Source organism: Pelobates fuscus, chromosome 8 (genome assembly GCF_036172605.1).
Source record: "Pelobates fuscus isolate aPelFus1 chromosome 8, aPelFus1.pri, whole genome shotgun sequence".
Lineage (NCBI taxonomy): Eukaryota > Metazoa > Chordata > Amphibia > Anura > Pelobatidae > Pelobates > Pelobates fuscus.
Window position 1 is genome coordinate 167,162,961 of NC_086324.1, and position 72,089 is coordinate 167,235,049.

Consider the following 72,089-nt stretch of genomic DNA (forward strand, 5'->3'; position numbering starts at 1 on the left):
CCAAAGGCACAGAAACCCCGTGGCCGCTAGCTAGGTGTTAATGCAAAGTGCAAGTCTGTCCCTATTTTCTGACCCTACTAGGCTAGCTCATCTGTCAGTATGGCTCTCGAACACTTCACACCCATGGGTATCCCACGGCAGCTAACCCACCGCTTCTCCACACGGGGCCTTTACCATTCACTGACAGATGCTGTCCCTAAGGTGGTCCCTTCCTAGAACTCTCGCACTTTATCATCAAAAGGGATGGATTGCAGCGGCAAACAGGGTGAGTTGAGATCCTGGAAATCTTGGTCATCAACATCAAGTAGTGTGAAAGTGGGTGCCGCTTGGTCAATAGTCTTCGTGAGAGCTTTCCTCAGGCAGGGGAAGACACAACAAAAGAGAAGAGCAAAGATAAAAAAAGAAATTAGTATTGCCATACCAATATGCATTAAAGCCTTTTTCCAACCCGTCATCCAACCAAACCATCTGTCCCAGGGATCTTTTATCCCGGAATTCCTTTTTAATTCTTCTGAGAGGTCATTTAATTTTGCTATGGCTAATGTAACTTTACCATTAGGACCTGTGTTTTCTTGGATGTAGGTACAACATGTCATGGTGTCGGGCAAAATTTTACATACCCCTCCTTTTTCGGCTAGGATCATATCCAGGGCTATTCTATTTTGGAAGGCCATTTGGGATGTTGCCTGCAATTGTTCGGCTAATCCCTGGAGGGCATCTCTGGTGTAATTAACGAAACGCTGTTGATTGTAATAAATGTAGTTTATCCAATTTAAGTTCTTGTTTGCAGTAACTATGGTAAAAATTGATTCAAATCCTGCAGCAACTTCATCTCTTGCTTTAAATTCATTGGGTACCCCCCTAGGCACCCCAATGGCATCAATGTAAATGTGAGGGTCAAAACTTCCTTTTACTGGGGCTTCACGCTTGGCCTTAGTGTGGCTGGACTCATGGGTGTTGGTGTGTGTGTCAGAAATAATGTGTATAGGCATAATGGCCTTGGCCAATGTACACTCCCCCCACCACTCTGTGTCCATTCTGGATCTTAACTGTAAATCCCCACACAACCAGTAAATATCTCCCAGTGACCTAGTGTGCTGCTGCAGCAAACGTACAGGAACAGTTCTATATGTAGTACAATAACCTGCGGGAAAGTTACCCACAAATTTACCAATCCCATCATGTTTGACATAGCAAGTGTAATTACCTTTATATACGGTAACACCATGAGGAGGTCTTACATTTTTGGCTATAAGAGGATACTCCGCTGTCCATGCTTGACATTGAGACCTGTTGAAATTATATTGGTAGGCAAAAAGACTTAAAATGCAATTTTCTTCATCTACTGGCAGGGTTAAAGGTACAGTGCCCAGATGAGGCCGGGCACCACCACACACATAGCATGCGGTTCGGTTATGTTTGTTGGCATTATATTTCATCCATTCTAACCATAGGTTAACATCATTAAAACCTGTTTCAGCGGCCATAGTATCTTCAAAGGTGGGGTTAGCAATGGCCATCATGTCCTTAAAGGACTGGATGTGTGGTTTTAATGGGTTTGTGACCATATGAGTAGCTCCTTGCCACTCAGGGGAATTACACATATCTTTAAGGTAGAAATGCCCTAATTTAGTATAGGAACCCTTTTTCCAGTACATTCCCAATACATACTGGTCTGCATCTGTTGGGCTTGGATGCTCAACATTAAGAATTAATTTCATTGGTGTGCCTCCTCCAGGCTTTCTCAGAGTCATTCTTTGAAGGAGGGACCTACCATGATCATCTACTTTAGATAAGGCACTTTTTGGCTTGTAGCCCCAGGAAGGTCCGGCATTCCATCCCGCCGCCCCCCAATGGCCACAATTATGCCCCCATTGTTTGTCAACTACACAAACATATGGATCTTTTACATGAGGGATATCTCTATAGATATTCTGGATTTGTGTTGTAGTGAATGGGCATTCTACGATGTCACAATAATCAAAGGTATAGGTAGCCACACGGGTACATGATGAATTATACCAGAAGGTGTACCCACTAGCATCTTTAGTGATGGCTACTTGCTGGGCCTTAATTAAACTAATTAAGGAGACAATGTACCAGAGGTACATGGTTGTGCGGTATCTGCTTCCTCTGGGGCAGGAGACTTCTTGCAGTGGGAAGCGTGGATCCAATGTGGCCTGCCGGCCAATTTGACGGAAGTTGCGGTGATCAGGAGAACTTGGAATGGCCCGTCAAATCTTGGTTCCAGGGTGCTTTTCCGCACGAACTTCTTAACCAGAACCCAATCTCCGGGAAGCAGGTTATGGGTACCTGTGTTCAGATCAGGATCTGGAATTGAAGAGAAAACTTGGGCATGTATTTTGTTCAAGGCACTTGCAAGTTCAGTTACATAGTCTACTAAAACATCTGATTGAAGCTGTAACTGCTGTGGATAATAACAACCTAGCCTGGGTGCTGTCCCAAATAGAATTTCATATGGGGATAACGAGTGTTTCCCTCTAGGTGTGTGCCTAACGCTGAACAAAGCTATTGACAGACTTTCTGGCCAGGGCATTTTTGTTTCTTGTGACATTTTTAACATTCTGGCTTTTAGAGTGCCATTCATGCGCTCTACTTTACCACTACTTTGTGGGTGGTAAGGGGTGTGGAAGGCTAGGGTCACTCCCAGAGCAGTCCAAATTTCTTTAGTCACTGTTGCTGTAAAGGCTGGGCCTTGATCACTTTCAATGACTTCTGGAAGTCCAAATCTACATACAATGTCTGTAAGTAGGCGTCTTGCGGTTGTTTTTGCAGTGATATTGGCTACAGGGTAGGCTTCTGGCCAGCCTGAGAACATATCCACCATTACTAGTGCATATTCATGAGACCCACTCTTGGGCATTTGGATATGATCAATTTGAATTCTCTGGAATGGGTACATGGGTTTTGCTAGGTGCTTTGCAGGCACCTTGATTGGTCTTCCTGGATTACATTTTGCACAAATGACACAGGCCCTGCAGAAGCTGTTGATCAGGGTTGTGATTCCAGGTGCTTCATAATATTTTTGAATGAGGGCGGCCATTAGGTCTTTTGACAGATGTGCAGGCCCATGGGCCCATTGGACAACTGCTGGGTATAAGTTTCTTGGAAGGCAAAATTTAGAATTGTTGTAGTAAATTCCGTCCTTTAGGACAGCTCCTTTCTTCTTCCATTTCTGGATTTCTTCAGGGGTAATTATAGCTTGTTGTTCTCGTAGAATTCTTAGGTCAGTAGGAAGAGTTTGTAAGGTAAAGATAGGAACTTCTTCTTCTTGACCGGACACTTCTTCATCCACTTCCTGCAAATCTCTGGCTGCTTGCTTAGCAGCCTGATCGGCCAAATGGTTGCCCTTTGCTTCATCTGAATCCAATTTCCCATGTGCCTTTACTTTCAAAACGGCCACTTCTTCAGGGAGTAGGAGGGCATCCATTAGTTCCTTGATTGCAGAGCTGTGTTTGACTGGTGTACCGGCAGTGGTAAGAAATCCTCTTGTCTTCCAAATGAGGCCGAAGTCATGTGCCACACCCAGAGCATATCTTGAATCTGTATAGATGTTGGCACGCTTTCCCTTGGAAATCTTGCATGCTGAAGTCAGGGCTTGCAATTCAGCTTCTTGCGCAGACATTGCTGGCGGTAGAGGTGATGACTTGAGAACTTCCCCTGTTGTGGTTACGGCATATCCTGTATGGTATTTTCCTTCTTCATCAGCATACCTTGAACCGTCCACAAACAGAGTAAAATCCGGATCCGGTAATGGATTCTCATGCACAGTTGGTAGGTGTACTGTTTCCATTTTCATCTGTTCGAAACAGTCATGAGGAGTTTCTGGGTCATAGTCATTTGTTATAACTAGGTCTTTAAATTCTTTTTCCAGGAAATGTCGTGGCCATGCTTCAAGAAGGTCAGTTGCTGGGTATTTGGCAATGCCATTTTCCTGTAGTTGTGATTCATCCATGGTGGCCCATAATTTTGCCATGGGCCCAAGGTCATTCCATGATCTTGTCTTTAACTTGGTAACAGGAATATGTGGAATAGCAGTATCCCAATGATGGTATAGGTAATTGAGTTCTGGGGGCAGTTGGATCAGGACCATGCTGTTGCCTTCCGAGTCACAATAGAAATCTTGGGCAGTGAGCTTTACTTCAAACCAGTGGTAGAGCTCATCTTCATAGCAAGGTTCAGGAGTAATGTCTGGCTTGTACCACATGGTACAGAAGGCGTAATCTGGACCTTCACAGAGAGGTGTCTTGTCCTCGTGAAAAGTTAAATGTGGATGCATTTTCTTGATACATCCACAGAGAAGGTAAATGTAGGTTTCATCTGTGACAAACCCATAGTAGATACCCCCCTCAGGGAGTGGAAGAAGAGTGGATGGGTTAAGAACTTGACACCTTTGTATAGAAATGTTGTCAGGCAGAAGAAGATGACATTGCAGACGTAGGTGTCTAGCGGGAGACACGTGCTTGAGCTGGACTTGGTTGATAATGGCAGAGATGTCATGAGGGGCCAAAACAACCAACGGGTGGCCAAGGACCAGGTCTGAAGTTCTTTCAATAAGTTCTCTTGCAGCAAAAACAGCCCTAAGGCAGGAAGGGGTCCCTCTAGCCACAATGTCCAGTTGGCATGAAAAGTATCCAATAGGCCTCTGGCGGCCTTTTAAGTCATTAGTTTGGGTAAGAACTCCTGTAGCATGACCTAGTCTTTCAGAGACAAATAATTTGAAAGGCTTGGTATAGTCTGGTAGGCCCAAGGCAGGAGCAGAGACAATGGCACGTTTAAGAGATTTGAAATTGTCCAGAGCTTCGTTGGTCAGGCCGAATGGATCTGACTTGAGTGCATCGTAGAGAGGTTGCATAAGCAGAGAGGCCTCTGGGATCCATGCTCTGCAGTAGGAAATGAGGCCTAAGAAGGCATGAAGAGATTTTGAAGTCCTTGGGGGTTGAATGTCCAGAATTGTTCTGACTCGGTCCCGAGTGAGATGTCTGGTACCTTGAGATAGGCAATGTCCAAGGAAAATCACAGAGGGTTGACAGAATTGCAGCTTGAGAAGCGAAGCTTTACATCCTTGTTCTGCCAAATAGCAAAGCAGACTAATTGAACATTTTTCAGTAGTGGGTATATCATCTCCACAGAGCAACAAATCATCCACATACTGGAGTAAAACAACTTCTGGGTGTTCAGCTTGCCATGGGTCAAGAATAGTACACATGGCTTTGGCAAATTGACTTGGAGAATTTTGTGCCCCTTGGGGCATGACAGTCCATGTATATTGTTGCATTTCATGGGTGAAAGCGAACAGGTATTGACAGGATGGATCTAGTGGAACACTGAAAAAGGCATTAGCTAGATCAATGACTGTGAAATACTTTGCAGAAGGTGGGACGCCAGAGAGCAGGGTATGGGGGTTTGGTACAAGAGGGGTGTCCAGGACAGTGGCTTCATTGACCGCACGGAGATCCTGAACCATCCTGTACTTTACTGGCTCACCTTTTAGAGTCTTCTTCTTCACAGGAAATAATGGAGTATTACATTCTGATTTACACTCCACTAAAGCACCCTTTTCCAGGAGCGCTTTGATGTGAATAGAAATGGCTGCAGCCTGTGCTGGTTTTAGAGGATATTGTGGTTTCCTTGGTAACTTAGCTCCTGGGATAAGCTTAACCACCACAGGTGGGACATTTAGATGACCTATATCCTCTGGGCCTGAGGACCATAACTTAGCAGGCACCTGAGTTTTTAACTCATCTGGGAAATTGGACCTAGGTTCTGCTGCTTGCTCATTGGGTATATCTAATTGCAGCATCAAAGGTAAGGAGCACAGGGCTGAAGTGTCAGAAACAGATAGAGGTGTAGACATTTCTACCTGTCCATCTGGAGTGAAGGTTATAGACGCCTGCAGGCGTGAAAGGACATCAGCGCCTAACAGGTTAATTGGGCATGTGGAGGAAACTACAAAACGAGCAAGTAAGCTTGTGCCAACCCGCAGAGGGGTTGTTAGAGGACTGTGTCTCGGTTGGCCATCCACTCCAACACAGGAGACATCAATACTTGACAAGAAAGATGGGTCTGGCAGGTCTTGTTCTCTGAGAACACTTCGGGCTGCGCCTGTGTCGATAAGAAATGTGGTAGGTTGGCCTTCAATGGGTAAAGTCACTGTGGCAAGTGGCCCCCCCCCCTTATCCCCTGTAAACACTGCCATGACAGGGGTTAATGACACAGGTTTGCCAATTTCCTAATCATCATCTGGTTCCTCAACAATTGGAACCGTTTTCATGGTCTTAGGGGCCGGGGCAGGCTTGGGAAACTTTTTGGGCTCCCCTGTAGGAAACTTTTTGGGCTCCCCCGGTTCCCTTTTGGGTTCTGGACAGTCACTTCTGTAGTGTCCCTTAGCCCCACAATTAAAACATGTTACGTCCTCTAACTTGACACCCTTGGTGCCAGGGGTGATGGGGGTGGCACGGGCCACCATGAGAGGAGCTGAATTGGGTCTTCTGGGGGTTTGGGCAGATTCCAAACCTCTAGCAACTAGGAGTAACGTATCTAGGGGAACAACCTTGTATTCAGGGCGTGCAGCAATGATTCCCTTGCGTATGGAATCTTTAACACCTTGGACAAACGCACCTGATAGCATTTGTGAATGAATTTTGTCAGTGAGATCAAATCCCAAATCTGTAAACATTTGATATAATCTTGCATGAAACCTTTCCACTGATTCTCCTTTGTCTTGCACAACATCAGTAAGGCCAGCAGCTTGATCTGCAAGTTTATCCTTAGCCCAATCTCTCAATTGATTGCAAAAGGTTACTCCGGAGGGATAATCAACATCACTTGTAAGCAGATCTGTACTGAGGTGGCGGGCCATGCTGGGCCAATATGCATCCCCTGCTTTAATAGCACAAATGCTCAGTAGGTCACGCCAGGCGGCGGAATAAGTCTTTTGTATCTGAACTATCCCTCGGTAAAAAGGCATAGGCTGTTTCTCTGGGTCAGGGAGAGATTTCATTAAAGCACTAGCTTGTGTGGGGTTAAAAGCGACATATTTAGGAGGGGCCTGTTCTCCCCGACCCTGATGGCCGAAGGGATCTTCAATAGAACGGTGGGCTCTCGCAGCCTCCATTGAACCCTGGGACAGCCTGTCATCCTCTTCCTCATCTAGCTCTATTATCTGGGACCTTCTGCGTGAGGGGAACACCTGAGGAGACAGGGCCGGGGGATAGGAGGGAGCTCCGGAGGCGGGAGTTGCCATTGGGTCATAACCTTGGGACCGGTAATCACCGGGAAGCACCGGCATCAGGGGTGCTGAATGGCTGGGGGCCGCCATATTGGAGGCGGGGAAGGAAGTTGCATTGGGGTTAAGGGAAGACGTGGCGGCCATGTTGGATGTGGGCACATCCGGGGCAGACTGAACCGGACTGGGCATGACCGGAACCTGGGGAGTGACTTGAGGAAAGGGGTATGGCCAGTGAGGATAGGGGTATGGGAAGGGGTATGGCCAGGCCATTTGGGTGAGAGTTGGGGCGGAACCTGGAGTGGGCAGTGAGGTTGGGGAGGGATTAGCAGAGGGGGTGGGAAACTGGGCTGTGGTCGGGGCGGGCGAGGGAGAGGGTGGGGAAGAGTCAGTAAAGGTGCCTGAAGGAGGAGGAGCCGGAGTGGGATCAGCAAGATTGACAGTGGCAGGAGAGGAGGGGTTAGTGAACTGGGCAGATGCAGATGGGAGGGTAGGATTATCTACGGAGACAAAGTGTGAGGAAGGAATGGCAGATGAGATGTTAGCATTAGACTCAGAAGGTGGCTTGGGGATGGATGAGGATGATGGGAATGTTAGGGAGGGAGAAGGGGAAAAGTAGGATCCATCAGAATTTAGGACCGGGCAAACGGGAGAGGTGACGGGATGGGGATTGGGAGGATTAATCAGCTGGCAATCTCCCATTACTGACTGGATCTTTGGGATAGACATCCCCCGGGCGCCATTTTGGGGCGCTGGCTGAGGAAGAGCCCCAGCAACACAATTATTATGATACACAAACATTTTCACACCCTTGTGAATTATTTCTTCTTCAACCCAACCTTCTTGCTGAATAGCCTTTGCTACTCTGTACCATGCTTCAGCTGTTTTTAATAAATCATAATTTGCAAGCTTGCCTTTCTTTTCCATCAACAATCTTCGCCAACTTTCTGGTTGTAATCTACCACATGTCGGCACAGCTATTTTACAAACTTTTGCAATCTTTTCAACACCTTTAACCATCTCCTCACCCTCTCTGTCATCAACTAAATCACATGCTAACCAGCCCTTACTGGGCTTACTTAAATCCTGCCCCATGATCCCTTCTCCCCTACACCAGCGTCCCAGATATAGGGAAAGATAAGGAAAATTGAACCGGAACGTCTACAATGCTCGACTGCCACCTGAGAATCGTGGGTCTTTCTCAAGTGCGTCTTCCCAAAACGTAGACTAGTCACTGAATCCGCCTACCCGGGGTGGTAGACACGGATTGGAGCGAGGTGAGAAGTGTGTGACCAATCACTTCTCTATTAAGAGGAATGGGAGTGGATAGTATAATAGTACAGGAAGTGTAGAAAAGGTAAAGAGTAAGGGAAGAAAAATCCTTAGAGACAGATACAGGAGTTTAAATGACTCCACATTAAACAAACAAGACAACAGTACAGTTGAAATACAGTGCATGCATCACAGTTCAAATGAAATCAACAGTAATCCCTTTCCTTCTACATGTGCTTACTCCAAAGTCACCTTTCTCAACCTCGTAGTGTCCCCGCTCGGAGAATGACTTCCTCAAGTCTCACTACCAGCGGCCAAGGATAACAGCTAACACCGGTCCGAAATCCTTTCTAGCCTCCCTCGTTACAGCAGTCCACTTAAAGTGGCCACGCCACCCTCACTCCCGTAGTGCCCTTATAAAACCCACTCTATAAGTCTCACTACCACGTGATGCGGAAAACAAGCAATGCCTGCCTGAATCCCCCCAGGAAACTGAGTCCCCTGCCACAAGGCTAAGTCTCCTACCACAGTTAAAATAATCAGTGGACCTTCAACTCAACTAGAGCCGAAGGGTCCGGGTCAGGACGTCCCCAACTCAACTAGAGCTGGATGGTCCGGGTCAGGACGTCCCCAACTCAACTAGAGCTGGATGGTCCGAAAGCGCACAGTGAAGCTAGCTAGGCTATCAAAGTGACACAAAATTGGATCACAGGAAACTATGATTCTACACAGATCCCACAATTCCACAAACTTCTTTTTCCTTACAGCCACAGCCACGAGGCTCCTAAAAGAAGTAAACAGGCAAAGAAGACCCCCAGGAACACATCCACAGGTCAACCCCCCTTTTTCCCTACAGCCACAAACACGTGGCTCCTAAAAGGAGTAAAACAGGCAACAGGACTCCAGGCAAATCCCCCGGGTCCACCCCCCCCTTTATCCCAAAAAGGGGAAAACAGACAAACACAGGACCCTCAAGCAAACTACCACTGGTCCACCCCCCCCCTTTATCCCAAAAAGGGGAAACAAATAAACATTCAGCCCGGGCAACCAAACTAGACACACCCAGGCAACAGATAGACTAAATGCAGGTAACAAATGGGTAATAAGACTCCGGGCAAGATATTACCTGTCTTTGATGTCCTCCCGGGAAGCAGTCACAGACACGTGGACGGGTCAATCAAAGGGGCCGGAACATACCGGTGGCTCTGCAGAAGTCTCTACCGTGTACCTGGAGGTGATCAGTCTCCCTTCCTTCCCCCTGGATTCCTCCGTCCACCCTTGTCTTCCTTAGGACGGCTCACCGGCCAGACATAGCCCGGAGTCCCTGTTCGGGCGCCAAAATTGTTATGGTACTTTTTCAGTAAACCAAAATGTTTAAGTGTCTATCTGTTCCTGTCCAAATTAAAGAGAATTGAATTGCGTATATACGCTGAAGTAATTCAGTCTGACACACGGAGTTCAGGTTAAAATAACTTCGAGGAAATTTATTGGCAAGTGCAAGCTCAAAGGGCGCGCAGGCCCTTTTAAGAGACATTTTCGTCATCATTGGTTATCAAGATATCAGTGAATAAACATCATTAATTGGATTAATTGTTAAGTGTCTGGGTTAGTGTCCACCTATCAATATAATTAATTGGATCAAAAGCTAAGTGGTTAGTTCCGTGTCCACCCTCCAAGAGGTGGTACTTTTTCGGACACGGGTGGGGGACAAGGGGTCTTGAGCGTCATTTTACTCGGTCGGTGATGTCAAATCTCGTGGTTAGGTGCAAGGTCTCTTATGAATAGAACATTTCATTACTACTGTGTTCTCATGGCCTTTAAATTATACTATGTTGCGAGTTAGGGGAAATTCAACAGTTCCTGGGTTAGTCATATCCTTATGGAGAATACAGTCTTTGTCTATTGTATTAGATGTGCTGAGAAATACTGTCATGTAATGTAGTTTTCATATGAAGAAGTCAGGTTATGAGGACAAAATGGAGGATTTGTCACAGTATCAGGTTAATACAGAGTTAGAGCAGCAATTCAATATAAATACAATAAGATTTTTTTAATAATTCTACATCACTCTCATTTGCTCCTATTTTCTTTTTTGTACTTTAAAGTACTGTTCCTTTTTATTACAATGCATACCTACCTACCGTTCTTGTCGAGTGATTTCCTGTAGAAATGTTCTACCTATCTCAGCATGTTTTTATTCATGAGTCCTCTACCCTTTCTGTTTTTCACTACAAGGGTGTGGTATACAACCTTAATATTCATTTAAAACATCGTCCCTGGAACCCTACAGAGACTTTAGAGGAAGCATCCTCTCAATCTGTCCCCTTCATACATTCAACAATATCTTCCTCCTATGTATGCATGAGCAGCATTTTAAATGAATCTGTGAGGTGAGTTTTACATAATAGAGATATGTATGAGGGTAAGTATTCACTTTGTGTACATTATTTTTAAACAGAAGTAAGAGGTTGAAGAGCAGAAGCCATATATTCAGCAGATGATACAAAAATGACAAAGAAGGCGACAAATGCACAAGATGGGAGGGAATCAAAAAAGACCAAGTAGTGACATGAAGTCTAGGAGGTTCTGGATAGAAACCTGTTTTCCAGTGGAAATTTGAGATGTCTAGAAGGAGAACCAGTGCTTTATCTCAGATACCAGGCGAGTTCAGTAGAGCTGGACAAGAGGAAACAATAGGAGAAAGGTAAGTTTGAGGTGACCGCGCCACTTTAGAAGAACGCTCAAAGCACCATAACCACTGCAGCTTGCTGTATTTTGATGTGTTTAACTCTATTAAGACTTTCTTTCAAATGAACGTTGATTTGCTAAACTACAAAAAAAAAAAAAATGAGACTACGTGGCAGTTATTATTAATAGCAGAATTATGAATGTAACTGAGTATTAATCTAACCATAAAAATAATAATAATAATAATAATACAGTCTGGCCCTGAGTACAAAGACTCCCCATCATGTCAAGAAGGACCTGCTAACTAAACCAGGAATTGTAGAGAATTGGGAAGAAAAATGCATTTAAGCTAAAACAGCCAAGTTAATAAAAACAAAAGCTGCTGAGCTGGATTTATTTTTTCATTTAGCCTTCATTTTACACATTTTATTCTCAGCTCAGACCCAGATTAGTGGAGAACTCTGCTATTTGTTCTCTGTTAGGGCTGAACTGGTGCAATCTGTTATTAGTGATACTTGGATTAAAAATAATAATTTTACAAGCTCGAGTGTCAGAAAATTAAATCTCTACTCCCCACTGCAGCATGGTTTCAGGTGGAACTAATGAGTCAGCTCTTTGTTTCTGGTAGGACAGATTTTACACTTCCGGTTCTCACCAAAGGTAAGAACGCAAGTTCAGTCTGGGGTACTGGGGATAGAGGCCGCTTAGCCGTTGCCATGGTGATGGCACAAAGTGCAATAGAGAAGAGGCGGTTGTGGAGTGGCTGCGCGCGGTGGATTCTGGGATAGTGGGAGACTTTGCCCTGAATTGAATGAGATTTAAAGGGATGACCCAGGGTCATAGAGTCACTGAGTGACACTTATAGGCTGCTCATATTAATTGTGTTAATATGTTATAATTACAAATAAAAGCTAAATTTACCAGTAAAACTGTGATAAATTATTTTTTTATTATTTATATAGCGCCATCAGATTCCGTAGCGCTGTACAATGAATATTCACTTAGGGTGTTTGGTATGTTTACATTCACTAATAAATAATATAAATAATAACATGTATTGGTTCATAATATTTTTACATTTGCTGCAAATTGCTTTGCGAAATATGCTGCGTCTGAATACGCACAGCACGCTTGAGTCTTATTTACATTCAAAATTTCACATTTGGGACAAAATAGCCTAAAAGCCAGAGCTGGACAGAATGATTGATCTTCGCTCTGTTTTCAGTTTGTTGATTTGGGCTCAAATTTTGAATTCCCGACAAGAACACTTTAGAGAATAGCCCTGTTTGTGTCTTATTCCAACTATTCACCATTATTTACTATTAATATCATTATTAAAACAAATGTGATTACCTATGGTCCACTGCGTTCTTGTAAATAAGTACCCTATACGTTTTTAGATCCCCCTTGCCACCAACCCCCCTTGTCAATTCCATTCAAGACATTGAGCACAATTTTGCAGTCACTGGAAGAAAGATCCCAACTCCCTCAGCCAACAGATGGTTGAGTGATGAGAGTTGCAGCTAAAACTGATGGAGTGTCATTACGTTTGTTCAATAAAACAGAAATATCTAATGAACCTGCACCATGTTTAATAAATTCTTTCCTTTACAGGAATGGAAGACAATAATGCGCAGGAGGAGGTGTCACCATTGGCTGGGCAGTCTGTAGGTGGTTGGGGTCTTCTTCAGATCGCAGGATGCACAGGGCTTGCTGCTTACTCTGTTTGGGCCTTCATTCTGATGCCTGGCTTCAGGAGGGTGCCATTAAAATTACAGGTAAATCCCACACTCTAATTCACATGGTTTCTTGACAATCATACAATACATACCAATATAATTCCTCTCTAATGCACAGGTCCCTTATATGCCAGCCAGCACCAAACAAGTGGCACATGTCATGACTTTGCTCAAAGGACGATCTGGGAAGATGGTGGACTTAGGTTCAGGGGACGGCAGAATTGTAAGGCAATAAACGAAGTCATAACTGGTACTCAAATTAACTGTCATGAAACCAAATCACTTTCCGCATGGTGTTTGTGTATGTTTTATCGTATTCTTTCACACACAAGCTTTAACTGATAACCCCTCACTCCTCTGTCCAGTGCCACTTCTTACCGCTTCAGTGATCAGTGCATGTCCAGCCAGTCCTGTGCTCAGTACCACGTCTTTATATGTGCCACATTCACTCGCTCATGTATATTGTGATACATCCTGCGGCTTCATTAATCAGTACTACCTCCTGCCAGTCCTGTGTTCCGTGCCCTGTCCTGCTGCTCCAATCAGTGCCATGTCCTCTCCTCCCTGTATCTAGTGCCATGTCCTGCTGGTTCAGTAATAAGCTCCATATCCTTTCATTGCCGTATCTAGTGCCTCCTCCACCTGCTTCAGAAATCGGTGCCATGTTCTGCCACTCCAGTAAGTGGAGCTTTATTTTTTCACTGAAGATACGAGTGCCAAGCCGTACCTCTGCAGTAATCATGCCACATGCGGCCGTCCAGTAAGTCTCTGCCATGACTTCAAGCCATGCCCTGGTGCGGAGATGTAGGTAAATTAATATAAAAATAGTCTATCCTGCCCTGTATATTAATAGGTAGCATTCAGTAGTATATCACGAAATAGATCTCTACCTTTGTTGGTGGGTCCAGCTAATGAAACCCTTCAACACTGGCAGAAATACACCTAGATTGGACACTCCAGAAGTGTCCTGGGGCTTAACCCCTATTCAGGAAATAGAGAAGAGAAATTACTTAGACCATCTGGATAAATGACCCAGGTGTCTAAAGTAAGTACTGGAGTTAGAAAAATTGGATCTTCCAAATTAAATCATAATATGAACGTAAAGAGTCATTTAGCAAGCATAACCAAATAGGTGGTCAAATACCCGAATTGGGTAAAGAATCTAGCCTTAATGGCACACCTCAAAATATCTTAGTCAGTGGAGTACTTGTAGATTAGTCTCTAGACAGCTACAGATATTAGACTTTAATCATGGTAGGTCAATTCTGATAGCTACAGACAGTAGATAAACTTAGCTTGAGATTGCTAAGTGAAGTATTGACTAAGATCACTGGTCCTAAGGCTGGGAGTAGTCTTATTAGGGAGGCTCTAAGGCTACAAATGACATCTGTGGAAATATCAAAATGGAGCAAAAAGAGATTAAACTTGTCTTACAAATTATTCACAAGACCAATCTGCAATCATCCCCATGTATCTAAGGGTTGGATAACTGTAATGAGATCAAAAGATAATACTTAAGGCTCACAGTATATCTTACCCATATTCTGAGAAAAAAGGAATGATATGAGCTTGCAGGAATATAAGTATAGGTCATGTTAACTACTCCCAAACATCATGTCCAGTGTGATGAGGTGAAAAGTAAGAAGGTGAAAATTAAAGTGATCTAATGTGTAGAACCATACTTAGATTGTTGATTACCTACACATAGTGACAGTGCCCTAGTGAGAAAATAAGTGAAAGGAAGAAGAAACCCGACGCGCGTTTCGGTGCTTTCAGTGATGCACCTTCGTCAGGGGCTGGAGGGAGACTGAACTCTGGTCTCCTTTTAAATGTGTGCTGGTAGCTGCTAATACCTGTTAGACCAATCAGAAACAAGCATGTGACATCATTTGGGCGCCAAGAATATCGGGCGTTCATATGCTAATGAGCCCTTTAAATTCGGCCAATCAATGAACTTCCCGTCTGACGTCAGCGGCTAAGTTGATTTAACTGTTGTAGTGCCGAAATTCGTCAGTGATAAATGAATAGCTACTGACTTTAGGGGCTACACATATAGTGGATAGTAACATACAGCAAAGCAAACTTACCGTATGCCGAAATTCTCCTGGGAGACAGTAAAAGTATTGCTTCAATTGGAGTGACATAGCGATCTCTGAGTCATTTTAAGTAATCATACCTGAATACCGAGAAAAATGAAGCTGGTTAATTTAATGCTACTTATTCAGTGATACTGTAAATTCGTATCGTAAATTGCGGCTAGCAATTTTGTAACTATGTATTGATTTATAGCTACTTTTTCAGTGATGCTGTAAATTTATAACATTACTGCGGCTAGAAATCATAGCCGGCGATGTCAGGCACTCAGATTGGCAGTCTAATTCAATTTAGTGTCTACGTTATAATTCTTGTCGAATACATAGATTTACAAAATGTACAAATTGTGTAACTATAGAACGAAAAATAGAAAAGTCAAGTTCTAAACTTCATGGATTGCCGTCAAACTTCGGCAATTAAATCTAAGTCAGAAACTTTAGACATATATAGAGTAAAGTCAGGTAACAAGAATCTGATGAATTCGTTAGTTGCCCCATTACGTTACATTAGTATATAAATGATGCCAGGCGAAGGTGCCTTGTCGATATTCACATACTAGGCAATGTAGTTATTAGCTATGTTTCTGATTGGTGAAATAACTTACTGCCAGAATGCATGTGGCTAATAACTAAATTGTGGAATCAAGGTAGTTGTGTGTTGTTGCTAGATTTTTGCGCTGCAGCTAAATTAGTTGTGATTGCCCGAAATGCACATATATATAGCCATGAAATAAAGAAAAGAAGAAATCCGTATGTTGGGTCTGATAAAGTGTGTTATGTATATATCAGAAGAAAATGAAAGAATGGGCAAAATAACCACCACACATAGAACTATATGAAGGTGGGAGATTGCTCACTCAATGGTCTATACCCCTTTGGTAATGGTACTTGTGGGGAAGAGGAGGGCGTAAGTTTGAAACAAAAAACTTTTTATATTTATTATAGAAGAAGACGTGGGTATTCAACCTTTAATGAGACAACTTATACTAATAACAGTGAGGTATAAAACTGGCTCCACTTGTAGCCAGGGAGGGTGGAATTTCCCTAATAGGGTAAATTCGTAGGTGAGGTAAGTGCTCACAAATACTGGTCAAAGCTCATGCAGTGAATAAGTGCTTAAGGATCAGTAGGAAACACAGGTCCCTGATGATAATGCACATAGTATGTCAAACTTTAACATCGTATAGTGGCCAGAAGACTGGCCAGCAGGGCTAGGGGCTAGAGTGTATGGGGATAATAAATAAACCTGGGTAGGTAAGGTACCCTTGGGAGGGGAGCAGAATAGTCACTAAAGCGGGCTAAAGGTACTGGTGTGAGAAGACGGGCAGAGGAAACAAATGGCCAAATCGGACAGTGTATGCATGCCCCACAGAGCATGAAATTGTAGTTTACTGTCAAGTGGACCCAAAGGACATGTCCATCCCTCACCCTAAATAGCCCTAAGTTAACTGACTGTCTCCCTTAAGACCAGGGGACTATGAAACACTACCTGCTGCTTCAAGGCAGCCTCAAGGCTGCCTCAGTTCCGTCGGAGTCTGAGGTACTGGCCTGTTGGAATGCCCTGTTTCCATCCACGTGTCACCATTACTGCTAGACGGGGCAAAAATCTTCGGGACATGCTATCCCCCAGTCACTACACTGACAAACAGAACTCTCAGTTGTCATGGCTGGGGCGACAGATTCCAGTGGGCACCTTCCAATGTGGAAGGTGTGTAGCGTGCAATTTATCCTAAGGGACTCCAAGAAAGTCTGGGACAGTGAGAAAAAGCAATCTTTCCAGATTGCACATTTCTTCAACTGCAACTCAGCAGGGGTGGTATACCTCCTCATGTGTAGTTGCAAGTTGATGTACGTGGGTAAGACATTCAGGCCTTTCAAGGAACGCATAAAAGAGCATGCGAGATGCACCAAGAATCGGGTGGAGACTCCGATCTCGAGACACCTCAAGGAACATCATGACGGCTCATCCAAAAACATACGGTTCTGCGGCCTCGAGCTAGTTAAACGCGAGTCCAGACGGGGCGACTTTGACAAGAATTTGCGCCAAAGAGAGTGCAGGTGGATTTACAAGCTCAATACCCTGCATCCCAAAGGCTTGAACGAAGGCTTCTCTTTCTCCCCTTATATTTGAAACACCATTTGGGTAGTCCTTAAACATGAGATATGTCCAGTTTTTTCCCCCCTCTGTACACTAGACCCCTTTTCATACAAGTGGCAGGTGTCCCTCCCTATTTAGAGGGCTACACCAACTTCTTTTCCTTTTCTCTTTCTTGTCTTTCACTACTTTTCAAGGCCACTCTATTTGGTGATTTTTGCACAAAATGTGACGATATAAGGTACTTATGGAATTCATAGTGGATTCACCTCCCACCCCCCACCCCCCCCACCTGTTTTTAGAAGTATTTCTGCCTAATATAAACCTACTGACGTGCTTACTACCCCACAGGGAACGGAATGAATCCCCTGCCCGCTGTTCCTAAAACCTCTATAGGAACACATACACAGTTTTTCCCCCCCATTGACCCTAAGCAACATATGCTGCCCCGCTACCTCACCCCACAATTGAAGTGGATATATGGTGGATTATACACACTCCCCTTTTTTGGAAACTGACAGAGTGCACTACTAGCCCTCCTAGTACATCCCCATGTAACCAGTATATCCTGGGGGCTGTACAGTACATGGCTGAAATGTAGCCTATGTTACTATCTCCAACTGTTACCATCCACACATGGCTGTCAGTACATGGTGGAATTGTAGCTTATGTTCGCCTTTTGTCAGACATTTATCGTCAAAAGGACATATGGGAACTATATACCTATATGGGACTTTAGCAGTCAAAAATACACATTTAAATGAGGTTCACAGGCTTATTTGTACTATATCATCCCACATTGGAGATGATTGTAGTTTTCGGCCTTATCCCCCAGCATATGATGGGAAGTTGAAATGATGACGTTATTTGGAGGGGCGGGCTTAAGCGGGAGATTGACAACCGACTATCAGCCCGTCCCCCACGTGGGGCAGATTGCGTTGACTCCTCCCCTCCCTTCCCCATTGGACCGCGGTTCACTTCCGGAAGGTGGGACCATGACGCAGCAACGTGGGCGGTGCCGACGTCTATGATTGGCGGGCGGGATCCCATAGGCGGGCTTTGTCATCCTTTAAACACGGACAGGTAGGCAGACCTCCTTCAGCTCTTGACAAAGGCGCTTTAACGCCGAAACGCGCGTCGAGCATTACAGAATGCCGATGCATTCCTGTTCTATTTAATTCCATTATTTTTTCATTTATTATTTTCCCTTTGTTTTCTTTCTTTTGTTCTTTGTTCTGGCTCTAGCACATTTGCAGTTTACCTCATGATTCTCTAAGAACATCTGGGCGAGTGGGGCATAGTAACAGGGATGACCTTGAGGCTGCCTTGAAGCAGCAGGTAGTGTTTCATAGTCCCCTGGTCTTAAGGGAGACAGTCAGTTAACTTAGGGCTATTTAGGGTGAGGGATGGACATGTCCTTTGGGTCCACTTGACAGTAAACTACAATTTCATGCTCTGTGGGGCATGCATACACTGTCCGATTTGGCCATTTGTTTCCTCTGCCCGTCTTCTCACACCAGTACCTTTAGCCCGCTTTAGTGACTATTCTGCTCCCCTCCCAAGGGTACCTTACCTACCCAGGTTTATTTATTATCCCCATACACTCTAGCCCCTAGCCCTGCTGGCCAGTCTTCTGGCCACTATACGATGTTAAAGTTTGACATACTATGTGCATTATCATCAGGGACCTGTGTTTCCTACTGATCCTTAAGCACTTATTCACTGCATGAGCTTTGACCAGTATTTGTGAGCACTTACCTCACCTACGAATTTACCCTATTAGGGAAATTCCACCCTCCCTGGCTACAAGTGGAGCCAGTTTTATACCTCACTGTTATTAGTATAAGTTGTCTCATTAAAGGTTGAATACCCACGTCTTCTTCTATAATAAATATAAAAAGTTTTTTGTTTCAAACTTACGCTCTCCTCTTCCCCACAAGTACCATTACCAAAGGGGTATAGACCATTGAGTGAGCAATCTCCCACCTTCATATAGTTCTATGTGTGGTGGTTATTTTGCCCATTCTTTCATTTTCTTCTCAAATTCCCCCGGGGTTAAGCCCCCTATACCCCTTGTAACCACTTCAGAGTCGGGGTAGCTGGTTCCCTCCAGCACCCAATATTCTCTGTCTCCTTTTCTCTAATCTTCTTATGTATATATCACTTAGTGACTCAACGTCACATATTACAGTACCAGAATTTCATATTTGTGGCTTCGTGCTTAGGCGGTTTTTAACAGTGATTAGTTATCAATCACTGTTTCTATACTTAGCTCAAAATGTTGTGATGGTTGTATTCTAGAGTATGATTAATGAGACAATCTGAATTTAAACGTTAAATCTTAGAATTAATGAATCAGGAAACGTCAAATGTATGTAGTATAATGATCAATTGGTGTTGTTAAAGGAACAGATACAGCAACTACTTTATATGACACAATTTTATCTAAATTTTGCTAAAGACTATTTACATATTTACATTATTTACAATAATGAGGCTGGCGTAATTGCTCGTTTGAAGTTAGTGGAATTGTAATCCTTTAAAACTGGAAAAAGTCTTTTGCTGACCATCCATGTTTCATTTTGAGATGACGAGAAATCACTGTGTCAATTTGTCTGGAAGGATTCACTGAATGGATATGTTCCAGAATACGGTTTTTGAAGGGTCTAAATGTCTTCCCCAAGGGCTCATTAGCATATGAACGCCCGATATTCTTGGCGCCCAAATGATGTCACACGCTTGTTTCTGATTGGTCTAACAGGTATTAGCAGCTACCAGCACACATTTAAAAGGAGACCAGAGGTCAGTCTCCCTCCAGCCCCTGACGAAGGTGCATCACTGAAAGCACCGAAACGCGCGTCGGGTTTCTTCTTCCTTTCACTTATTTTCTCACTAGGGCACTGTCACTATGTGTAGGTAACCAACAATCTAAGTATGGTTCTACACATTAGATCACTTTAATTTTCACCTTCTTATTTTTCACCTCATCACACTGGACATGATGTTTGGGAGTAGTTAACAAGACCTATACTTATATTCCTGCAAGCTCATATCATTCTTTTTTTCTCAGAATATGGGTAAGATATACTGTGAGCCTTAAGTATTATCTTTTGATCTCATTACAGTTATCCAACCCTTAGATACATGGGGATGATTGCAGATTGGTCTTGTGAATAATTTGTAAGACAAGTTTAATCTCTTTTTGCTCCATTTTGATATTTCCACAGATGTCATTTGTAGCCTTAGAGCCTCCCTAATAAGACTACTCCCAGCCTTAGGACCAGTGATCTTAGTCAATACTTCACTTAGCAATCTCAAGCTAAGTTTATCTACTGTCTGTAGCTATCAGAATTGACCTACCATGATTAAAGTCTAATATCTGTAGCTGTCTAGAGACTAATCTACAAGTACTCCACTGACTAAGATATTTTGAGGTGTGCCATTAAGGCTAGATTCTTTACCCAATTCGGGTATTTGACCACCTATTTGGTTATGCTTGCTAAATTACTCTTTACGTTTATATTATGATTTATTTTGGAAGATCCAATTTTTCTAACTCCAGTACTTACTTTAGACACCTGGGTAATTTATCCAGATGGTCTAAGTAATTTCTCTTCTCTAGCATTCAGTAGTAGAAGTGGAATATTTCCTATTTTATGTAGCAGAATTAGTAGCAATATCCTTTTTGAACTTAATACAATTTAGTATTTTGGTTGGCTTTATCAGATCATTTGGAAAACACTAGAACGTTCATATTTTGGTTCCACTCGTAGCACAAAGTCCTTTGTCATGTATTCATTATTTTGCAGGTGTTGGAGGCAGCCAAGAGCGGATTTAGTCCTGCGATCGGCTACGAACTTAACCCTTGGTTAGTACGTCTCTCTTACTTCAAAGCTTGGAGGGTAAGCTACCACACAAGGGTGTCCTACCGAAGGGAAGATCTGTGGAAGGTAGGCCTATGGGTATCACCTTTCTTAATAACACACCAGAATTTATAACTCTTTATTGTAAATACTGTTTTCTGTTTTTTTTATTCCATTTGTAGGTGAAATTAAATGACTGTCAAAATATCTCTTTATTTCTGGCTCCAAGCGTGGTAAGAAACTATTATTATACCTGAAGGATTATATGTACAAGCCAATAGTATTATTATTTGTTTATATAGCATCAACATAGTCTGTAGTGTCAAACAATAGTAAAGGGGAAGCAGTATGTTCTATGTCACTCTGGCAGGGTCCAATACTGTGTTATATATATTCACCATGGAATATGATGGAGGTTGCCAGATCCACCATATTTTCCTGGGCCCATATTATTAGTACATGTTGATGTGCATGAAAGGTGCTTCCCTGTAGTATGTAGCATTCATAGACTCAAAGATAAATAAGTTAATGATTTCTACATACTGCGGGGCAACAGTTTTCATGTACTGCCCATCAGGCTGTGATGTATATGTAGAGGAAGAAAGTGTGGACCTGGCAACCCTAGATATGGGAGAAGTCATTTATTTTACGTCCAGTTATTTTTTTTCTCAGCTCTCCCTGCTGGAGACTAAGCTTTTCTCAGAGCTACCTGATGGCGCTCGTGTGGTGGCTGGTCGCTTTCCCCTACCAACATGGCCTCACAGCACAGTCCTTGGAGAAGGAGTCGACAGAGCCTGGGCCTATGACATCAAAGCTGTACGTCAAGTCCAATCGCCCAAACAACATGACACTCCAGTCTGAATCTTTTTATCAGTGGAAAGACTCATTGGAAACACGCCGATCTTACAACCTCCTGTTTTATTTCATGCAGGTAGATTGTACCTTGTTACTTCAGTAAAAACTAATGCTCAACTAATCAATGCAGAATTTGGGAGAGGTCACGTATATGGATTATATTTTATGTTTACCTTTTTTTATGTATTTATTTTTTTAATCTGGTGAGTATATACATAGTATTCTCGGGTTTTATCCAAAATAAATATTTTAACGAAGTTTTAATATATTTAAAAATAATATATAACTCCATTTTTAGATATTGTATTTATACATATATTTATAATTATGTTTAAACTTGGCCTTATATTGTTATATAACTCCATTTTTAGATATATTTATACATATATTTATACTTATGTTTAAACTTAGTCTTGTCTTGTTTAATGTAATATTATATAATGTGTTTGTGCCAATTGCCATAAAGCCTAATGGTTAGAGCTGTTTTTTTTGTTTGTTTTTTTTCCAGTAAATTCCTCAATTTGACTTACGGTATTTTACTAATTTTTTTTCTCCAGCACTTATTTTATTAACTTAACAGCTAATTGTAGTTACCGGTAACTGAAAACTGTACTGAAAATGTTGCCCACAATAGCCAATCTGTGATTCTATAAGTTTGAATTTGCTTCCAAATAAGCTATTTTTCCTAAATACTACTTTTGCCACTTACTAAATAAACTCGACCGTGTTCAATTTGGGTTTGAAAATGTCTTATTTTGTTAATCACATGTACGTCAGAAATAGCACCTGGGCGAGTGATGTGTTGGTCATTATCAACAATATTAAAATATTTATGTAGAGCAGATCTGTCATATTTACAATTCTCCTAATTCAAGACTGCAGTGTCGTCGTTCCTGCCCCCTCACCCCTGTTTTATATTGTGTCTCATTTTCATGTTATTGATAATAATGTGATCTCCGCTCGTCTATTTTACCTGATGAGTCTTTTTCATTATAGATTTTTTGCTATTTCTGTAATAAAAACTTTAGTGTGGTCAGTGAATATTCATGTTAACAGTAGGGTTTTTGTGGGGTTTTTTTTTGGTTTCTTTGAGAAAAGGAAGATTACTTAATTGTCAATGTAAATGAGTCTTACATCGCTTGCTGAAATAAAAAAAACAAAACACAAACTCACCTATATGAACACAACCATAAAAAAACAGATACATTAGAAAGAGGGGAACAATCATATAGAAAAAAATATGACGTTTATTATATAAAAAAGTGTTTCAGGGGGGCGGAGCTAAGCCACGGAACTGAATGGCCGCATGCTGTCTGAGCTCCGGACAAAACTGCCAATTCCACCCTACTTACAGTGCCCAGATTCGGCAAAAAACCCGTACAACATCAGTGCTGGCTGCAGCAGATAAGATGGGGCGGAAAACTAAAAAGCCCAAACCGGACAAGCCACGGCAAAACCCCAGCATCGGAGACCTCTGGAGACAGGCCCGGACTGCGGTGGGCCCAAATATGGCCGCCCTCCAGGACGACAGCTCAGACATGTCCGATGATTTCACGACCGGAACAGAGGTAGAGCCCCTACCCGCACCAAAGGCCCTTCTCTCCACCTCCCCGCAACCCAACTCACCTCCGGTCACCATAGCGGTAATGAAGGACCTGCTGGCCGGAGTCCAACACGCCATTCAGGCAGATATGGCGAAAATACGCGCAGACCTACAGGGCCTGACAGGCCGCATCCATGCCCTGGAACAGGGATCCCTGCATACCAACACGCACACCAAGCAACTGCAGCAGTTGGTTGCTGATCTACAACATCAAAACCTTAAGTTTGAACACCAATTCGCGGTTCTGGAAGACCAGAGGCGCAGCCAAAACATCAAGATTCGTGGGGTCGCAGAAGAGATGCCGGAGGAGGAATTGCCTCATTTCACAAGACGGCTACTCACGACCCTACTCACCTCTAAACAAGCTAAGCAGATAACCCCAGAAGGGATGTTTCGACTCCCAAGGCCTACTGCAGCCCCTGCCACACAACCCAGGGACCTACTGGTACGTCTGCCGAACAGCAGGGATAAAGCTACAGTGCTAAACGCAACTCGAAACCGTTCTCCCTACCTGTTCGAGAATATGTCGCTATCATTCTTCTCAGACCTTTCACGGTCCACAATGGCCTGGAGACGTTCCCTTCAGCCCTTCACAGCGCTTCTCCGTGTGCAAAATATCACATACAAGTGGAGGGGCTCCCGCGCATTACAACTCTCTCACGGAGATTCCCGGTACACCATCCAAGATATGCAGGGCGCGAGAGACCTACTTCCCACATTGGGCCTACGACAGGACTCCATACCACCGGCGGGACAACTCGCCAAACCCGCTACGCCCGGGATAGGAGACCCAGCGACGACACCACCGTTTGTCCCCCGACAGCGGGAAGCACGAAAGAGCACAGCTGCCGCAACTTGAAGGGACTTTGATGGCTAGTTAGGCCACTTCTAGTTCTTCACGGGTCCCCAGGCCCAAAGACTGGCCCAGTGGGCTATACATGAGGAACTCTAAACGCACAGCAGTTTAAAGTGCACAAGTTCTGTTTTTTTTTCTTATTTTTTGTTTCTTGTATTTTGGCTACAACTGTTTTAATATTTTATTTCAGACACCTTTATATTAGCACAAGACACACATAATTTTCAAAATTTGGAGACAGGGTGCCACCAGCTGTCCCGCCGCAGCAGCTATACCCACGGCTACACAATTACCCGATATACGCAGGGCCACCAAGAGAGCTTGCCCTTCACTCTCCCCCCCCCCCCCCCAGGGTAAACGGGGATACTTCACCTCCCCTTGTGCCACTAGCCACAGGATAACGGCACCACGCATGCACTCCACACATGCAAGCCACAGTTTGACCACACACATCACGCATAGGGGATGTCAGGTACTGCAGAGACACCTAGATCTGCAGCGAAACGGTTGCAAGAATAGTTTACATGCTAGTCTCACGCTAATCTAACTTTTACTTCACGACCACAGCTAGTGAATACCTACGTTGTTATTCATACTTAAATATAAAATGTGCTGTCTATACATAGCCATGTATCTGCTCTACGCTAATTGTTTATAATGTGCTTGATTCAGCTATCGTGGCGTCTCAAGCTTGTTTGTCATTTTTTTGCACGTGAAAAATAAAGAATTTAAAAAAAGTGTTTCAAATTGTGAGTTGTGGGAAATTTAAATGGAATTTCTCATTTTAGACCACAGAAAAATAGCAGATTTGATTAGAAGAATTTTTACTATGGCTATCTTAGCCTAACATTTGAAATGCAACCTGAATTAACTTTTTAATTTACATTAAACCTGAAATACGTGACAATTCACAACTTTTATCTGTTCTACAAATTATGAAATGAGCTTTGAAATTGTTAAATAAATGTCCATTTGCACAGTTAAATATTAAAGACCCTATTTTGTGCAATAGAAGCATTTCAGTCAGGACAAATAATCTCAGGGATAAAATAAGCCCGTATTTACACAGTATGTAATTTCCAGTTTTAAAAAAATGCTGTAAAATGAGTTGTGTTTGTTTGATGTGCACAGTAACTTTTTTGTTGGTAAATGATACGAGGCTGGACTGTTTATTAAAGGAGGAAGTGAGAATATCTCAGCTGTCAATCTGTGTTAGCCACATATTAAAGCTTTAGTCTCAGTCCTTTTGTAAAGATAGCCGGTCCACTCTGCCGTACCAGTTCCAACCAGCAGAGGACAAGCTCACATTTCGTGGCTGTTTTTCCTTGTAGTTCGCAGTAGGAGTGAATGAGAATTGTCAGCGCTGAAAGCTCTTGGGCCCTCGTTACCCAGCAGTTTCCGCAGACGCATTATCTCTTGTTTGTACCTGTTGGGAAAGGAGATGATTTTGAAAACTCACACTATGCTAAGCCAGCTATTTGCAATAGCAGAATATAGTGTCGTTTTTCAAAGAATCGCCCCGTTCTCCCACTGAAAATTGAGGTATAATAATTTATAGAAAGCTAACCTAGTCTGCAGCTAAACAAGAAAACGTGTGTTGACTGGCTCCCCTAGTGGTCAGTTCCACTTACCTTCCAAGGTGTTTGTCTACATACTCCTGTAGCTCAGCCACCTGCTCTTCTGCTACCACTGCTCGGGACAGTAGCTGACTCCTCTCCCTCTCCAGATCCTCCTTTTGGGAAAAAAGCAAAATTTTTAACATAAGTTACAACATATTTCATTTTTACCAGAGGGAACCAGGTCTGACAATACGTCACCTGCCTCGAGTACAGTGTAATGCACTGTCTCTGGTAATGAAAGTGTTAATGACTATCTACCCTTTATATTCTCCCCCACTGGCACTGATGGTGTTAAACTGCTCTGTAAGCTATGCACAAATCAAAAATGTTTGGTGGAGCAAGCCCTGTGATAATGTGACAAACCAAACCCCTCGGTGTTTGGGAGCGTAAAAAAAAAAAATGAATTACAATAAATTCTATCTTAAACTATCACCTTAAATATTATTTAAATAAATCAATTTATAATTATACTAACAGTAGATAAATCCTATTTTCATGTAACCAACCTACAGTGGAGAATTGAAAAGGGGATTGCACATTTTACCATAGTAGCTAGATTGGAAATATCTCAGCAATGATTGCACTCATCAGCTACACACCATTCTCAGTTTAGGGAATAACTCATTCTCGTTCAGTGACTGCACCACATCATCTAATCTTAAAGGAACACTATAGTCACCTAAATTACTTTAGCTAAATAAAGCAGTTTTAGTGTATAGATCGTTACTCTGCAATTTCACTGCTCAATTCACTGTCATTTAGGAGTTAAATCACTTTGTTTCTGTTTATGCAGCCCTAGCCACACCTCCCCTGGCTATGATTGACAGAACCTGCATGGAAAAAAAACTGGTTTCACTTTCAAACAGATGTAATTTACCTTAAATAATTGTATCTCAATCTCTAAATTGAACTTTAATCACATACAGGAGGCTCTTGCAGGGTCTAGCAAGCTATTAACATAGCAGGGGATAAGAAAATCTTAATTAAACAGAACTTGCAATAAATAAAGCCTAAATAGGGCTCTCTTTACAGGAAGTGTTTATGGAAGGCTGTGCAAGTCACATGCAGGGAGGTGTGACTAGGGTTCATAAACAAAGGGATTTAACACCTAAATGGCAGAGGATTGAGCAGTGAGGCTGCAGGGGCATGTTCTATACACCAAAACTGCTTCATTAAGCTAAAGTTGTTCAGGTGACTATAGTGTCCCTTTAACCGTCAGATGTATCCTCTATGCTTAATAACTGTGACTTAGATTAAACGTGGATCTAGTTAGACATCCCTTTTCTTACACATTAAATGATGAATGGAGGGATGCTTGTAAAGACTACACAATTTAGGGCTGAATACAGCTTTTGTCCATTTACTCATTGAAAACTCGGAATATGTATTTAATATAATCCTTGTTAAAGCAATGATCTTTGTCCTAGACTAGACACAAATGAGTTTTAGCTGGGACAAATTATTAAAATGCCTTTAAGTCTGTGCCCAAACGAATCGATCCGATTCGATTAAAAAGATTCCACAGGTAAACCCAGACGGTTTGTTTCGTTTGTTGCAGCTGAGACTCATTTGCGGACAAGTCTACTTTGTACCTGAAACAGTCAAAAGTCAGGAGAGATCTGTACACACCTGAGTATTGTGAGTGAATTCACGCAGCTGTTTCCTGATCTCGGCCCAGCTCTCTTCATTAAGCTGGCCGGGGCTAGGTAGAAAAAAAACATAATCTCTCACAATCACGGTACTGCCATTCATAACTGTAAAGTATTACAGATCTCTGGTAAATACATTGTACACAAGCACAGGCTGAGAGCAATCTGGGACTCATGGAAATCAGGCAGCGAGCTATTCAATCATGGCCGGATATGACCGTTTATCGGCATGGATTCCATCCAGAGAAGGGCTAGCAGGAAATGCCTGATATCCGCAGGGGTCCCGTTACCGTGGAGGTGGAGGTGGAGATACACCGGGCCCCGCGGCGGGGGCACAGGCTGGCGTGGACCCAGTTGGAGGGGTTCTACCCTTGTAACTTACCTACCCTTATCCCCTGCTTCTACCCTTCTCCTTACCCCTTCTACCTGCACACCGGGACCCCGGGGGGTCGGGACCGAGGCCGGATGAGTTGACTGTGAGATAGATAACATGATACACCAGACGAGTAACAGGAATGGTCAGAACGGATACCTGCAGATGGAAACTGACAAAATGCACTGACACCTAATCAAAAGCACGGAACTTCGGGATATCCTGTGTCCTGGATACCCGACACTTAGACGAGATATACCGAGTTTGACGAATGCTTGACACTTGGATAGAAACATGACTTCTTTCATCCGCGTGCAAGGGTAATATCCAGACTACCGGGAATCTCTACACTCTTCACACAATGACTGTAGATGAGGCTTTAGACAACACGGAAGAGTGAGGGATACCTGAACGCCGCGCAAGCTCTGCCATAGGTAACCGTTATGGGGACACTCTAGACTCCGGGCACTACATCTCAGTTACATGTTCTGTCAAGTTGCCACTGGGGATCGGTATATGGGGTTTCCCTACAATAGTACATTGTTGCTGTCAATTACAAGGCTATAATGGAATTAAACTCACATGTCCCCTGATGTGGGATATGGTTAATTGGACCTACTCCCTTGAATGTTGAAGTGGTCCTACGTGTCCACCTATTTTGTAAACGAGCAGTCAAACATGCTTGCAAGATGTATGTTTTTTCTCAGGACGCTGATTTTGTTCTCACGCATGTGTTATTTGTGTATTTTAAGCATGATTAGACCTGCGAGTCATACTATTCATTCTTTGTTGACTATGCAAACACTTATATCAATAAACAGATTTACAAAAAAAAGAAACAAAATCCATAAGGTAAAAGACTACATACATTTACATGATCATAATATAAAAGCAGGGCACATTACTTAAAAAAAAAATGTAAAAAATTTTTAGAATTAAGAGAAAAAACCCCACAAATGATAGATCATATTAAAGATATATAGTTATAGTTTGCACAATCTGATCATCGAGTGACTAAATGTTTTTCTAACGGTTTTAGTATTTTGATACTTACTGTTTAGATGTGACTGTACTTTCATTCAAACTTTTCTGCACAAATTAGAGATAGAGATTAGATTTAGAGACATGAAGTTTGAAAGCAAAATCAACATGATATTTAAATGATCAAGTTTAGAACATAGAGCCTCTAAGTTTTACAAATAACTTATTTGTATTTATTTTGCAGAAACCCCGGTTATACTTTGTTATTCACAAAAAGCAGCACTCACTTTTGAAGTTACAAACTGCTTCCTTCCCTAGCTCAGATTACAGCTGGTGGATTAGAGACACTGTTTCGTTCTCAACCAATTATAGGACATGTTGAGAATAGACTTGCGCACGGGTTCTTTAAGCTGGTCATTACTAGCGATCTAGGCGGAACAAATCGATCCATTCAGGATTTAGCTATGGAGTCTCGTTCAATGAATAAGCCTCTACAGGTAAATCCCAGAGGGGTTGAGTTGTTTGGGTTTAGAGTAAAATGAAATTGATTTGTTTGTACCAGTTAAAACAATTTGTGCACAAGTATAGTGGATAGTATCTCCATTACAAGTTACTAATATGATTTTTCCAGGAATTCCCTTTCAGTAGCTCAGACCTTCTCTTTTAGCTCCTGGATTTTTGCCTCCAGTCTAGCCTTGTCCTCACGCAGTCGGTTGAGCTCTAAAGATGACTGAGATAGTAGCTCCGGGTCGGTGATGGAGAAGTGATGTTCAGGAGGTCCTGGATCAACATCATGGTTTGCCAGACTCAGGATCTGCTCTCGTTGCATGCTGAAAAAGCAAATTACATTTTCATCAATACAGGGTGAGACTTCTACGAATAGCACTCTGACAATCATTCATGAAACCTTTCAGGGCATTTTTATGACTTTGTGGCTGAAGACATGTCACAGCTAAGCTTTTTAGGTTTTGGCATCATATGAGGTTCTCACCGATATGCAATAAGCAGGCTCTCGTGTTTCTTCACTAGGTTCTGCATACGTTTCTTGTACTGGCGTGCTGCCGTAGCAAGCTGCTCTTCTCTGGAACGGTGAGAGGTTTTGATATCACTAAACATACTGTCGACATACTGCTTCATTCGCACTGGGTCCACTTGGGGTCTGTTGGACCCTCCTGCCTTCAATGTCCCATCCACATAATCCTACAAGGAAAGCAAGTTTAATAACTCACAGTAGAGGAGCCATCGCTGAAGTCATCTGTGGACTGAGATGTACAACCAAACCAAAAGAAATAAGTTCATTAACAGACAGGTACTCCATAAAACCAGATGTCTGGCATGCGGGTAATTGGCCATTTCCACTTACCGCGAGATCCTGGATATATCGGTTGAGCCGGGAGCGATATTCCTCGTTTAGTTCCTTTAGATTTAGTTGCAGACGGGAATTCTCCGCTTCAACTTCTTTTAACTGGCTTTGCGATGTCAGAAGAACCTAGAATAATTGTACCACGTGGTCAAGTCTAGATGTGTTCATAGTCTAGGTGAGGAGGACCTATCTGTAGAATTTAGAAAGCACCCAAAATCAGGAATTTGGGGCTCACTGAGTTCTTCTACTGGTGTGATTTCTATTGGGCTCTGCTGGTAAGTCACTTAAAGCGCCACGGTCACCATCTGGGGACTTTGCATAAATTGCAAAGACCCCCAACTGTGACATCCCCACTGGTGATCCGGTTGCCAAGGGGGGGCAAGGAAAGGAGAGATTTACTTACTTCAACCTGTTCTCAAAGGCACTGTCTTCTTCCAGCCGGTCCACTTCTGCTCCTTATGTTTCACCACCAGCAGTTAATGCTACAGCATTGAGGTCTATGGAGGGTCCTGCAAGACCCTCCATAGATACAGCTAATATCACAGCTGGGAGATTGACACTTCTAGAGAGCGGTAGCTCCACCCAGTGTCTCTAAGTGTCAGGTATAGGAAATAAACTGAGACATAGTAGTCAATACTTTGTCTCAGTATTTCTTTTGACTGGGTTAGGATTTCAGTGACATGTCAGGCTTGGAATGTCAGTATAAGTATTTCAGAAATATTTTATCTTTACGAATTACTCATTTTGCAAGCTAGGGAGAGAGTGCGCTTTACGATTATCTAGTAATATATCAGAAAGGCTGATTGGCGGACAAGGGAGCACACTTACCGCCGATTGCTCAGCAATCTTGTGCTGGGTGTTGCGAATGGCTCTTTTTGCCTCCTGGAGCTCTTTACCCATTGCGACCCTGTGGATAGTCCATCGTTATCACAAATATACTGCAGATGCTCAATCCATATATGTGCACAGAGCTACTTTTACAACTCTTAATGTGAGGTATGTAGGTTCTATCCAATAAAGAGTTATCATGGGGTAAAGTGCTAGAAGAAGAGAAGTCACTATTGCAAACTGAATTGTTCCGTCTGAAATTATCCACTTTCAGAATTCTGAAATGAGATTTACTATCGTGGCTCACAGCTTCTCCTCCTATTTTCTTCTCTTTACATTTAAACATTTCCGCCTGCTGTAGTGGTTATGATGCCAAGAGTAACCTGACATTCTTCCCCAGTAATGGGGCAAACTGTTCTGCAACAGTTTGCCTCTTACTTCGGTCATGCCGAGTGCCAAGGGTCCCTGGATGAAAGCTGAACCTCGTCTGGCTTCTGCAGAAGACGGATGCAAATCCTGATGCTTCTTCATTGGTCGAGAGAGTCAGCTGAGAGATCTTGGTCAATGACTAAGCATCTGTGCGAAGAATATGCACCACATCTAAATTATCCAGCTTAGAACTCTCATTGCACCATGACCACTTCAAAACATGGTGCTTGGAGTAGCGTTTTATGGCAAATGGATGCTATTTTAGTGATTTTACTAATAAACCATCAGCAGATTTTAGACAAAACTTCCAAATTAGAAAAAACAGCAGTGTTAGAAAATGTTGTATAGAACTTGCAATTCTCAGGTAAATTCTCCCCAATTTCCAGTTTAGTAAGTAAAACCTATATGTTTTTGTTTCTTTTTTTTAAGTGACCTTATTACATCACGAAAACCGTCCTTTCCCGTATTAACCAGCACCCAGCATACATACACTCTCTTTAAAACATACTAATGACAGTATTTTTTTTTGTGCAAAGAGCTTACACTCGCTCTTCCAATTTCTGCTGTTGAGTGTCGTGGATCTTTTTCATACTCTCGATCTCCTCTCTGATGTGATCTTGGTTCCCGAGAAGCTACAATGACACAAATTGACACTGTTGTGTTTTCAATCTCTTATTGAAGAACAAACATAAGCAATCCCTTTCTCATGAGATGATACAGCAATACATTCTATTAGTATTTAACATAATCGGCAGGAGATGGAATTTGACTCTGTATTAGAGATATGTGGCGAATAACATGCATATCTGTAATGGGAGTGGCATAATGACTGTGTACCTGAGAAAACCTGTGCATGTGGCATTCTAATTAATTCTTACTGTCAGGAATTCAAAGTGAATTTCAGATTTAATGCCAAAACATACGCTTATTCTTCCAGATTGGTTTCCTTGATTTTAAATTGAAATTTAGTGAAATTTAGTAAATACATTCCAGACCCCTAAACACTTTGGTGTGCTTAAAAGCTTTATGTGTACATAGTGTGTCCCATTTTTTTTATTTCAATAGAAATTGACACTTTTATAAATTAGCCTGGTTACCGATAACAGAACATGTTAATTCCTGGTTTTGTTAGATCTGCGGAGATAAACTCAGGAGGTAACAATTGCTCTGGGCACCTGCCTTGCAAACACTTCTGAATAAGCTACATTGGGAAGTCTGATTGGACAGCCACAAAAAGTCTGGGCGGGGTTAGAAGGGGTGGGCTTGCAAAGGCAACAGACAAGAAAATTGCAGATTTTGCATGTTGTTTTTAGAAACACCCCCAGTGGAAAAATGCCTAATTCTATGCATGCACGTTTTTATTTGGGTTATATCTACGAAATAGTGATTTCTATTTAGTTTGTATTTAGGTAGTGGAATTTCCAATTAATGTAAACATATTTTAAGTCAAGGCCGTGATTAGGTAGATCAATATTATGTATATTGGTTGTCAAATATAAAACAAATTATATGTATTTTTATTAGATAAACAGTCAGTTGCTGTGTATGGACTTTTAATATTTAAGCAATATATATATATACACTTTATCCCAGTTAACTGTTTTAACCTGGATCACAATTTGCTAAAATTACGGTTTACTAAACAGATTCCTGAGTTTGCTGAATTATCCAAAAGATGAAAGAACAGAGTATCTCAATATGAACACGTCTCACATTTCTCTCCAATTTTCTTCTTTCATGTTCCGAAGCCACTAGCTCTTCTGGCTAAAAGATCAGGAGGAAGAAGAAAGATTACTTGATTTCCCAAAATACATATTAACAATCCCTTTGCCTCTGGCACACAGCAACATTTATTTTTTTAATGCTTAACGTCATTAAATAGACAATACTTCTTAATGACAGAAATGTCTGCAGCAAGCCCTCACTATCTTTAATCATTTTTATGATGTCTCTTCCATTATAAAGTGAATACAGCTGCCAGTTTAATGATCTATCATTACAGACAAGCCTAAAATGCAAAAAAAAGCAATAGAATAAAATGAGTGATCGTTGGGCAGAAGTACTTGAGATATATTTAAATATGGAAACTGTACATATACATTAATTTGCTGCTGAATAGTTTAGTAATCGGAAAGAAAATGAACTTTAAGTAACAATGCCACCTACCTTGATCCTGCGCGCAGAGAACCGATTAACCATGTCTCGCACTCTGTCCAGCTCTGCAGTAGCCTCATTGACCAGAGCCCGTGACTGGTTAAGGGTGTCTTCATGTCTTCGATTGTTGGCCAGGTTAAGAAGTTCTATGCTCAATTCATCGTTCTTTGCCACCTAAGTATAGGGTAATGTTGTATTGAAGGACTTAAGTTGTTATGGCCAGGAGGTCCTTGACTCCAGCTTACCTTGAGGGTTTAGACTGTTAACAAATGGTTTAACCTCAAAGTCTTCTGTCCAGTGTCAGTTAGATCTGCACTCAAACTTCAGTTGCAGTCTGAGGCTTCAAGCAGAAAGCCTTGGACAAAAGATCCGCTGATAGGCTTAGAGCGTTAGCGTCCCTATATGAGGCTTCCTGTTTGAAACTTTGGACTGCAACCGGGGGCAGAGATAACCAGTGCCAAGCAAAATACTTTGTGGTTAAATTATTCGTTAACAATTTAACCCTTTAAGGTAAGCTGGTGCCAGGAACCACATAATCATCATCAATATAAGTTGGATGTCTCATTTTCAACACAAGTCTATTTGAGTAAAAATAAGAGAACCAGGAACCTGCCCACAAGACCTCTCTATCCTTCGTAACCCAGAATGGTACTTTATAGAGATGGTCTACTCACCTCTCTTTCATGTTCTTTGCTCAGTGCTAGGTAGTTACTCTTTAAAACGATGTATTCATCAGCGAGTTCTTTGCGGTTGGTTTCCACTGAACGGAGACGTTCTTTCAATGTCTCATGTTCCCCGGTCAACTTCTCCTTGCTTAGCTCTGTGGACATCAACCTGTTCTCTAGAGTCAAGATCTGAGGAGGAGAAGTTGGAGGTTGATCAATTTTGCTATCTCCAAAGAGGTTTGTTTGAAGACTTAAAAAACCTTTTATAATACTGTGATTGTGAGATTTTTTACTGAAACATCCATAAAATATGATGTTGCAGAGTAGAATTGTTAACTGTCTTGTCATGTTATGTACCCATTTCTAAAACACATGTAAACATCAATTTGCTGATTATTACATGGTATTTTTATTAAAGCATCCATGTCCATTTTCTCCTGTATTTATTTCATTGTATATTTTATTTGATATCCCTACTATTTGGATGTTATATAAAACTGTTGGTGATTTTTTTTAATGCCAATGTTTTATAGTTTATTTCCAAATGTGCTGAATATTACATTATATAGCAATAAAAAGCATAATTTATGTTCCCATCTGGCTAAAAGTCATAGAAAACACATTGCACAACAATCAGGGTGTGAAAGGCTGGCTATATCTCTATATCTTCATATTTCACAGGATGAACAATTGTAATTTTTTTTAATGATTTTGTTGTGTCTAGTGTCACAGCTTAACGATGGGAAGGAGTGAACAAGGTAACCCATCTAGGATTCCATATCCAATCAGATCTCAGCATCGCTACTAGGTGTGTCGGGTGGTGTGAACCAACCAATGACTTTTCTTTCCATACCGTGTTCTTCAGTTCAAACGTCTCCGCCTCATAGTGTTCTCTAATGTTGTTTGTCTCAATCTGAAGCTCAATGAGTTCTTTGGAAATCTGCAATGGATGGCATATGTGAGTTAGCAGACCAGGACATTGTAAGAACACAATCAGGCTACATCATGAAATAAAACACAAAAAAATCATCTATAACTTGTGTTATCCATTTCACTTAATGCTTCCTTTTCTTTTAAATATATGTTGAAGATAAACTAATTCAAATCACAATCCAGTTCAGTCCTGGCACAGTCAAGGCACACATTGTATTGAAGGAGAAATAGAAACATTGTTTCTGATTCTTCACCTCCAGACATTCAATAACAGAAATCAGCAGAGTTTACAACAATGGCTGACAGGGAGGCAAGATGGAGGCAGTCAGCTCCAAGATAGAAGTAAATACAGAGGCATTTGTTTCTTCATTTAATTTTATTTTTCACTTGCAAACACATATGTGATAGACATGGGAGATAATGAAACATAATATTAAGAATCCTGGGACATGTCCCTTTTACAACAACGTAAGAGAACTGAATATCAACAACAGTATCTTTGGGACTGAATTCCGCAGGAGACTAGAGGATTTACGGTATTTACTGAATTGTGAATTCTAATAGGTCCACAAAAAATAGCAGAGCTGGAATAAAATCTGGATCTTTGCTGATTTGATGATTTTGCCCAACTTGGCTACTTTGCAAGTTCATTGGATGCTTGCTGTTCAGTTAATACAGTCAAGCTGTGCGTAATTTATAAATGGATAAAAAGAACAAAATCACTTAAATTCAAGTAATTTTAAAATAAGTAAGGGTCAAACTGTCTCCAAGCTTGCCAGTAAAATTGATGTTGGTGAGATTGTTTTATGATCTGCAGATATTCCCATTAATACTAGAACCAGCCATGTGTTTATTTTTTGGGTACAAGAATAGGACAAGCTCCCTTACCTTCAGCTTTTCCTCCTCGCTGAAGACCAGTTTGGATGAGAGATCTGTCTTGGAGCCAGCGAGTTTTCCCATCTTCTCCTGCAATTCGTTGAGCTTTGCGTATAGTCTCTCATTACGGTCCAATAACTGCACCTAGAATGGTAGAGGTATTACAGATGTACTTACCAGCCTCAAAATGGCCCTAGAAGGAACAAAGCTACTAGTGATGCACTAGATAACCTTTACTTGCCCTTAGGAATGGTACCAGAGATGTACTACACCAGCCTAAAATTGTATCAGGTCCTTCAAGCGCATATAATGAGCCCACTCACCCCTGCCAGAATGGGGGTAATAGTATGACTATTGTGGGCTCAAAGTCAACTGTATCCCAGTAAAGCTGCTACCAGATTCACTATTTTACCCTGTTATATTGTGCCTAACTCGACCAGTCTCTTATTGTTGAAATCCCAGGACCCTTCCTGTGCCGGTGCAGATATAATTTTTTAACCATATCTTTAGTGTCTATGCCTACGTGCCAGCATATTTATTAATGCCTACTTGGCCTGCGTGAAAATCAGCCTTTGTATAGACCTTGGTCACACAAACTCTGCGCACCATGATAAACAAAGTCACATATTACACACATATAAGGCCACGTTAACAGAAGAGCACAACAGGTCACAATCATGCTAAACCTTAAAAATTACTTCTTACGACAAAATAACAGCTCCCAATTCTGCTGAAGAAGATAGAACAAGGGGTTATTGAGAACCTGTACTGGTAAAATCACATTTTGTGTTGGGAATTTTCAGATTATAAACCAAATATAACAGATGTGCTCTATTGTAATAAACAGGGGTCAGCAACCTATGGCTCACAAGACCGCTAGGCAGGCCAAGCAAGCTGGGGAGATGTGAAGATCTCAGGTCATTTCCTCCCAGCGCTTGAGAACGGACATTTGCTCCGGATGAAAGTAGCCCGCAGCGGCCACCACAGACTTTGCCCCTGACCTGTATCTGGCCAGTCAGCCCCCACACAGACAGACATACACACACAGCTGTAAAGTAGCTTCCCCACAAGCAAATACTACAAACATAGTAAAAACACAGAGAGCGTTACCTGCGCTCTGGCCCAAATCCCTATGTACATTTAAACAAAATGGAGGCTCTCTAGTTTTATTCCAATGGCCATTTGAATATAAGCTCACCTGCCACGTCATGACAGAAAGGGGTGCTCTTTGTTTTTACTATGTATTTTAAGTTGTTGGATACTAAGCTACTGCAATCACGGTGCTTTATCTTTGTGTTTGTATATGATGTTTGTATCACACAGCTATGTTACATTGCTGCCAGCCACCCCCGGCAGGGTGATTTGTATGTGTTATAGCCCTATGTAGGGTTAATACGTATGTAGGGGTTTATAAAACACCCCTTCATGTCTCATTAGAGATGTTTATACTTTGTCTGATAGCAGCAAAGTTTATTGTATGTGCAGAAGCCCTATAAAGGGTTAAATGTTAATGGGTTTATAAAATACCCCTTCCGGTCTCACTGGAGATTCTAGGCTGATATCAGCATATCTAATGGCTAGTGTAGGACTCACCTTTTGGGGCTTGCCTTGATGTGGCAGGTGAGCTTATATTCAAATGGCCATTGTAACAAAACTAAAGAGTAGAGATCGACCGATTATCGGTCTAGCCGATATTCAGAATTTTCAGCAATATCGGTATCGGCCTATAAAGATACCGATATTGCCAATAATGCAGACCAGGGCCGCCATCAGGGCATGACAACCAAGACGCAGCACACTCTTACTTCCCTTCCCATAAACTCCCCTGTCTAAATCTTGCGTGTCACGTGACCGTCAGAGCGTTGCCACGGGTTACCATGGCAACGCTTCGTGCAGCACGCAGGCCGCAAGAGCTACACGGGGAGCTGCTGGGAAGGGAAGTAAGAGTGTTGCTGGGCCCCCTCTGCAGAGTCCATGCCATCAGACCACCAGAGAACGCCGTATTCCCCCCTCCCTGGCCAGGTAAGAAGCAGGGAGGGGGCACTAAAACAAAATGTTAAAAATAAAGATTTAAAAAAAATAAAAATAAAATGTTTTAATAAAAATGCCCCCCCCATCCATTTTGCACACATTACAAACACACACACTGCATTCACTATACACACACTACACAAACACACACTCTGCATTCATTATATACACTACACAAACACACACACTGCATTCACTATACACACACTACACAAACACACACTCTGCATTCATTATATACACACTACACAAACACACTCTGCATTCACTATACACACACTACACAAACACACACTCTGCATTCATTATATACACACTACACAAACACACTCTGCATTCACTATAAACACACTACACAAACACACACAAACTGCATTCACTAATCAAATACTCTCACTGCATTCACAACACACACATATATTCTAAAAAAACATAAAAAATTCTAACTGGCATGTATATTTTGTGCATTTACCTTAATACAAAAAAGGATTTGCAAAATAATGAATAACAAACATGTTCAGTTAACAGTAGATTTGTGTAGAAATAGTTTATTTTTTTCAAAACGGTAAATGGACAGAAAATCCAAAAAGTTATCGGCTATCGGCCTGAAAGTTCACAGATTATCGGTATGTACATAGATATTTAGGCCAGAGCGCAGGTAACGTTTTCTTTGTTTTTACTATGTAGTTTGAGCTGTTAGATACCAAGCTACTGCTGCTGGAAGCGCAGTGCTTTATCTTTGTGTTTAAATACTACAAACAGTCCACACACATGCACACACAAAGCCCCCTCAAACACAATGCCACTGACAACCCACATACAAGCACACACAAAGCCCCCTCAAACACAATGCCACTGACAACCTGTGGTGGAATCTCGGTAAAAATAAATTTAGTAGGCCGAGATTACCACGTGGCATGTGTACGTGCATATGCTGACGTATCGATCAGTTGGTTGCACGAGGCAAGATACGATCAGTAGTGTACGGAGCATGTGCAAGAATACAGGATGTAGTATTCCCCCTCCTCCATTGTGCTGGACAAGCCATGCGGTCAAACAGGAAGTTAATTCTTATTTGTGTTGATTGGTTAAGAGAATGTGCGGGTGGAGCTTAATATGGGAGGAGTTATGTGCCTATATAAGGAGCCTGCACTATTGTCCGGGGCTCAGAACTTGCTGTATTTTGGTGACGTTAGTCCCTCTGAGTCCCGATCGGTGATCCAATAAAGAATCTCTTCCTTCCTGAAGAAACCTGTGTCCATCTCTCTGTGCTTGGCTTCCGTCAGTTTCTCCGGTATCATTTGGTGCATTGGCCGGGAAGCTCATCGTTCAACGGTAGCTGAGAGGCAGAGGCGTGAGACGGTCTATCTTTGCCCACGTTCTCTACGGCTGCACCCCTGAACTTCTGCGTGGACCTCCCTTCGTCTCGGCGCCACTGGTCTGTTGTCCAGGAGATCATCGGCCTCTACGTGAGAAGTGCTGGGGTGTCCCCGTCGATGAGTGTGAACTCAGGTTCAGGAACGAGGAGGTAAGACAACTGCTGTTTTAGACGGCAGGACCCACTAGGGGTATACCGATTGTGCGGTAGGCCCAATGGGGTTTGAATCTGTGTATCTGCCCCCTCTGTCGGAGGGAAGGAGCGAAGGCGCACCGCTCGATCGAACGCTCTTTAGTCAGACCGTTTGATTTTGTTAGTCAGGCGGGGTCCTGGTGTAAATAGCCCTAGCCGGACACCGGTGTCTTGTCTAGACTAGCGTTCTAGGGTGTATATTACGTTCGCTAGGTCGGAGGGACCGGGAGACTAAGCGGCGCCTGTGTAAATTCGGTTCGCTAGCTCTCAACCTATCTGGGCTAAGTGGGAAGGCGTGTAAATTTGGAACCCACTAGACTTTTGATAGTGCGACTAAGAGGCGCCTGTGTAAATTCGGTTCTCTAGCTCGCTATATGTGGTGATTGGGCAGTGTGGCTAACCAAAACGGGTGTATATAGTTTTAGGTAGTCCATTCAAGGTACTGGCCAATAGTTTAGTTGGGAATTGTAAATGTGTTAACGATTGTTTAGTAAAGTGTATATCTTGTTAGATAGCGCGAGCTCAGCCGTCTAGCGAGAGTGTTAATAGTGTGTTGCTGTATTATAGTGCACGGTACCATAACCCTGTATATTTACTGACACTGTATATAAGTACTAATCATTGTCGTCCATTGCATGTTTAACACCATAACCACTAATAATTGTATTGTGACCTTAACTTGTGCTTTGACCTATGCTAACCGTACTGTAACCGCTATTTGTAAAAGACGATGTTACTGGGGTGTGTTATAGACGGGTAATTCGTATATAGAGAATTATAGCGTGGGTGACTGTATAGTTACGCCAAAGGGCATAATATTGATTATCTAGTGACTGGTGTAACAGCTGTGTGTGTACGGGAATTCCCTGAGTGTTTATTGTGTTATTGTGTACGTTTCACTTGGTAACCGTACCACGTGGTGCTGTTGCCAGAGGAAACGGGTGTGACTGTTGAATAGTACGCGTGTATAGTATTCGTTGTCGACGACGTTCCATTGTTAAGTATGGGTGCGTCGCAGTCAACGATTCCGGATCCCTTAGGTTGTATGGTGAAGAATTTTAAAAAGGGATTCAAAACTTGTGATTTTGGGGTTAAAATGTCTCCTGTACGTTTGGTCACTTTGTGTACTAGGGAGTGGCCTACTTTGGTTGCGGCATGGCCGCCACGTGGCAGTTTGGATCCAACTCTGGTACAGCGCTTACACGTGGCTGTATCAGGTAGGCCTGAACTTTACGGCCAGTTTCCTTATATTGATTGTTGGAGACAGGCCGTAAATGACTCGCCAAAATGGCTCCAGACATGCCACGAGGAGCAGTGTCGCCTCATGGTAGCTAGGACTTGTTCGTCCACTAGGACTGGTGTTAGGCCCATTTTGGACACGCCCCCTGAGTCCGAGATCCCTTTGCCGCCCCCTTACTTTCCGTTAAGAGGAAGTGACGCAAATGCAGGAAGTCCTGCAACCCTCCCCTCATTACCCCCATCCACTTCCGCTTCCTCCTCCAGTACAGGATCCACCCCCCCTCGTACTAAATCTCCCCTTCCGGAATCAGAACCAACCCCCATTAAAAACGAATATCCTGATTTGGCGCCACTTCAGACTTCCGGTCAAGCTTCATCTAGCTCGGCTCGAAGTGTTTTATTTACAACCTTTTCCCAAAACCAAGCTCCCATATCCCCATACCCTATTTCTCCCCGACTGGAACCTATGACTGACGCCCCTCCACGTAGCCCCATACAGACCCGACAGTTGACCGGTGCCCAACAATTAAAACACTATCAGATGCCTCTTCGTCTGAATCCTGGGCCAGCCTATATCGATGCCGCAGGCCAAATGGCACATGCTGACCCAGTCTTTGTATATGTCCCATTCACGACAACCGATCTTTTAAATTGGAAGACCCACAATTCCTCGTATACTGAGAAACCACAAGCTATGACTGATCTGTTCACCTCAATAGTACAGACACATAACCCGACATGGGCTGATTGCCAGCAGTTATTAATGACTTTATTTAACAATGAGGAAAGGACAAGGATTAATCAAGCGGCCATTAAAGCACTAGAGGATAAAGCCCGTACTTTAAACCAAGCCAATCCATCAGCATGGGCCGCAACACACTATCCCAACACCGATCCCGATTGGAATGTAAATGGTGCTGATATGGTTCAACTCAGAGCCTATAGAGACGCTATAATTGCTGGCATGAAAGCCGGAGGAAAGAAAGCTATTAACATGTCGAAGACAGTTGAGGTGATTCAGAAAAGCGATGAAGCGCCCAGTGTCTTTTATGACCGATTATTGGAGGCATACCGCTTGTATACCCCCTTTAATCCGGAAGACGCAGATAATTCCCGAATGGTGAACTCCGCCTTTGTCAGCCAAGCTTACGGAGATATTAAGCGCAAGCTACAAAAGTTAGAAGGGTTTGCAGGTATGTCAATCACCCAACTAATGGAGGTAGCGAATAAGGTTTATATGAATAGGGAAACAGAAAGTAAGAAAGAGGAAGAGCGCAAGATGCGTAAAAAGGCTGATATGCTAGCGGTAGCGATCGCAGGCGTAGATAGACGGGGCCCAGATAGAGGCGATAGTAGATGGAGTAGGGAGCCTTTGAGTAGGAATCAATGCGCGTATTGCAAGGAAGAAGGGCATTGGAGGAACGAATGTCCGCAAAGAGAGCAGTACGAGAGAGACCAACCCAGGGCAGGCTACGGAAACTTTAGAGGCAGAGCGAGAGGTAGAGGAGGCCCCGGAGGGAGTAATGGTAATAGAGGGAGTAATGGGAACAGAGGAAGTGTTAGGGAAGATAGATATATCCCAGCAGCGCAAAGGTCCCGCGATAGAGAAGGTAGGGACTTTGTAGGATTGGCTGACACGGTCATGGAGGACTATTGATACCGACCGGGCTCCATCCCCCTTGGTCGAGCGGAGCCTATGGTCAATGTATCAATAGGGGGGAAAAGGAGTGCGTTCATGATCGACACTGGTGCTGAACATTCAGTGGTGACTAATCTAGTTGCTCCTCCATCTGGAAGGACTATTACTGTGATAGGAGCAACTGGAAGAAGTGCTGAAAAACCGGTTCTTAAAAGTCGACTCTGTACATTGGGAGGCCACGTAGTAAAACATCAATTCCTTTATATGCCTGAATGTCCAGTCCAATTGCTGGGACGTGATATGCTATCTAAGTTACAAGTGCAGATTACGTTCCTACCAAATGGAACAACATCTTTAAAGCTTAATGGACCTTCAGGTATCATGACATTATCCGTACCAAAGGAAGAAGAGTGGCGACTTTATACAGTGTTGACTAGCCAAAACCCTAGGAGTGATGAGTCCTTATTCAACATACCAGGAGTTTGGGCAGAGAACAACCCACCAGGACTGGCCCGCAATATTCCACCTATAAAAATTGAACTAAAACTTGGGGTTTATCCAGTGAGCCTAAGACAATACCACATCCCGCAGAAGGCTAAGAAGAACATTCAATCCTATCTGGATAAGTTCATACGGTATGGTATCCTAAAATTCTGTACTTCCCCCTGGAACACCCCATTGCTGCATGTTCAAAAGCCCGGTACAGATGAGTATCGACCTGTGCAGGACTTGAGAGCAGTCAATGATGCGGTTGTTAGTATACATCCAGTTGTACCCAATCCATATAACCTGCTTGCTTTAATTCCGGGCGGGGCTACTTACTTCACAGTCTTAGATCTCAAAGATGCCTTCTTTTGCCTCCGAATTGCCGCAGAAAGTCAATGTATTTTCGCTTTCCAATGGGAGAACGCTGTAACGGGCTCAAAACGCCAGATGACTTGGACAAGACTGCCCCAAGGGTTTAAAAATTCACCTACCCTATTTGGTTCAGCCCTAAGTCAAGATCTAATGGATTTCGAGTCCATCCCAGGAGAGTGTGTATTGTTACAATATGTAGATGACTTGTTGATAGCAGCAGTTACAAAAGAAATCTGTCAGCAAGCAACGCACGATCTACTACACATTCTCTGGAAGGCGGGATACAAGGTGTCTAGAAAGAAGGCTCAGTTGTGTTTGCCAACTGTCAAATATCTGGGATTCCATATCTCTGAAGGTCAAAGAATTATGGGGCCAGAGAGAAAAGAAGCTGTCTGCCAAATACCAATACCCAAGAATAGAAGACAAGTGCGAGAATTCTTGGGGGCAGCAGGCTTCTGTAGGATATGGATTCCCAGCTATGCGATACTGGCAAAACCTCTGTACGCAGCTATCAAAGGTACAGAGCACGACCCCTTCTTATGGACCCAAGAACAGCAAACGGCATTTGAAGATGTGAAGAAGGCTTTGATGAGTGCCCCAGCATTAGGTCTACCTGATCATACACGACCATTCTACTTATATGTACACGAGCAAAGAAGAATGGCTGTGGGAGTATTGACACAGTACTTGGGATCATGGCAAAGACCTGTTGCCTACATGTCTAAGCAATTGGATGCAGTGGCCAGCGGACTTCCACCTTGTCTAAGAGCCGTAGCTGCAGCCGCCCTGCTAGTAGCTGAAGCCGATAAACTCACTCTGGGTCAAGAACTTTATGTACGAGTCCCACATGCAGTACAGACGTTGTTGGATTACAAAGGAAATCATTGGTTTAGTAACAGCCGTATGACCAAGTATCAAGCAATGTTGTGTGAAAACCCAAGAGTGCATTTAGAGACTGTAAACACCTTAAATCCAGCTACCCTTTTGCCACAACCTACTGAAAGTCAACATGATTGTTTGGAAGTAATGGATGAAGTATTCTCAAGTAGACCAGATCTTCGTGATTTTCCCATCCAGAACCCCGATGTTCAATATTATACCGACGGCAGTAGTTATGTGAAAGAAGGGATCCGCTATGCAGGATATGCAGTAACAACAATAGACAAGGTGATAGAAGCTCGGCCACTGGCGAAAGGAACATCAGCACAAAAGGCAGAATTGATAGCACTGACACGAGCGTTACAATTGGCTGAAGGTTTAAGAGTGAACATTTATACGGACTCCAAATATGCGTTTTTAACCACTCATGCCCACGGAGCTTTGTATAAAGAAAGAGGACTACTGAATTCAGAAGGCAAAGAAATCAAATACGCAGCTGAAATCCTAAAACTATTGGAAGCAGTGTGGGAGCCGAAAGAAGTCGGTATCATACATTGTCGAGCGCATCTGAGAGGAGATGGTGATGTAACCAAGGGAAATCGGATGGCAGATAGTGCAGCTAAGCGTGCTGCTGAATCAGGAAGACAGGAGTATGTGGGGCATATAGCTGCTCTTATACCAACTCCACTGTCCCAATGGACTCCAGTTTATACAGCTCAAGAAGAGGAGTGGTTAAAGACTGAACCAGGAAAGTATTTGGAGAACAAGTGGTATCAGCTAGAAGATGGAAGAATAGTCATACCAGCATCACTAGCGGTAGAAATTGTCCAAAATTATCATAACGGGACACATTCTGGGAGAGACAGTACTGAAGAATCTCTCAGAAAACATTTCTACATACCAAGATTGTCCAACTTGACTCAGGCCATTGTACGAAGATGTGTAACGTGTGCTAAAAATAATGCAAGACAAGGACCAGTAAAGCCACCAGGAGTCCAGTTCATGGGGGGACTCCCCATGCCCGATCTACAAATAGACTTTACAGTGATGCCTAAATCGGGTGGACATCGTTACCTGCTGGTAATTGTGTGCACCTATTCAGGCTGGGTAGAAGCATGTCCTACTCGTACAGAGAAAGCAGGAGAAGTTGTAAGATTCCTGCTACGAGAAATAATACCCCGATATGGACTACCCTGTTCTATAGGATCGGACAATGGTCCAGCTTTTGTTCACCAGTGCCTACAACAACTGACTCATTTGCTTGGTATAAAGTGGAGGCTTCATACTGCATATAGACCCCAGAGCTCTGGTAAGGTAGAGAGAATGAATAGAACTATTAAGAACCAGTTGGCTAAAATGTGTCAGGAAACCCAACTTAAGTGGAACGTTCTCTTACCCATAGCTCTATTGCGAATCCGCAGTACCCCTACCAGAAGGATGGGCCTCTCTCCTTTTGAAATTATGTATGGGCGACCACCTCCCGTACTTGGTAACTTAAGGGGGGATTTGAGTCAGTTGGGAGAAGGAATTACCCGGCAGCAGGTTGTAGAGTTGGGTAAGACTATGGAGGAGGTACAGAAATGGGTACAAGATAGATTACCTGTGAATATTTATCCCCCTGTTCATAGTTATCATCCAGGAGATCAAGTGTGGATTAAAGAGTGGAATAATGTACCGTTAGGGCCCAAGTGGAGAGGTCCTTATGTTGTTCTTTTGTCTACCCCTACAGCGATAAAAGTAGCCGAAGTGACTCCGTGGATACATCACTCCAGGGTTAAACCAGCAGCAGTCGATTCTTGGCAAGTTACAGCAGATCCAGAGAATCCCTGCAAGATCCGGTTAAAACGCACTACTCAGTCGGAGTAACGAGGAACTATTGTGGATTACAAATTTTATTATTTTTGGGGTTTGGTGCGTGAGTGAGAAGGCCATAATAAAGCCTGTCCGCCCACCGACGTATAGTTTATAAGCCAGGGAAAGTCTCGAAGGGACTCCTGTGAAGACGAGCAGAACTCCATTCCCTGCAGCCCTTACATCCTGGAAGCTGAGGTGCCTTCGCACGGACGAAGACTGAGGATGACGGCGAAAGATGTGCTTTTGATAGTGTTTATTTATATGTGTTTTTATATTCAGGAAGGTAGAGGTACCGACACTCCTAGCTGTGAGGTATGCATTAAGACTACGAGAACAGGTAACCATATTTCCCAAACCCTAATTTGGCATTCACAATACGAGTGTAAAGGAGATGTATCGAGATGTAGATACTTAAATATAGACTATAGTGTGTGCCATTTAGGAGTAGGAGAACCTAAGTGCTTCAGTCCGGAGTATCAACCTCGTACAATTTGGTTGACTCTCAGGAATGGAGATCCTCAGGGGACCCTAATTAATAAGACGGTGTTAGAATCCGTACATTCTTCGGGTGTTCTGCTATTTGATGCGTGTAAAGCGATATCGAGTGGTAGAAAGCCGTGGAATGTATGTGGGGATCTTAGATGGGAGAGGACGTATGGGTCTAATGATAAATATATTTGTCCCAGTAGTAAAAATAAATATGTTAGTCCTAGATGCCCAAATAAAGACTATAACTTTTGCCCATATTGGTCTTGTGTGGGGTGGGCGACTTGGGGACAGACAGTAGACAAAGACATGATAGTGACTAAGTTGCCTACCAGCCCATATTGTAAGTCTATGGAATGTAATCCCATCCATATACTTATAAATAACCCCGATAAGTTCTTAGACAAATATGGCAATTTATTTGGGTTTCAGATATACGGGACAGGTTTAGATCCTGGGACATTATTGTTTATAGGGATAGAGACTGATACGGTATCCTCCCAAACTCATCAAGTATACCATTCCTTTTATGAAGAGATGAGTATAGATAATAAGATCCCCCATAATGCTAAAAACCTGTTCATTGACTTAGCTGAAAGTATTGCCGGTAGTCTTAATGTTACCAACTGCTATGTGTGTGGAGGTACTAACATGGGAGACCAATGGCCTTGGGAAGCAAAGGAGGTAATGTCCGGTTCTGAGGCAGTTGACCAACTAATATCTACACAAGCCGATTATCATATGAGTGTTAGAGGTAAATCTGAGTGGAGATTAAAGACCTCCATCATAGGTTATGTTTGCATAGCAAGGAAAGGAATAATGTATAATACTTCTGTAGGAGAATTAACTTGTCTAGGGCAAAAAGCTTATGATGATGATACAAAGAATACAACTTGGTGGTCGGCTTCAAATGTCTCAGAACCATCTAACCCGTTTGCTAGATACGCCAATTTAAAGGATGTGTGGTTTGACCTATCCATCACATCTACCTGGAGAGCCCCAGCAAATTTGTACTGGATCTGTGGTAAGAAAGCCTATTCGGAGTTGCCACAGGACTGGGAAGGGGCATGTGTGTTGGGTATGCTCAAACCATCCTTCTTCTTGTTACCAATTGAAACAGGTGAGACTTTAGGTGTTAAAGTGTATGATGTGAATCATAGGAAGAAAAGGGGACCCATAGAGATAGGCGCCTGGGAAGATGATGAATGGCCTCCCCAGCGTATCATAGATTATTATGGGCCAGCCACGTGGGCTGAGGATGGTACCTTTGGTTACAGAACCCCTATTTATATGCTCAACCGTATTATAAGATTACAGGCGGTGGTTGAGATTATTACTAACGAGACATCACAAGCGCTCAATCTTCTAGCGAAGCATAACACCAGGATGAGGACGGCAGTCTACCAAAATAGATTAGCCTTGGATTACCTTTTGGCAGTAGAGGGAGGTGTATGTGGGAAGTTTAACCTGAGCAATTGCTGTCTTCAAATAGATGACGAAGGGCAAGCAATAGCTGAGCTTACTAGCCATATGGTTAAACTAGCGCATGTGCCTACTCAGGTATGGAAAGGGTATAATCCAAGTAGTTGGTTTGGTAGCTGGTATGAGTGGTTTGGAGGGCTTAAGGCAGTGGTAGGTGGAGTCCTACTGATTTTAATGTTGTGTCTACTCCTGCCGTGTCTTATACCCTTAGTAGTTAGGTCTGTGCAAAGTCTAATAGGAAATATAGCAGAGAGGAAGGCTGCTGCACAGATAATGGCGATTTATAAGTATAAGGCTCTAGATCAGGGAGAACCAATGCAGGAAGATGAGTGTTAAAAGATTCACATCATAAGATAAGTCTGGTCTGGTTCATGGTAACTTGCGGTGTATGCAAACCAAGGTTAAGTGATGCCTCAAGTAATTGTGAAATATCAAGAGGCATCAAAGGGGGGAATGTGGTGGAATCTCGGTAAAAATAAATTTAGTAGGCCGAGATTACCACGTGGCATGTGTACGTGCATATGCTGACGTATCGATCAGTTGGTTGCACGAGGCAAGATACGATCAGTAGTGTACGGAGCATGTGCAAGAATACAGGATGTAGTATTCCCCCTCCTCCATTGTGCTGGACAAGCCATGCGGTCAAACAGGAAGTTAATTCTTATTTGTGTTGATTGGTTAAGAGAATGTGCGGGTGGAGCTTAATATGGGAGGAGTTATGTGCCTATATAAGGAGCCTGCACTATTGTCCGGGGCTCAGAACTTGCTGTATTTTGGTGACGTTAGTCCCTCTGAGTCCCGATCGGTGATCCAATAAAGAATCTCTTCCTTCCTGAAGAAACCTGTGTCCATCTCTCTGTGCTTGGCTTCCGTCAGTTTCTCCGGTATCAAACCCACATACAAGCACACACAAAGCCCCCTCAAACACAATACCACTGACAACCCACATACAAGCACACAACTCCACAAGCACCGTTTAAACGCACTACCGAAGCAGCCGCCACACATACACAGAACACTGCACACAATCCCACATACAAACCCCCATACACAGACCCTATTTACACACATAACATGATACACAGCCCACTTTCATAAATACACACAATAACACAAAATGCTCATGCACATACACAATATAACACAGTAAACATACGTACAAATAAAACCCTTCAAAGCAACTGCAGTGCTCATACATAACACACACAGTAAACAGCAACATAAACAAACATTAATTTAGAAAAGAAAAAAAATTGAACCAGCACGTCAAGGGACGTCAAAGTCTTGTTCTGGCACAGTGCTGGTAAATGGCTGCCTACACCTGTTCTATAGCGTCATTTCTCAAACATTCCCTAATCAGTTACCTCTGATAATATATATTTCAAGCCAAGTATACGTCATATTCCCATTTCACCTCTGCAAGTACCCAAATAGCTATATTATATATCACATGTTCTAAACTGATTAAAAAGTACCCCCTGGGCCAATTATAAAGTACCCCATACAGCACAGTATGGTTACTAGTTTATATGGTAATGTAGGTCATTTGTACCCTACCAGTTGCTCTAATTTACAGCTTTCATTAACCATTTCCAGATATCTCCTGGGATTGAATATTGTGACACATTCTACTGTGATATGAAATACTTTTTAAATGAAACAATAAACTCACATTTTCATTGGTCAGTCGTCTGACTTTCTCCTTTAGAGGGGTCCCACTGCCCTCTGAGAGATCCATGGGTGTCAATGTTTGGCAATAGAACTCTCTGTATCACATAGGGAGGGCTAGCAGTGTGTTTACTGCTGGGAGAGAAGTTGCTATGGCTGCCTAACTTGTGTAAATGGGCATGTGTGTGGGAAGGGCCACCTGGCTACCTTGGGAGTGGCCATATCTGCCAGGCTCTACAGTAAAGGTGGTTATTTAAAGTGACAGCAACACAAAGATACAGTCTCTGGGTTATACATTATTTAGATTATGTTCAGCCCATAATATACATTTATTGACACATCTATTCACTTATTTATTTAATGTTTTGAAAAGAAGAATACAAATGTATTTATTTATTTTTTCTAGTGTGTGCTGTGTTACCTGAATTATTATACAGTTAAGTGTATAAAATAAGACTATAAAACTGCCTCATGATTTATTTTGGAGCTTGCAAAGTGTGTTTTTTTTTAAAAAAAAGAGCATTCATATTAAACATTTCTTATTGGATAGGATTGTAAGATGCTGTCAATAAATAAATGTAAATCGGTATTAATATATAATTAATACGTCTGGGAAAATTAATTAGAATGTTTCTCTATTTGTAGCTAGGAATTCACAAAGCTGCATTTAGTAGTAGTTTGGATTTTTGGGTAATTTGCATAATAAAATCTATTCCAGTGAAATTCTTATTTTCCTTTAAATTAAAAGTGATAGAGTTCTAAATACATTTTAAGAGCAAATGTTAGCAGTGGCGATTAAACAATAGCTATTAAATTGTGCATGAACGTGACTATATTAAATTACCCATATACACAATATAAATACAATAAGGAGAAAGAAAGATATGGAATGCATGTTATAAACTTTGAATGTAGTTGTACAACTGATATAAACAACAAAACAAAACAAATAATGATACATTGGGGTTGATTTATCAAAGTGTGAAGTTCCGAAAAATGGTGCAAAGTTCTAACCACCAAAGGAAACAGCAAACACATTCCACTGGTGATAACTCCACCCTTACCACCTGTCAGAACCTATTGATAAATCTCCATTTTATCTAGGTGGTAAAGAACAGTACACAAATATCAAACCCAACGCTTATACTATATGCAGGTCTCTTTATATATTTGTTTAAATGTATCCCATCTATCTATATATATTATATCATATTTGTTTAAATGTATCCCATCTATCTATATATATTATATCATATTTGTTTAAATGTATCCCATCTATCTATATATATATAGATATAATATATATATTTGTGTTGAGTATCTGTGATCACAGTCCCTTAATGATGAACAGTATCTATCTTGCTACTGTTCCTTTAAAGAAAGAGCACGTGGTCTCCAGGACACTTTGTATTTCTGGTGCCATACCGGAACAAGGAAGCGGCTTGCGTTCCAAGCTGGTAGGCGTGCGTTTCAGGAGGTACATAGCCTGGTTGTCCTGGCAACAACCCACGTTTTTCTGTTTCTTGGTGTCTGTTGCCTAGAAACCTAGGGATGCACTGAGTAACAGGCTGCTGGCATCACTTAACAGCAGGGCTTCTGGGTAAAACACTGCAGAGCATCCTGGGAAATATAGTCCTAAATCATAGGTTCTGACAAAGGTTTCTTCCTACTAGAAGTTACTCTAGGGTTAATGTATCCCTGTCCAAGTACATAATACATCAATACTGGAGATAATTCAATGTGAGATGGAACCCAGGGTTTATTCACTAAACACTGAATTCTAGTGACAACTAAATGACAAATTATCTGGTTAAAATAGCCAAGGTGTGACTATAGGGGGGGGGGGGGTTGGAGAATCTTTATGAACCAGCTATTTTAGTCTACATTTACATTTCAAATTTAAAGAGACACTATTGCCATGACATGAAGTTGTTATGGTGCCTACAGTGTCCCTTTAAGTGCCAACATATTTTTCAATCTATTTTGATAGCTTGTGAGTTTAAGTAAAGTTTATATTGATGCTCCATATAGCTACCAAATGCACAGATTATTTCAGGACAGGGTCTCTCTGTTGGACCATCCATGCTGTTATTATGTCATACAATGTCTTATACACTCCACACTGTTTTTACTGGTTATTTTATTCCAAATATTTTACGTATCGCACACATGTCTATCCAAAAACTGGTTCTATGGACACCATGCTCCCTTGTATTAGTCAGCATTATTTATTAACTGTGAAATGCTAGGAAATGACCAGGTTAGTTAAAATTATACGCCAAAATAGCAAACTAGAAGACTAGATCAATTGTAGAATATTTATGGCTAATTTGTTTCTAAATTTGAAATTCACTGGTCGATTTCCTACAATTTGAATCTCCTGGTCAATTAATTGCAATTTTCAGTTTAGTGAATGATCAACCAGATGCCTCTGCTCCACCAGTATTTGTGTCAATGTCACTGATCCCTCAGTAGTGATAGTTTGGCCGAGAAATTGTGAATTGAGAGACAAAATCCCAATCACCTACTCCACTGGAGGATTGAGTGGGAAGGAGTACAGCCCGAATGGAATAGTAGCTAACCAAAAATAAGTAAACCGAACCTTTTTAAAGAACAATAAGTTTGAGCTACTATATCTGCCAAAGGACCCTTGTATAGGACAGATAAAGTGTCTAGGAGCCAGATATAGGTATATGACCATATATGGACAGACAACCCCTCTGGGAAAATCCCTTATTATTATTTTATTATTTATATAGCGCCATCAGATTCCGTAGCGCTGTACAATGGGTGGACAAACAGACATGTAATTGTAACCAGACAACTGGACGTACAGGAACAGAGGGTGTGGAGGGCCCTGCTCGATGAGCTTACATTCTAGAGCTCAACCAAATCAAGATAGGGAGTAAAAACCAAATGGGATTAGAAGGGAGTAACACAGTCTAAGTTGCACCCAAATAATGAGCAGCCCACCCAATGGGTACATTTCAAATAGGGGCTAAGAGCAATAGTGCAATAGTTTAGAAAAGAACCCCTCAAGTTCCCCACAATTAAAAATCAACCCATATTGGGTCTTCCCTAATATAACTCGACACCGCCCTACCCTAGTGCCTACCTAAACCAAGAACCCTAAAGAGAAAGGCTCAAAAATATAAAAGTGCAGAGTGCTACTTACCGGTAACGTGTAAAAAAGTGAAGCCCGAATTTAGCCGAGAAAGCATTGACCAGTTTGTTCCGCCAATATGATACAACTCCCCTGTCATTTTTTTCACAATTTAGAATTTAATGATGATTACCTAAATCTCTGAAATCATTTGCCAGATACCGGAGGTAATTTAATAATTTTCAGGGAAAATGCTAGTCTTTTTTAAAATTCATTTAAAGTAAACTGCTAATTTTATATTTGGCTTTTGGTCATAGATACAGTCATGTCTACATGCACGTAACTGTGATTTGCAAGGTCATAGTATGCCTCCCAAATATTCTCTGCTTATGAATATCTGAACTTTTTGTGCTTAGTCAGCTTGTTTTAGTTTTAAGCTGATAGGAACATTGTGTCAACAGATCCTAAACTGTTATCAGTGTGTGAACTACTTATCTTGCAGAGCTGTGTTCGGGGGGCAGGTCATTTAAAACACACGCCATTCTCAATCTAATATTAGTGAATTCAATTTGTCATATAGATGGATAGGGGTTGGAATATCCTGCGTTTAGTAATTGTGTATACTAACATCATTACTAGAAATGCCCTCTTTTTCATATTATCAGCTGGTAAGTGGGCAGGTTCTCAGAATCAGTGGACAGATTCTCAGAGTAAATGGGCAGACTCTAACTGAAGTTAGAATTCAAAGTGGCCTAAAATTTATAATTTTTTGAATTCACTTTAAATTCTCACTTTTTGGTTTCCCCTCCTCCTCCACCCTCAAGGCCCATAAAGGGTTAAAAACCCTTTGTATACTTTTCCGATTCCAGCGCCAATCTCCCCCTGCGCTGGGTCAGTGCAATGCTCCACATTCTTTGATGTCATCTGATGGGGGGGAGGAGGGGGGCTAATGCGCAAATGCTGTAAGCGCATAAGGCCCCCCCCCCCCCCATAGGAAAGCATTTAATCAATGCTTTCCAATGGGGATTTTACCGACGCTGGATGGCTTTGTGCAGAGTGTAAGGACGTCCTGCGACCGACCTAAAGTCGTTTAGCCACAAGGAAGTGCCTCTAGTGGCTGTCTGATTGTTTCTCTAAAACTGCAATGATTTACATTGCGGGACGAAGGGGGACAGGGACACTGCACCCACACCAATTTAATGAGATGTAGTGGTCTGGGTGCCTATAGCATCCCTTTAATCCTGCCGCTGAAAACATTGCCGTTTTAGAGAAACGGCAATGTTTTCATTCCAGGGTTAAGACTGTCCACTAGAGGTGCTTCGTGCTGTTTCGGAGAGTTTAATTCAGTGAAACGAGGCTGGACGTCCTCACACTTTGCTTGAGAATATCCAACGTCTTGCAAAACCCCATAGGGAATCAGTGATTCAATACTTTCCTATTGGGAACGTTTAATGTGCGCACGGTACTCCCTCACGATGATGCTGGAGGAGGTGGAGACAGAGCCAGCGTTGAGGGACCTCAGCACTGAAATCGGGTAAGTTTTTAAAGGGGTTTTAACCCTTTGATTGCCACATGAAGGGGGTCACGGGGCCAGACGGGCAGTCGGGCACTATAGTGTTTGAAATACAGCTCTGTATACCTAACACCTAACATATACCATGAAGCCACCCAAGTGACGTTCTTACTGATATGATCACCTGCTTGAATACAGGTAACTATTTAAAGGTATACCTATGAGCCCTGACTAGGACTGTTTGCCTACCACATCTGATGAGTAACTATACAATATGACCATATGGATGAGTTGCTAAGAGTTAACATTTTGCAGGGTCTCTAGGGAGACTCAGGTAGACATTTCCAAGGTATATTGTGTCTAGCAGTCAGGGTTAATGCAGACGCTAGGGGCCAGTGACCGTGGAGGAATAAATTAAACACAGCCAAACTTACTAGATAAATCCAGTGGCCTTTGTCCGATTGGAAGCCTCAAATAGTGACATTTCTGAGAAATCTGTTAAACCAATGTCGCTTTTCGGACAAACGACCCTTCGGTCAGACCAAATCCGCAGGTTCTGTACTCCATATATTACAATTTGTACGTGTGTAAAATAATGTCAATGTGTGTGCAAATAGTTTCTGTCAATCACTGTCATTTTGTTTTGAGCACCAGCATGTTCTGTAGCGCTGTACAATGAGTAAGCAACACAGTATTATTATTATTTAGTATTTATATACTATTTAGTAATAATGTAAGAGGCAAGTTTATGAAGTATCAAGAAGAAGGCATAGATTGTCAGGACAAATAACAATAGCTATATATATATACAATTCTTTTATAAAATGCAATTTATAGCCTATACCAGGGGTAGGCAACCTACGGCACTAGTGCCATGCACGGCACTCGAGGTGTCTTTCCACGGCACTCAAGGCTGCTAGAGCCAAACAGGGTCTGGCCTATCAGGAGTCTCAGTGAAACTTCAGAGATCTGCTAATACAAAGAGGTAGTGAAGGACAATCCTCAATTTATGCATTGCAGCGCTTAGAGGAAGTGATCTCAGATCACTTCCTCCCAGCACTTGTGAATGGAAATCCACACTGTAGTAGAGCAGCCCACAGCTGATGTTGCAGCTCCTGTCCTTGACCTGTACCTGCCCAGGCTGGTACCCACTGGAACCCAGGGAAGCCACCCACACTGCTAGATAAACACAGACCTGCAGAATAAGCCTCCCCTCATACAAATAATACGAACAGCCCACACACAAACACACACAATCCCCACAAACGCAACTCCACTAACAATCTACATACATGCACACAATCCCACATGCAGCCTCTCACATGCAAAACCCCAAACAGCCCCCATCCACTACCTAACACACAATGTGACATATCCACCCACACACAATTCCACAAGCAGCCCTCATACACAGCCCACATCATATGTATCATACACGATACCATAAACTACTAATGAACATATACAATATAATAGCTCATATACGCACAAATACGATACAAACCAATTACAGTATAAATAACACAAGCAGAAAACGGCAGCACACACACCTCAATTTAAAAAAATAGGATCGGCAGGGCCGTTTGAAGGAATTTGGGGGCCCCAAGCAAAATGAACATGGAGGCGCTCATCATCTCCCCTTCTCCTCAACCCCCTCCCTGTGTTCTCCTCACCCCCCCTGTGTTCTCCTCACCCCCCCTCCCTGTGTTCTCCTCATCTATCCTTCTCCTCACCCCCCCTGTGTTCTCCTCATCTCCCCTTCTCCTCACCCCCTCCCTGTGTTCTCCTCATCTCCCCTTCTCCTCACCCCCTCCCTGTGTTCTCCTCATCTCCCCTTCTCCTCACCCCCTCCCTGTGTTCTCCTCATCTCCCCTTCTCCTCACCCCCTCCCTGTGTTCTCCTAATCTCCTCACCCCCCTGTATTCTTCCTACTCCTTCCCCCTCCCTGTGTTCTTCTTACTACTCTCCCCCCTCCCCATGTTCTTCTTACTCCCCTCCCTATGTCCTTCTTACTCCCCTCCCACCCCGTGTCCTTCTTACTCCCCTCCCACCCTCCCTGTGTACTTCCTATTCCCCTCCCACCCTCCCTGTGTACTTCTTATTCCCCTTCCCCCTGTGTACTTCTTATTCCCCTCCCCCCTGTGTACTTCTTATTCCCCTCCCCCCTGTGTCCTTCTTACTCCCCTCCCCCCTGTGTCCTTCTTACTCCCCTCCCCCCTGTGTCCTTCTTACTCCCCTCCCCCCTGTGTCCTTTTTACTCCCCTCCCCCCTGTGTCCTTTTTACTCCCCTCCCCCCTGTGTCCTTTTTACTCCCCTCCCCCGTGTCCTTTTTACTCCCCTCCCCCCTGTGTCCTTTTTACTCCCCTCCCCCCTGTGTCCTTTTTACTCCCCTCCCCCCTGTGTCCTTTTTACTCCCCTCCCCCCTGTGTCCTTTTTACTCCCCTCCCCCCTGTGTCCTTTTTACTCCCCTCCCCCCTGTGTCCTTTTTACTCCCCTCCCCCCTGTGTCCTTTTTACTCCCCTCCCCTGTGCCCTTTTTACTCGCCACCCCTGTGCCCTTTTTACTCCCCTCCCCTGTGCCCTTTTTACTCCCCTCCCCTGTGCCCTTTTTACTCCCCTCCCCTGTGCCCTTTTTACTCCCCTCCCCTGTGCCCTTTTTACTCCCCTCCCCTGTGCCCTTTTTACTCCCCTCCCCTGTGCCCTTTTTACTCCCCTCCCCTGTGCCCTTTTTACTCCCCTCCCCTGTGCCCTTTTTACTCCCCTCCCCTGTGCCCTTTTTACTCCCCTCCCCTGTGCCCTTTTTACTCCCCTCCCCTGTGTCCTTTTTACTCCCCTCCCCTGTGTCCTTTTTACTCCCCTCCCCCGTATACTTTTTATTCCCTTCCCCCGTATACTTTTTACTCCCCTCCCCCCGTATCCTTTTTACTCCCCTCCCCCCGTATCCTTCTTACTCCCCTCCCCCCGTATCCTTCTTACTCCCCTCCCCCCGTATCCTTCTTACTCCCCTCCCCCCGTATCCTTCTTACTCCCCTCCCCCCGTATCCTTCTTACTCCCCTCCCCCCGCATCCTTCTTACTCCCCCTCCCTCCGTATCCTTCTTACTCCCCCTCCCTCCGTATCCTTCTTACTCCCCCTCCCTATGTTCTTCTCACCTCCCCTTCCCTGTAGCGTGGCCAAGCTCAGGGTGCACTTCCTGTCAGTCCGGCCGGGAACAGGAAACTGAATCTTCTGTACCGTGTGGTACCCGGCCGGACTGACAGGGAAGGGGAGGTGACGAGAGAGGCAGTGCTGCAGCCGCCTGAGGCTTTCTATAGAGCACTCAGGCGGATGAAGCCTTATAGGAAGCGCCGGCCCTGCTTGGGGGCCCAGGCCAGCTCGTGGCCCCAAGCAATTGCTTGGTTAGCTTGCCTGGTAGCGACGGGCCTGAGGATCGGCACGCTACGGGACATCACAATCCTATATCGGCACAGTGCTGCTAAAAGGTTGCCTACCCCTGGCCTATACGGTAATAGCCAAACTGGAAACATTTTGACAATTTAGCTATGTTTACATCACACTTATTTTGCAGTAAAATTTGCATTTCTGTGGTCAGTTCATCTTTTTTGTGTCCGTTTGTACTGTCTCAATATTGGATTAATGAGGTAAGTAGTTTATCCCCAAAATGAATTACATCTAAATCCATAGCTGTACAGGAGTAGGCCAGCTCAGTAAACTAGTAGCAGTTTATACATAGTCTGGTTTATTGTTAAGTGAATTGGGTCGTGTGCAGCTTTCAGCAGAAGCGTGGTCTTTGCATGTGTGGTCCCACAGCGTGGCTTTCTGTCCTTGGAAGAGAGAGAACTCAGCCTAAGTTGTGCATGCAGTGTATGGTTGCAACACTCAAAATATTTAAAAAACATTAACACATTAAACCAGGAACTCTTGTTCTGGGTGCAGGATTGACAGCTCCGAGGGGCAGGCATCAGATTTTATAAATGCTGCAGTACTTAGCTACACTCAGACACATTACTGGGAGTATTATTGCTGTGGAGCTCTGTTATACACTCAGGCACATTACTGGGAGTATTATTGCTGTGGGGCTCAGTTATACACTCAGACACATTACTGGAAGTATTATTGCTGTGGGGCTCTATTATACACTCAGACACATTACTGGGAGTAATATTGCTGTGGAGTTCTGTTATACACTCAGACACATTACTGGGAGTATTATTGCTGTGGAGCTCTGTTATACACTCAGACACATTACTGGGAGTATTATTGCTGTGGAGCTCTGTTATACACTCAGACACATTACTGGGAGTATTATTGCTGTGGAGATCTGTTATACACTCAGACACATTACTGGGAGTATTATTGCTGTGGAGCTCTGTTATACACTCAGACACATTACTGGGAGTATTATTGCCGTGGAGATCTGTTATACACTCAGACACATTACTGGGAGTATTATTGCTGTGGAGCTCTGGTATACTCTCAGGCACATTACTGGGAGTATTATTGCTGTGGAGCTCTGTTATACACTCAGACACATTACTGGGAGTATTATTGCTGTGGAGCTCTGTTATACACTCAGACACATTACTGGAAGTATTATTACTGTGGAGCTATGTTATACACTCAGACACATTACTGGGAGTATTATTGCTGTGGGGCTCTGTTATACACTCAGACACATTACTGGGAGTATTATTGCTGTGGAGCTCTGTTATACACTCAGACACATTACTGGGAGTATTATTACTGTGGAGCTCTGTTATACACTCAGATACATTACTGGGAGTATTATTGCTGTGGAGCTCTGTTATACACTCAGATACATTACTGGGAGTATTATTGCCGTGGAGCTCTGTTATACACTCAGTCACATTACTGGGAGTATTATTGCTGTGGAGCTCTGTTATACACTCAGACACATTACTGGGAGTATTCTTGCTGTGGAGCTCTGTTATACACACAGACACATTACTGGGAGTATTATTACTGTGGAACTCTGTTATACACTCAGACACATTACTGGGAGTATTATTGCTGTGGAGCTCTGTTATACACTCAGACACATTACTAGGAGTACTATTGCTGTGGAGCTCTGTTATACACTCAGACACATTACTGGGAGTATTATTGCTGTGGAGCTCTGTTATACACTCAGACACATTACTGGGAGTATTATTGCTGTGGAGCTCTGTTATACACTCAGACACATTACTGGGAGTATTATTGCTGTGGAGCTCTGTTATACACTCAGACACATTACTGGGAGTATTATTGCTGTGGAGCTCTGTTATACACTCAGACACATTACTAGGAGTACTATTGCTGTGGAGCTCTGTTATACACTCAGACACATTACTGGGAGTATTATTGCTGTGGAGCTCTGTTATACACTCAGACACATTACTGGGAGTATTATTGCTGTGGAGCTCTGTTATACACTCAGACACATTACTGGGAGTATTATTGCTGTGGAGCTCTGTTATACACTCAGGCACATTACTGGGAGTATTATTGCTGTGGAGCTCTGTTATACACTCAGACACATTACTGAGAGTATTATTGCTGTGGAGCTCTGTTATACACTCAGACACATTACTGGGAGTATTATTACTGTGGAGCTCTGTTATACACTCAGACACATTACTAGGAGTACTATTGCTGTGGAGCTCTGTTATACACCCAGACACATTACTAGGAGTACTATTGCTGTGGAGCTCTGTTATACACTCAGACACATTACTGGGAGTATTATTGCTGTGGAGCTCTGTTATACACTCAGACACATTACTGGGAGTAATATTACTGTGGAGCTCTGTTATACGCTCAGTCACATTACTGGGAGTATTATTGCTGTGGAGCTCTGTTATACACCCAGACACATTACTGGGAGTATTATTGCTGTGGAGCTCTGTTATACACTCAGACACATTACTGGGAGTATTATTACTGTGGAGCTCTGTTATACATCAGACACATTACTGGGAGTATTATTGCTGTGGAGCTCTGTTATACATCAGACACATTACTGGGAGTATTATTGCTGTGCGGCTCTGTTATACACTCAGACACATTACTGGGAGTATTATTGCTGTGGAGCTCTGTTATACACTCAGACACATTACTGGGAGTATTATTGCTGTGCGGCTCTGTTATACACTCAGACACATTACTGGGAGTATTATTACTGTGGAGCTCTGTTATACATTCAGACACATTACTGGGAGTATTATTGCTGTGGGGCTCTGTTATACACTCAGACACATTACTGGGAGTATTATTGCTGAGGAGCTCTGTTATACACTCAGACACATTACTGGGAGTATTATTGCTGTGGAGCTCTGTTATACACTCAGACACATTACTGGGAGTATTATTGCTGTGGAGCTCTGTTATACACTCAGACACATTACTAGGAGTACTATTGCTGTGGAGCTCTGTTATACACACAGACACATTACTGGGAGTATTATTACTGTGGAGCTCTGTTATACATTCAGACACATTACTGGGAGTATTATTGCTGTGGAGCTCTGTTATACATCAGACACATTACTGGGAGTATTATTGCTGTGGGGCTCTGTTATACACTCAGACACATTACTAGGAGTACTATTGCTGTGGAGCTCTGTTATACACTCAGACACATTACTGGGAGTATTATTGCTGTGGAGCTCTGTTATACACTCAGACACATTACTAGGAGTACTATTGCTGTGGAGCTCTGTTATACACACAGACACATTACTGGGAGTATTATTACTGTGGAGCTCTGTTATACACTCAGACACATTACTGGGAGTATTATTACTGTGGAGCTCTGTTATACACACAGACACATTACTGGGAGTATTATTACTGTGGAGCTCTGTTATACATTCAGACACATTACTGGGAGTATTATTGCTGTGGAGCTCTGTTATACATCAGACACATTACTGGGAGTACTATTGCTGTGGAGCTCTGTTATACACTCAGACACATTACTGGGAGTATTATTGCTGTGGAGCTCTGTTATGTACTCAGACACATTACTGGGAGTATTATTGCTGTGGAGCTCTGTTATGTACTCAGACACATTACTGGGAGTATTATTACTGTGGAGCTCTGTTATACACTCAGACACATTACTGGGAGTATTATTGCTGTGGAGCTCTGTTATACATCAGACACATTACTGGGAGTACTATTGCTGTGGAGCTCTGTTATACACTCAGACACATTACTGGGAGTATTATTGCTGTGGAGCTCTGTTATGTACTCAGACACATTACTGGGAGTATTATTGCTGTGGAGCTCTGTTATACACTCAGACACATTACTGGGAGTATTATTGCTGTGGAGCTCTGTTATGTACTCAGACACATTACTGGGAGTATTATTACTGTGGAGCTCTGTTATACATTCAGACACATTACTGGGAGTATTATTGCTGTGGAGCTCTGTTATACACTCAGACACATTACTGGGAGTATTATTACTGTGGAGCTCTGTTATACACTCAGACACATTACTGGGAGTATTATTACTGTGGAGCTCTGTTATACACTCAGACACATTACTGGGAGTATTATTGCTGTGGAGCTCTGTTATACACTCAGACACATTACTGGGAGTATTATTACTGTGGAGCTCTGTTACACACTCAGACACATTACTGGGAGTATTATTGCTGTGGAGCTCTGTTATACACTCAGACACATTACTGGGAGTATTATTACTGTGGAGCTCTGTTACACACTCAGACACATTACTGGGAGTATTATTGCTGTGGAGCTCTGTTATACACTCAGACACATTACTGGGAGTATTATTACTGTGGAGCTCTGTTACACACTCAGACACATTACTGGGAGTATTATTACTGTGGAGCTCTGTTACACACTCAGACACATTACTGGGAGTATTATTGCTGTGGAGCTCTGTTATATACTCAGACACATTACTGGGAGTGTTATTACTGTGGGGCTCTGTTACACACTCAGACACATTACTGGGAGTATTATTGCTGTGGAGCTCTGTTATACACTCAGACACATTACTGGGAGTATTATTACTGTGGAGCTCTGTTACACACTCAGACACATTACTGGGAGTATTATTGCTGTGGAGCTCTGTTATACACTCAGACACATTACTGGGAGTATTATTACTGTGGAGCTCTGTTATACACTCAGACACATTACTGGGAGTATTATTACTGTGGAGCTCTGTTACACACTCAGACACATTACTGGGAGTATTATTACTGTGGAGCTCTGTTACACACTCAGACACATTACTGGGAGTATTATTGCTGTGGAGCTCTGTTATACACTCAGACACATTACTGGGAGTATTATTGCTGTGGAGCTCTGTTATACACTCAGACACATTACTGGGAGTATTATTACTGTGGAGCTCTGTTACACACTCAGACACATTACTGGGAGTATTATTGCTGTGGAGCTCTGTTATACACTCAGACACATTACTGGGAGTATTATTACTGTGGAGCTCTGTTACACACTCAGACACATTACTGGGAGTATTATTACTGTGGAGCTCTGTTACACACTCAGACACATTACTGGGAGTATTATTGCTGTGGAGCTCTGTTATACACTCAGACACATTACTGGGAGTATTATTGCTGTGGAGCTCTGTTATACACTCAGACCCATTACTGGGAGTATTATTGCTGTGGAGCTCTGTTATACACTCAGACACATTACTGGGAGTATTATTGCTGTGGAGCTCTGTTATACACTCAGACACACCAACAATATGGAGCTCCTAGAAATGAGGGACATTAGGATAGGAAAGAGGGACAGAGGGATTTGGCCCATAATATGGACTCTCCCTCCTAAATAGGGACTTGGGAGGCCAGCCTATTACACTCTGTGTTTGTGGCTTGTTTAGTGTGGTGATATCACACCGTGGAGTTTATTTACTGAGCTCTGAAAGGTAAAAGTCAGGCCAATCTGTGACTGTAGCTGTTGGAGAATCTTTCCAGATCAGGCTAATATTTGACAGCGAGAATGTCCAACAATAAACGTTTACATTTAAAGCCCCCCAGTCTTCCCCAAACCAATATCAGTAAGTAGAAGGGTGCTAACACCCATTAATGTCAGGCAGCTTTCCCCCACTAATCTCCAAGGTTGCAAGATACACATAAAACAATTATTTAGATTAAAGTTGCATCACTAAAGTCCAAATGAAAATGTATACACAGAGTCCAGACGTGGCTCCATAGAGCGTGAGCACAGAGTATAAAATCAGGACATCTCTCAGGCAGAGAATAGGTTAATATAGTGTATTTGTGCCAGATCTTGCTATATCCCTTAGTCAGTGTATGAATTATGAGGAGCGTTCATACCAGGTTCCCGTACACCTATCAATTAATGAATGGGTTAATAAGGTTCATTTATCCCAGGTTCGCACCACACTATTTTCTTCAGACAGTGAATGGGTTAATAAGGTGCTTTCATTCCAGGTCCCAGTATACCCCTAGGCAGTGAATGAGTTGAAATTGGCATTCATGTAAGGTCTCAGTACTCCCCTGAAGCAGTGAATGGGTTAATATGGTTCATTTGGCCGTAAACAGGTTAATAATGCTTATTCCAGACAAATACACCGCCAAGCAGTGAACAGGTTAATAATGCACATTCATATAATATCCAAATAAACCCCTAGGTAGTGAACAGGTTAATAATGCACATTCATATGAGATCCAAATACACCCCTAGGTAGTGAACAGGTTAATAATACACATTCATATGAGATCCAAATACACCGCCAAGCAGTGAACAGGTTAATAATGCACATTCATATGAGATCCAAATACACCGCCAAGCAGTGAACAGGTTAATAATGCACATTCATATGAGATCCAAATACACCGCCAAGCAGTGAACAGGTTAATAATGCACATTCATATGAGATCCAAATACACCGCCAAGCAGTGAACAGGTTAATAATGCACATTCATATGAGATCCAAATACACCGCCAAGCAGTGAACAGGTTAATAATGCACATTCATATGCGATCCAAATACACCGCCAAGCAGTGAACAGGTTAATAATGCACATTCATATGCGATCCAAATACACCGCCAAGCAGTGAACAGGTTAATAATGCACATTCATATGAGATCCAAATACACCCCTAGGTAGTGAACAGGTTAATAATACACATTCATATGAGATCCAAATACACCCCCAGGCCGTGAACAGGTTAATAATGCACATTCATATGAGATCCATATACACCCGTAGGCAGTGAACAGGTTAATAAGGCACATTCATATGAGATCCAAATACACCCCCAGACAGTGAACAGGTTAATAATGCACATTCATATAATATCCAAATACACCCCCAGGTCGTGAACAGGTTAATAATACACATTCATATGAGATCCATATACACCCGTAGGCAGTGAACAGGTTAATAATGCACATTCATATGAGATCCAAATACACCCCCAGGCAGTGAACAGGTTAATAATGCACATTCATGTGAGATCCAAATACACCCCCAGGCAGTGAACAGGTTAATAAGGCACATTCATGTGAGATCCAAATACACCCCCAGGCAGTGAACAGGTTAATAAGGCACCTTCATACGAGATCCAGACAATTACACCCACAAGCAATGGACGAGTTAATAAGGCACTATTGTATCAAATAACAGGTTAATAAGGAGCGTTCATGTCAGGTCCCAATACACCATTTGGCAGGTAATGAGTTAATATAATGTGCTCATGCCAGGTCCTAGTACAACCCATGCAGTGACTGGGTTAATGAGTCACATTTATGCTAGGTCCCACTACACCCCAGGCAGTTAATGTGTTAATATAGAGCATTTATAGCAGGTCCCAGTACAAGCCTCCAGCAGTGATTAGGTTAATATGCTGCAATCCTTCCAAGTCCCAGTACACCACAAGGCACTTAATGGGTTAACATGGTGTATTCATGCCATGTCCCAGTAAACCGCTCAGGCAGAGAATGGGTTAATAAGGGGCATTGGTGCCAGGTCTCAGTACACCCCTAAGGAGTTAATGGGTTAATAAGGGGCTCTTGTGCCAGGTATCAGTATACCCCTTGGGTGTTAATGGGTTAATCTGCTGCATTCATGCCAGGTCCCAGTACAACCCCTAGGCAGTGAGCAGGTTAATAAGGCGCGTTCATGCCTGGTCCCAGCCTTTTTTGAGCTGGCCCAGTGCGACTGTCTCTTATCGCCCCTGCTCATTATCAGCATTATTCCGAGCAGGAGCTGTGACCCTGCATTAGTACAGCTCAGACCTGTCTGCTATGCAACTGCCACTATGAGACACCCAGGAGCAGGTAAGGAGCTTTGCAATGTTTGTCACTGTGAGACCTAACTAACTACTGGGATCAATATAACTTAACTCTGTCTATACGAGAAGGTTAGAGCTAAAGAGATCACACATTGACTTCTTCATGGGGAAACTCAATCTTAGATTAAATGAATAAAATTGAAATAAAAGCTAAGTACGGCTGATTTGGGACGTTAACTGTGTGTGATATAAAATTAACCTAACTTGCATTTATATCACATTGTGGCTTGTAATATTTTCTATATGACGCCGTTACAACTATTGTTTGTTGCCCTTCATAACCACTTATTTTCAAAATCAAACGCGTAACAAGTCTTGTAAAATATAAGACATTATTGACTTTTTTTTTTTCACTGCGCCAAAGAGTTTTGTGCGAATTCATGAAGCCAAAAATATCAACTCTTCTGCCAAATTTATACTTCTAAAAATAAACTCTTAAAACGCTCGAGTTAAATCCAAAGCACAACATAGCGCAGCAAGGAAAGACGTGAGAGAGTTAAATTTTACAGTTAATCTCCCATAATCCCTCATGCATTGAATTTTAGTTCCAGGCTTTGTCTGGCTGGTAGCAGACACAGGCTAAGAGCCAAGATTGCTTGATACTACCCTATCAAAGCAGCGTAGGCTAGCTGTGCATTAAAGGGAATGTAATTCTCAAACATCTGCAGGGCAACGTTTAGCTTTAACTGCGTTAAAGTGTGCGTATAATAAGGCGACTACTTGAAACGTAATAGAGCCCCCAGTCGTAGATGACTGCCACGTTTGGGAGGCTGTACGATTGGGATGCTGTATATGTGTAATTGTCTTGGAAAAGAAAGTTACGTAATCATCCATAAGGGATTAAGAATGCTGGCAGAACAGTGCCTAGCCAATGGAATCTAAGCTTGCCTCCCATTGGTCGAGCAGAGTGTTCTAATTTGGAACACTGATGTTCATTTGCGGACAATTTAAACCTTTCTTGTCCTTGGTTAGGCTGGCAAATCTTAATGGATTTTCGGGGTACAACCTTTGGCCACCACTGTGTGTAGTGTCTCTTCAATAATAAAGTCCAAAAATAAGAAGAGACATCGGCACAGGACAAGCTGATATCTAATTCAGGCTGGAGACCTATTGAACATATTGAAAATAAACCAAGGATTACCATGTGACACGTCTAAATTTTGCTTTGTGTGTTGGGCAGATCTTGAAAGACCCAATTAGGTCTCAGATTCAGAAGAACCATTTCCACATTCTGCCAAACAGCACTTCCAAGCGTTGCATAAAGGACTCGTAAAAATGGTGACTAGAGACCATAAGGGGTGTGAATTTATGGACACTGTCAGGCATTGTCAAAATTATCTGATTGCAAGACTAAAACTATACTCGGCAATAGAGTAAAACTATACTCTGGAATAGAGTAAAACTACATTCAGCTAAATTTGACCGTTTCATTTGTTCCGCTCTGTTCTAACATGGGGCTAGGGTACCTTTGCATTTTTGTCTTGCTGAATCTTAGAGTATGTTGCATTCCAGTGTGTACATTGATAGTCAAAGTCCAACTAATTATGGGTTTGACGTAATTAGAGTAAAATAATCACTACTATTAAAAAAAATGTTCTGTTACAAGTTTACTTTACTGAATATCCCATCTTTTCCATACAGGGTTCGCAGTTGTCGTTCTTCTTGTAAGTGTCTTCACGTTAAAAGCTCAAGGTTCCGACTCTAGGCAGCTTGACGGAGAAACAGTCTCAGCACCCCTTGAACCAGTTAAATGTCCAGTGCCTTGTGTGTGCAGTTACGATTACAATGATGATTACAATGTATTCTGTAGTTCAAGGAATCTCTCCAGAGTTCCGGAGATGCTACCTGCTCACGTTCGATTGCTATGGCTAGATGGGAACAATCTCACAACACTGCAGGCTGGAGCCTTTAGAAACCTTTCTCTGCTTGACTTTCTTAACTTGCAGAGCAACCACTTGACCAACTTGGAGCAGCATGCTCTACATGGTCTGAAGTCATTAGCCCATCTCAACTTGGAAAGGAACACGTTAAAATTTCTGGCTCCTAATACCTTCCTCCATACTCAGAGCTTAGTCACTCTGAGTCTCAACAATAATTATTTCACCAAAATTGAAGATGGTCTGTTTTCTGGTCTGTCAAACCTTTGGTACCTTAATTTAGGTTGGAACTCGTTAGCTGTTTTACCTGGTACAGTATTCCATGACCTGCCTAATCTCAGAGAGCTTGTTTTGGCTGGGAACCGTTTGATGTATCTTCATCCTTCACTCTTCATGAGTTTAGTGGAATTGAAGGAGCTAGATTTGAGCTGGAACTCAATCAGAGGAGTAAAGGCTGTGTTTTCAAATCTGCACAAGATTCAGAAACTCTATCTCAACCACAACCAGATTTCAACTATTGTTCCTACAGCTTTCTTTGGCATGAAGTCCCTTCGCTGGCTGAATTTATCTCATAACCGCCTGACAAGTCTTATGGAGGACACATTTGTTGGCCTGTCAAGCCTTCATGTCCTACGTCTGTACAATAACTCTCTAACAAGTCTAAAGCCTCGGATTTTCAAGGATCTTCAGTTTTTAGAAGAATTGACCATTGGACACAACAAGATTAAAATCCTTTTAGAACGGACATTTGAAGGGCTAGGTCAATTGGAATCTCTCTCTTTGAATCACAATTTCATTCATGAGATCCGTCTGGGGGCATTTTCTGGACTTCTAAATGTAGCGGTAATGAACCTCTCTGGTAACTGTATAAAAATACTTCCAGACCAATCTTTTAAAGGGCTTGGGAAGCTTCACATTTTGCACATGGAAAACAGCTGCATCACCAAAATAAAACCACAGATGTTGTCTGGACTTACCAGTGTCCGAAGACTTTTCCTACAACGAAATGATATATCAGCTATTGATGACCAGAGCTTCCTAGAACTGCAGAACCTTCTAGAGCTGGATCTCAGATTCAATAAATTGACTCAACTATCAGCACGATCTCTTACTGGCCTAAATAGCCTTTCTTATCTCCTTCTATCCTCCAACCAACTTCAAGCAATATCTCCAGAGGCTTTCAGGCCTTCCCAGCAGCTACAATGGCTTGATCTGTCGGACAACCAACTCAAAACCCTTGCAGATGACCTCTTCCTACCGTTACCTCATCTGAGGTATCTCAATCTCCAGAAAAACCTTTTAAAAAGTATCTCTGTTAACTTTCTCCTCCATAACTCACCAGTGCAGCAGCTTTGGCTAAGTAACAACCCATGGGACTGCAGCTGTTCTCTTAAAGAACTGAGAGACTTCTCCATAAGGAACGCCACCATTGTTCCACGAGTTGTACAATCCATATCAGAGGGTGAGGACAGCAGTAACCTGATTTATACCTACAACAACATCACCTGTGCCAGCCCACCAGAGGCACTGGGCCAAGACTTGAGAGATCTGACTGAAGAACACTTTGCTGCCTGCCAATAGATCTAATCAGACACGCAAGGAAAGTAAACACGACCCTAAAATAACATTTATCAAGAAAATAATGGAGTACTAGCTTTCATTTTATTAAGTAGTTATAGTTCTTGGCACCATAGCCTCTGCAGCCAACTATAGCTGCAATAGTGCCAGCATGCCCCTGGCATGTTGTGTATCATACAGTTTTCAAGTATGTTGACATGAAGTGGGTGTCCCCAGTGCACATTAGCCAGGCCTCTTACTCAGTTTATTGCTAATGCGGAAGTTACACTTCTGTAATTAGTAATATCAATTTTGTCCAAATCTGCACTGGGCATTCATTGGTTGAGCATGTCAGCTGACTGCTCAGCCAATGACTGACATCCGACTATAGACATATTTTATATTGGTAATGCATTAGTGATTTTCAACCCAGTCTTAGAGGCATGTATACAGTCCAGGATTTAAACATATTGCAGTTTCAATGGGGATCACGACAAAAAGTACTGCTGGTATGTTCTGAGCATTAGGTTAGGAACTATACATTGTTTTTTTTTATCTGTTAAACTATAGTAACGAAAAATATAAAATATATATTTAAGATATTGGAACAGAATTTGTTGTATCAATATTGTATTTGTTTCATTTTGATTGCTCATTTTATTAGTTTTAATTTTCAATAAAAAAAACTATTTGAAAAGATATAGGGACAGAAGAATTTCCACAGTGCTCCACTTTCATATGAATGTAAAGATTTTTTGATTGAAATATTAACTGTCGGACTATTTAGAACACGAGATGTAGTGACGTCTGAAATCTGCTCTTTTGGCCTACATTTTAAAACTTGTTTTTTAATACACTACAATTAAGACTTTAGCAAATAAACCATTAAAGACACCACTTTCTGGCTAAGGACTTTGTTTCTTTAATCATTTTACCCCAGATTTTACTTTACGTCTCATCATAATAATCCCCCTAATTTTTTAACTTTGTGGAGATTATTCACTAAACACCGATGTGCGATGAATTGAAATCTCAATGTAACTACGGCTAAGTAGGAGATTATTTTTCAAATCCGTTATTTTTAACCGAACATGGTGCATTAACAGTCATGAATTCAAAAGTGAATTTGAAATTTTAGTCAACAGTATTATTCAATGAAACTCACTGTGTGTAAATAGTAGTATTCATCCTGTGTTTTAATGCTTCCTGTGTTAGAGGTGGAGACAATCGCATAGCCTACAGTTTTTATCACAGATGGCCTTTAAGGATAACAGCAACATTTACCCCATGTGAAATCAAAAAAGATATATATATGTAAATATGGAACCAGGAATTATGGGAGGGACTAGTTGGCTATTTATAGACCCCTCCTCTTAGCAGTCACTGCAATGTGACTGGCGTATCACGTATCCCTCCCTCCACTCACGTTTTCTGAACACTTTTATAGAGGATCCTCCTTAGTTTACAGGCCTACTGGTAACTCGGTGTCGGCACACCACAACCGATTTACGTACACTTCTGTTACAATTTATTATATAATGCTAACTTCCTGTGTGTTACGGCTTTAGTGTCCCAAGCACAAATATATATCGAGAGCAACAAAATATTTGCTTACACAATGGACTAACTCTTAAAGGAACGCAAACGTTAACTAATTAGATTATTGAGCCCTCCCTCCAGCAAACAAAATAAGCAAATAAAAGCCAGCTATGACTAATAATGGCACTTGACAAATGAAAGTGACACTCCAGACCCCTAGAGCACTTTTAGTTTGCTGAAAAGCTGTGTGTGTGTGAAGTGTGTTCTGTTTTTCATTTTACAAAAATTGCAGATTTCAATAGAAATTGCCACTTTTATAAAAAAAAAGGTTATTCTTTATTTTCACGATATAACACTTTACAAAGAGATTTTCGCATCAATATACTAGCGTAGCAATGTTTTCAAAAAAGAGCATTATTGTACACAAGGTGCAATAAAACAGCAGTCTGTATATATAAAAGTGAACAAGACACGCAGTCAAAACGTTCATGTTAACACAGAATGAACAGGACATAAAGCAACAATGGTAGAACTAAGACAGAAAAAAAATTTGTCCTGGTACTAGGACTCGTGTCGATAGACTCCGCCGTAACTACCAAGTATTGATACTTTTATAAATGTAACCTTGTTATGACCCTATGGTTGTCAATCGGACAGCTGGTCCTATAACTTCCTGGTTTGGTAAGCTCGGTGGAGCTAAACTCGACGCAGCAATGACCCAGCTCACCTGCCTTGTAAAAACTTCTCATTGAGTTGCATTGGGAAGTCTGTGATTGGACAGCCACAGAAAGTCTGGGAGGGGTTAGAAGGGGAGGATTCGTAAAGACTGCAGACAAGAGTTTTGCAGCTTTTGTAAGCTATTTTTACATATATCCCCAATGGAAAATGCATTATTAAACACATGCATGCTTTCATTGACGGTATATCTACTAAAGTGATTTTTTTGGGGGGTTGTTTTTGGAGCAGTGGGTGTCCCTTCAAATGCCCCTCGAGCATCATGAACGATTTAATTCACAGACTGATGGATTGTCATTGTTAGCCGTCATTGGCATTGAGAAATAGAATGGGGCTCTGTATAAAAGGTGTTTTGAAAAGTGATCTGGTATACTGAAAGTGGGGCAGTTGTTATGGAAACCAGTGTCATCATTGGGCATGTTGCACTAGAGACTCAACCCCTTTTCAGGAGAAGCATTATTATACATAACCCCCAACGTGTTACTTGTATCTTCTGGACACACAGTGATATAAAGGAAAAAAGGACATACAATGCAGCACA

General features: G+C 42.4%; 3 protein-coding genes across 3 annotated transcripts; 2 read left to right on the forward strand and 1 right to left on the reverse strand.

Moving 5' to 3' along the window:
• The first annotated feature begins 12,618 nt into the window (after positions 1–12,618).
• On the forward strand, positions 12,619–21,960 carry ANTKMT (adenine nucleotide translocase lysine methyltransferase). Its single transcript, XM_063429013.1, has 5 exons — positions 12,619–12,987; positions 13,067–13,171; positions 20,946–21,086; positions 21,182–21,232; positions 21,672–21,960. The coding sequence occupies exons 1-5, from the start codon at positions 12,826–12,828 to the stop codon at positions 21,858–21,860; spliced, it is 648 nt and encodes a 215-aa protein (XP_063285083.1). The 5' UTR covers positions 12,619–12,825; the 3' UTR covers positions 21,861–21,960.
• A 3,100-nt stretch (positions 21,961–25,060) lies between these two features.
• CCDC78 (coiled-coil domain containing 78) lies at positions 25,061–49,959 on the reverse strand. The gene is made up of 15 exons (XM_063429551.1): positions 49,894–49,959; positions 36,196–36,327; positions 35,228–35,314; positions 34,384–34,563; positions 33,722–33,883; positions 33,269–33,319; positions 32,099–32,187; positions 31,127–31,205; positions 30,299–30,424; positions 29,927–30,135; positions 29,591–29,765; positions 29,009–29,043; positions 27,562–27,634; positions 25,945–26,045; positions 25,061–25,739 (listed from the first exon to the last, which is right to left on the reverse strand). The coding sequence occupies exons 1-15, from the start codon at positions 49,957–49,959 to the stop codon at positions 25,616–25,618; spliced, it is 1,689 nt and encodes a 562-aa protein (XP_063285621.1). The 3' UTR covers positions 25,061–25,615.
• Positions 49,960–65,714: 15,755 nt separating this feature from the next.
• Positions 65,715–70,202, forward strand: IGFALS (insulin like growth factor binding protein acid labile subunit). Its single transcript, XM_063430717.1, has 2 exons — positions 65,715–65,826; positions 67,482–70,202. The coding sequence occupies exons 1-2, from the start codon at positions 65,808–65,810 to the stop codon at positions 69,296–69,298; spliced, it is 1,836 nt and encodes a 611-aa protein (XP_063286787.1). The 5' UTR covers positions 65,715–65,807; the 3' UTR covers positions 69,299–70,202.
• The last annotated feature ends 1,887 nt before the right edge of the window (positions 70,203–72,089 follow it).

Coding starts and splice junctions, on each gene's coding strand:
- ANTKMT (XM_063429013.1), top strand. CDS start 12,826: ATGGAAGACAATAATGCGCAGGAGGAGGTGTCACCATTGGCTGGGCAG. Junction 12,988..13,066: donor GGGTGCCATTAAAATTACAG/GTAAATCCCACA, acceptor TCTAATGCACAG/GTCCCTTATATGCCAGCCAG. Junction 21,233..21,671: donor TATTTCTGGCTCCAAGCGTG/GTAAGAAACTAT, acceptor TTTTTTTCTCAG/CTCTCCCTGCTGGAGACTAA.
- CCDC78 (XM_063429551.1), bottom strand. CDS start 49,959: ATGGATCTCTCAGAGGGCAGTGGGACCCCTCTAAAGGAGAAAGTCAGA. Junction 33,320..33,721: donor TCTCTGCGCGCAGGATCAAG/GTAGGTGGCATT, acceptor CTGATCTTTTAG/CCAGAAGAGCTAGTGGCTTC. Junction 25,740..25,944: donor GTAGACAAACACCTTGGAAG/GTAAGTGGAACT, acceptor CTTTCCCAACAG/GTACAAACAAGAGATAATGC.